Source organism: Vigna umbellata, chromosome 10 (assembly GCF_029865625.1).
Source record: "Vigna umbellata cultivar VRB3 chromosome 10, Vumbellata_1.0, whole genome shotgun sequence".
In the NCBI taxonomy this organism is placed as follows: domain Eukaryota; kingdom Viridiplantae; phylum Streptophyta; class Magnoliopsida; order Fabales; family Fabaceae; genus Vigna; species Vigna umbellata.
In genome coordinates, this window is record NC_142174.1 from 23,093,257 (window position 1) to 23,165,345 (window position 72,089).

At 37.9% G+C, this 72,089-nt stretch overlaps 1 pseudogene; it reads left to right on the top strand.

The window, feature by feature from the left end:
• Positions 1-16,209: 16,209 nt before the first annotated feature.
• On the top strand, positions 16,210-51,901 carry LOC148192202 (small ribosomal subunit protein uS5c-like; annotated as a pseudogene).
• Positions 51,902-72,089: the final 20,188 nt, after the last annotated feature.

The window sequence follows — 72,089 nt, forward strand, 5'->3', positions numbered from 1 at the left end:
ACTTCCGTCTGTGCTGTTCTAATTTGCTGGCTGCACCTCCAAACTGCTTTTCTCTGCTGGACCGTGAAGCTCCTTCACGCGTGATGCCTCCTGGACGCTACTGGATGTGGACGTGTGCTGCTTGCTCAGCTGGACCGTGTATTGAACTTGGACGTCACCCAACAAGCTGCTTCACTTCTTCAATTTGCTTTCAAGCCCAAATAAGCGTGCACCTCCTTGCAGCCCGTGAATGCTGTCCGTGAGCGCTTTCTTTCCAAGGGCCGTGAGTGTGGAGTGCTGAAGCTGCTTGCTGGATGTGGCCGTGGAGTGTGCTTCTCTTTTCCAAAGAAAATGACTTTGTTGGTGGTGGATGGGCCTTTGCTTTTCAATTTGCTGAACGCGTGCTGGGGGATGGAGTGTGTGCATCCAGCAAAGGTCGTGAGCTTCACTCTTTCTTTCTCTTCCGTGGCAGCTCAAGGCCTCTCCATGTGCTTTTCTTTTCACTAAATGAAGCCCATCGGTTGCACCTCTTTTCCAACATTGCTGGACCTTCAAAGTGTAATTGTCATGGGCCGTGACACAGCAAATTCCTGATGTCTGTGTGCTTTGGGCCGTAACCATGCTTCAAGCATTTCCCCCACTTTCACATGCAAGCTAATCCGCGCTTCCTTTAATGTGTGCCACCTCCAGCTGCTGAACCGTGAGCTGCTGTGCGTGCCAAGTGTGGGCCGATTTCTTTGATTAAAAACAAATGAAATCAGTACTCCCTCATTGGAGCACCACTCTAATTAATTTCCATGGGCCGGGTGTGTTGTTGCCTTTTTCTTTGTGCACACCTCCCTTTCCATTTGAAGCACCCAAAAATGAAATTCACACCTCCTCTCTCATTTTATTTTAAAATATAATTGATGTGGCATTTCATTTCACCTCCAAATGTCCCAAATATTATCCAACAATTTCCCTACAATTAATAATGCAAATAATTAGCTCAAATAATTCAAATTAATTAAAATAAGAATTTTTGGTCAAATTAAGCATAATTAGCAAAAACGGAAAAATACCGGACAATTAAGCACAATTCCCCGATTAAATTCGGTACAATAAGCTAAGTGAAATTGAGAAAATATTGACTCATCAGGTACTCTCGCAGATGGGCTTTAGTTTCCCCTTAGCGGGACCCGAGCCCATTAGGGTATTTTTATACCCCAAGCTGCGGTTTAGGTTTTCTATCCAGGCTCTTCTCTGCACAAACACTTCCACATACCTTTTCCAAGGTTTTCCACATCTTTTCATTCTTTCCTCTTGAAAATTTCTCTTCCACTCACTTGCTCACTAGTGTTCCATCAAAGTTTGGGGTTGGAAGAGAGCATTCTAGCTTGGAAGCATTCTTATTGCATCTAGTATCTTTACCCAAGTAAGTAAAATGCATTTTGTTCATTCTAGGGTTTTTGATTTTGAATATGATTGTTAAAGCATGAAGATTTATGGGTTTTGATTTCTTTGCATGATTTGATGATATATTTGATGTTTGAACTGATTAAACTGCATGATTCTGAACTGGAAAACTGAAAAATTGCATTTGGGTGGAGTTAGGAAAGCTTTAAAACAGGTTTTTCAAAAATCTGCAGAGTTACCGCTGAGGGGTAAACTTCCGCTGAGCGGCACTCTGCCAGATTTGGTTTTTCTGTTTTTTTTTTATATGGAATGTGGTACTGGTGGCGCTGAGGGGGAATTCTGGCCCTCAGCGGTGGTTTAGCTTCGAAAGGAGTTGTGTTCTGTGTTTTACTAATGATTAACATCATGTTCTGTGGTTTTGTTTGTGTTCTGAATGTAGGAATGGCATCCTCATCAGGAAAAAGATTGAAAACCATGGCAACCAAGAGAAAGGAAAAGGAACCAGAGCAACCCCACTCCAGCAGGTTCCTCTCTAGGAAACATGAGAAGCACTTTAAAGTGGTTCAGGACAGGAGACTTCTGATGGAGAGAAAAGTTGGAATGATACCTAACTTTGCTCCTCAATTTGGAGAGCAAGTTTTAGGGAATGACTGGGGAAAGCTAGCCACTTATCCTGCACCTGCCAACATAGCTGTGGTAAAGGAATTTTACACCAATGCAAAGAAGATTGATGATTATCCAGCTGAAATTTATTTGGGTTATGTCAGAGGCCATGCTATCAGGTATGATCCTGATTCTATTAATAACTTCCTGGACACTGTGTGGGCTGGTGAGCAGTGCCAGTTTGCTCTTTGCATGGAGGAAGGTGCTGATTATGAGGATGTGGAGAGAGTATTGTGTATACCTGGAGGACACTTCCAAAGGAATCGATCTGGCTCAGTGGTTAACATTAGGAGGACAGATTTGACTCCTCTTGCAAAGTATTGGATGGCGTTTTCTCATGCCAACATTCAGCCATGTTCACATGTGTCAGATATTACTCTCAGCAGGGCATTCTTCATCTACTGTGCTATCAGAAACTTGAATGTTAATATTGGGCAGGTGATAGCTGATGAGATTAGTGTGTGCGCCAATACTTCAAACAACAAAGCACCACTGGGACATCCTTCTTTGATCACGCACCTTTGCAAGATAGCTGGGGTGGACACTTCTGCTCCACCATTTGAGAGGCCAAGAAAAGCTATTGATGAGGCCTATTATAGACAGTACTGTGGAGGTGATGATGCAGCTCAGCCAGTTCCACCACGCCGGGCTCGTAGAGAGAGAGGGCCAGCACAGAGCCAGACATCTGCTGATACACATGAAGCAGAACCATTCCAGATGAGGGACATGTATATGTCTCTTATAGGTGCTCAGTTGCAGTCCATTCACAGAGGGCAGGTGGCCACTGCTGAGATGATTGTGGGGATGTATGATACACCTCCAGCCCACAGGTGGACTATGGATGAATTCCATAATGTGGTAGCTTGGCCAGAGGAGCCAGTGCATGGAGGAGGAGCTGGAGCAGCTGAAGCTTCGGCTAGAGAGATGGAAGAAGATGAAGCTGATGATGATGATGCAATTGAAGATGCTGAAGATGAGGAAGAAGAAGAAGATACAGAGGACAGCTCAGACTGATGAGGAGCTGAGATAGCATTTACTGATAAATGCTATCATATGATTATGCTTTTGTGGTTTAAGTTTTCTGAACTTATTTATTTTGTTTTTAGATTAGGGTTTGATGTACTATATTTGAAACCTGGTTTTTTGTGATGGTTTGCTATTAACTGTGATTGTGTGATAAGTAATGCTTATGATTAATTGATGTTGAGATGATGTGCACATTAAAATGCATATACAGGTGATTCACAAGCTTTGTGAACAAATGCATGATATCATGATTGTGATTGTGAAATTAAGCAGGATGTGTATGTCAAATGTGAATGAGCTTATATGTGAGGTTTTGAGCTCTAGAGTTGTTATTGTTGAATGCTATTACTTTGAAAGCATGAATGATTTTGCCCAGGTTTTCTATGATTGAATCAATTGCTTGTTTTGCATCATATGATCAAGGCCGTTTGTTGGAAACCTTTTTATTGGCCAAATTCGTAAAATTAGCCCACTAAAAGAGAACACTTTGTGTTCTATCCTTTTGAACCCTTAGCCTTGAACATACACTGAAACCCTTGATTGAAAAGCTTTACCTTGAGTTAAGTAGAAGATCTTGTGTATTATTGTTAAATGTTCAAGTTTGGGGTTGTTGGGAAAACATGAAAAGCATTGAGCTAAGAGCTAAAAAAGTAAGAATATGCAAAGAAAAAGAAAAGAAAAGAAAAAGAAGCAAAGCTCAATGCAGAGGCAAAAGAAAGTTGGGAATGAATAAGATGATTGTGTTGTTATGATTCTCTTAACTCAAGGATTTTGTGATCCAGAAAAACCAATTTTCTTGTTAGCCCAGCCACATTATAAGCCATAGAAAAGTCCTTGTGATGATGCATGCTTGTGAATGTTTTTGATTGTGGTAAAATGAAAGGCAAAGTTGATTCATGTGACATTGTGATAGTAGAGTGAATGAGTGATCATCTCTTATACACTTGAGTGTGAGTGAAACACTTGACTTAGTGAGGAAATATCACATGAACACATGAACATCCATGCTTAATTGATTGATCATTCATGAAAATAGCATTTGTCGGAATTTAAATGACTTTGTGAACACTAAAACATGTGCACATCTTGATTAAACTCTTGGTCATAAGTTTGAGTGAAGTTGTTACTTATCTTGAAAAAGAGGATTTTTGAATGAGTGAACCATCATATGAATTGGTTGAAGATTGAGTTACATCTTATTTGCTTGAGGACAAGCAAAGTTTTAAGTTTGGGGTTGTGATAACAGTTGAAAAACTGTTATTTTTATGATTAAAATTGACACTAAAAGCAACCTTTACACTTAGAAACTAGCTTGAAATCATGCTTTTCTTTATATTTTTGGAAATAAGAGAGCTGGACAGGTTTATGCTTGATTTCAGTGTTTTTGTGCAGGTTTTAAGGAGAATTTGGTGAAAGAAGTGAAGAAGGAGAGAGTTGAAATCAGAAAAGACAACAAAAAGTGCAAAAAGGAGAAGCCGAAGTCACCGCTCAGCGGCAGTTTACCGCTGAGCGGCACTCTGGAAGTCACGTGAGGTCTGCTGAGGGGAGAAAACAAGTCACGCACTCACCGCTGAGTGGTATTTTGCCGCTGAGCGGCACTTTAATGGGCTTGGACTTGACTTTTTGTAATTTACGAATGATATATAAGCTTTAGGGTTTCCTAGGGTTAGGCATCTTTGGCAGAAACGAAGCAAACACTCTCTCTTCCACCCCTTGGGGTAGATTGGGAGATGGTGACAGCTCTCCTCTTCTCTTTCACGGGTTTTTCTATCTCTTTCATTCTTTCATTATTGTTCATCTAGGTTCACCATGAATATGGTGAACTAAACCTTGTATGTTTGTTGGGGAATCAATGTAATCTTGTGAAACTCTCATATATGGAATTTGTTTTTACATCTTTTAATTAAGACTTATGCTTTCTTTTCATCATTAGTTAGGGTTTTTCCTCTTTGCTTAATGCTTGCATTGTTTAACTCATTCGATGCATGATTATTGGTTTTGTCGATACGGGCATGTACGGGGAAGTCTAGATCCGGGGAATTTCTCCCAATATGATATTGGTTGTGATGGACAAATTTATGAACACCAAATTATGATGTCACAAACTTGTTTTCAATCGGCAAGTATGACCGAATCGTTCAAGTAATAAAACTTGGTAAGACCAAGTATCGTTCTTCCCAAAGGACTCACGGCCTAGTTTAGTTATGTGGTTTCTTGATTAACTAAGACTTACAAACGAAATATTTGGGGTTTAAAATGCAAGACAGAAAATAAACATGTATGCATGAATTTTGATCAATGGCAAAAATCAAAGGATAAACACTTTCAGTGAAATATAGATATGAATATGTTGTTGGGGTTCAATTTCATCTTATCCACTCTCATATATTTTAAGGAATTCAACAGTCAAATCATCATTGTTAATGCCACTCTCTAATGTACCTTTCCAGAAGGCTTCTCCCTAATCACGAGTTCATACAATTCCTAGCATTCCTAATGATCAGTTCATAAGTACAGGAGCTTAAAGACAACCAATATAAAATTGGGAGAAATTCCCCGGATCTAGACTTCCCCGTACGTGCCCGTATCGACAAAACCAATTATCATGCATCGAATGAGTTAAACAATGCAAGCATTAAGCAAAGAGGAAAAACCCTAACTGATGATGAAAGAAAGCATAAATCTTAATTAAAAGATGTAAAAACAAATTCCATATATGAGAGTTTCACAAGACTACATTGATTCCCCAACAAACATACAGAGTTTAGTTCACCATATTCATGGTGAACCTAAATGAATTACAATGAAAGAATGAAAGAATAAACCCTAAAAAGGTGAAGAGGAAGCCTCCGCATCCAAGATCCTCCTTCAAAGGGGTGGAAGAGAAAGTGTTTGCTTCGTTCCAGCCAGAGATACCTAACCCTAGGAAACCCTAAAGCTTATGTATTATTCGTAAATTACAAAATGTCAAGTCCAAGCCCATTAAAGTGCCTCTCAGCGGTCAAATACCGCTCAGCGGTGAATGCGTGACTTGTTTTCTCCCCTCAGCGGCCATTTTGCCCCTCAGCGGACCTTACGTGACTTCCAGAGTGCCGCTCAGCGGTAAACTACCGCTCAGCGGTGAGTGCGTGACTTGTTTTCTCCCCTCAGCGGCCATTTTGCCCCTCAGCGGACCTCCCGCAAGCTCCTGAGTGCCGCTCAGCGGTAAACTGCCGCTGAGCGGTGACTTCGGCTTCTCCTTTTGCACTTTTTATTGTCTTTTCTAATTTCATCTCTCTCCTTCTTCACTTCTTTCACCAAATTCACCTTAAAACCTGCACAAAAACACTGAAATCATGCATAAACCTGTCCAGCTCTCTTATTTCCAAAAATATAAAGAAAAACATGATTTCAAGCTAGTTTCTAAGTGTGAAGGTTGCTTTTAGTGTCAATTTTAATCATAAAAATAACAGTTTTTCAACTGTTATCTCAACCCCAAACTTAAAACTTTGCTTGTCCTCAAGCAAATAAGATGTAACTCAATCTTCAACCAATTCATATGATGGTTCACTCATTCAAAAATCCTCTTTTTCAAGATACGTAACAACTTCACTCAAACTTATGACCAAAAGTTCAATCAAGATGTGCACATGCTTTAGTGTTCACAAAGTCATTTAAATTCCAACAAATGCTATTTTCATGAATGATCAATCAATTAAGCATGGATGTTCATGTGTTCATGTGATATTTCCTCACTAAGTCAAGTGTTTCACTCACACTCAAGTGTATAAGAGATGATCACTCATTCACTCTACTATCACAATGTAACATGAATCAAATTTGCCTTTCATTTTACCACAATCAAAAACATTCACAAGCATGCATCATCACAAGGACTTTTCTATGGCTTATAATGTGGCTGGGCTAACAAGAAAATTGGTTTTTCTAGATCACAAAACCCTTGAGTTAAGAGAATCATAACAACACAATCATCTTATTCATTCCCAACTTTCTTTTGCCTTTGCATTGAGCTTTACTTATTTTTCTTTTCTTTTCTTTTTCTTTGCACATTCTTACTTTTTAGCTCTTAGCTCAATGCTTTTCATGTTTTCCCAACAACCCCAAACTTGAACATTTAACAATACCACACAAGATCTTCTACTTAACTCAAGGTAAAGATTTTTCAATTATAAGTTTCAGTGTATATTCAAGGCTAAGGGTTCAAAGGATAGAACACAAAGTGTTCTTTTTTTTTTAGTGGGCTAATTTTATGAATTTGGCCATTAAAAAGGGTTTCAACAAACGGCCTTGATCATATGATGCAAAACAAGTAATTGATTCACTCATAGAAAACCTGGGCAAAATCATTCATGCTTTCAAAGTAATAGCATTCAACAATAACAACTCTGGAGCTCAAAATCTCACATATAAGCTCATTCACATTTGACATACACATCCTGCTTAATTTCACAATCACAACCATAATATCATGCATTTGTTCACAAGGCTTGTGAATCACCTGTATAAGCATTTAATGTGCACATCTATCTCAACATCAATCAATCATAAGCATCATTCAGCATTACTTATCATACATCACAGTTAATAGCAAACCATCACAAGAAACCAGGTTTCAAATAGAGTACATCAAACCCTAATCTAAAAACAAAAACAAATAAGTTCAGAAAACTTAAACCACAAAGCATAAGCACATGATAGCATTCATCAGTAAATGCTATCTCAGCTCCTCATCAATCTGAGCTGTCCTCTGTATCTTTCTCTTCCTCCTCATCTTCATCATCTTCAAATGCATCATCCTCATCAGCTTCATCTTCTTCCATATCTCTAGCTGAAGCTTCAGCTGCTTCAGCTCCTCCTCCATGCACTGGTTCCTCTGGCCATGCTACCACATTATGGAATTCATCCATAGTCCACCTGTGGGCTGGAGGTGTATCATACATCCCCACAATCATCTCAGCAGTGGCCACCTGCCCTCTGTGAATGGACTGCAACTGAGCCCCTATAAGAGACATATACATGTCCCTCATCTGGAATGGCTCTGCTTCATGTGTCTCAGCAGATGTCTGGCTCTGTGCTGGCCCTCTCTCTCTACGAGCACGGCGTGGTGGAACTGGCTGAGCTGCATCATCACCTCCACAGTACTGTCTATAATAGGCCTTATCAATAGCTTTTCTTGGCCTCTCAAATGATGGAGCAGAAGTGTCCACCCCAGCTATTTTGCAAAGGTGCGTGATCAAAGAAGGATGTCCTAGTGGTGCTTTGTTGTTTGAAGTATTGGCGCACACACTAATCTCATCAGCTATCACCTGCCCAATATTAACATTCAAGTTTCTGATAGCACAGTAGATGAAGAATGCCCTGCTGAGAGTAATATCTGACACATGTGAACATGGCTGAATGTTAGCATGAGAAAACGCCATCCAATACTTTGCAAGAGGAGTCAAATCTGTCCTCCTAATGTTAACCACTGAGCCAGATCGATTCCTTTGGAAGTGTCCTCCAGGTATACACAGTACTCTCTCCACATCCTCATAATCAGCACCTTCCTCCATGCAAAGAGCAAACTGGCACTGCTCACCAGCCCATACAGTGTCCAGAAAGTTATTAATTGAATCAGGATCATACCTGATAGCATGGCCTCTAACATAGCCCAAATAATTCTCAGCTGGATAATCACCAATCTTCTTTGCATTGGTGTAAAATTCCTTAACCACAGCTATGTTGGCAGGTGCAGGATAAGTGGCTAGCTTTCCCCAGTCATTCCCTAAAACTTGCTCTCCAAATTGAGGAGCAAGGTTAGGTATCATTCCAACCTTTCTCTCCATCAGCAGTCTCCTATCCTGAACCACTTTAAAGTGCTTCTCATGTTTCCTAGAGAGGAACCTGCTAGAGTGGGGTTGCTCTGGTTCCTTTTCCTTTCTCTTGGTTGCCATGGTTTTCAATCTTTTTCCTGATGAGGATGCCATTCCTACATTCAAAACACAAATACAAAACCACAGAACATGATGTTAATCATTAGTAAAACACAGAACACAACTCCTTTCGAAGCTAAACCACCGCTGAGAGCCAGAATTCCCCCTTAGCGCCACCAGTACCACATTCCAGATCACACAAAACTAGAAAAATCAAATCTGGCAGAGTGCCGCTCAGCGGCAGTTTACCCCTCAGCGGTAACTCTGCAGATTTTTGAAAAACCTGTTTTAAAGCTTTCCTAACTTCACCCAAATGCAATTTTCAGTTTTCCAGTTCATAATCATGAAGTTTAATCGGTTCAAACATCAAATATATCATCAAATCATGCCAAGAAATCAAAACCCCTAAATCTTCATGCTTTGACAATCATATTCAAAATCAAAACCCTAGAATGAACAAAATGCATTTTACTTACTTGGGTGGAGATACTAGATGCAATGAGAATGCTTCCAAGCTAGAGTGCTCTCTTCCAACCCCAAACTTTGATGGCACACTAGTGAAAAAGTGAGTGGAAGAGAAATTTTCTTAAGAGGGAAGAGTGAAAAGATGTGGAAAACCTTGGAGAAGGTATGTGGGAGTGTTTGTGCAAAGAAAAGTCTGAAAGTGTGAAAGAATGCGCAGCTTAGGGTTTAAAAATACCCTAATGGGCTCGGGTCCCGCTAAGGGGAACTAAAACCCTATTCTGCGAGAGTACCGCTCAGCGGTAAAGTACCGCTCAGCGGCACTTTCGTGAAGTGCTCTTTTCCTTCTTTTCTTAACCTACGTGCCTCCTAGACATGCCCCTCACTGGCTCCCTGCAATTCAATGTTCAAAATGCTTATGCAAACCCTAACTAAAACAAACAAACAGAAATATTCAATCAACTGGGTTGCCTCCCAGGTAGCGCTTGTTTAACGTTACGAGCCTGACCCAAAATCCACCAACACCCATCAGTAGGTGTTACAGCCATTGTATCCTTCAGTAGATACTTAACCACCTAGCATCCTTCAGTAGATGCTATATCCAACAAAATAAATACAAAAATAATGTTCACAAATTACAAATTACAAAACCAAATCAAAAGTTTTTAAATTCACTGGGTTGCCTCCCAGCAAGCGCTCTTTTAATGTCATTAGCTTGACCCAATAAAGTTCAAGTTCCATCTTCTTTGTAGTTGATGTTGTCATTCCACCAACTCCTCAGCTGTTTCCTTTGAACTGTTTTGGTTCTTCTAGAATATGGAGACTCTATCTCTATCATCTCCTTCTCTTTAAAGCCCTTCACAACCCACAACTTGTTCTTGATTCTAACAGGTGTGCCAAGTTGGAGTCTTCTTTTCTTCCAGTCTCTAGGAATTTCTTCTCCTCTTCCAATCTCTTCTTCCTTGGGTACCTGAAACAACAAACAATGGTTACCTGAAACCTCAAGATTTTCATCTTTACGGCTAGTCATGGGTGCATCTTGAAATGCAGCTTTATAACTAGCTTCTTCCTCCTTTGCTTGCATCTCATCTTTGAAAACATCTACCACCACTCTCTCCTCTCTATCCTGGAGCACCACTATACCTTCATTTACATCTATGATAGCCCTGGCCGTTTTCATAAACGGTCTTCCAAGTATGATAGGTATCTTCTCAGTCTCCATCTTCATCACCACAAAGTCTGCCAAGAACTGAAGTTTGCCAACACAAACTATAATGTCCTCTACAATCCCACATGGCTCCTTTGAAGATCCATCGGCCATTACTATTTTAATCTTTGCATGTTTCATTTTAACATTGCCGATTTGCTCCAGTAAAGAATAAGGTATCAAGTTAACACTTGAACCTAAATCAAGGAGAGCTTTCTTTACCTTTTTCTTCCCTATAGTACAAGGGATAGAAAAACTGCCTGGATCTGACGCTTTAGGAGGGAATGACTCTTTCTTAATAGTTATACACTCTTTTGCCTCATCATCTCTACGTCTCTTCTTTGTAGAAATTTCTTCATCAGATTTTGTGTAAACTGCAATTTTCTGTAAAATCTGTTCCCAAGGTGCTTTATTATCCACCATTCTGAATAATTCTGTGAAATCCATTTGTTTCTCTTGATTTATTGGAAAAGGAAAATTGTTTTTGCTCTCTATTTCTCTTCTTTCTTCTGTTTCTCCTTCTTCTAACTCAATTATGTCTTCATTCACACTCTTTACCACTTTGCACTCTTCTCTAGGGTTAACCTCAGTATTAGCCCCAAAATTTCTATTTGGCCTTTCTTCCAATTGCTTGGTAATCTGACCCATTTGAATCTCCAAATTCTTTATAGCAGCTTCAGTGCTCTTTTGAGAAGATTCGGTTTTCTGTATGAATTGCTGAAGAGTTTCTTCCAACCTTGTTGATTTTTCATTAAGCATAGATAGCTGTTGCCAAAAGGTTGGTTGCTGCTGCTGCTTATTATATTGATTTGCTTGCCCAGTTTGTCCTTGACCAATGCTTGGATGTGGTTTCCACCCTTGATTGTAATTCCCTTGACGGTATGGAAATTGATTAGCCATGAAATTAACATCCTCCAAGGCTTCCACTGGAAAAGCACATTGACCATTGATATGATCACCTCCACATAATTCGCACAACTGGGTTTGTACCTGTGCAGCAGTTTTCAACTCTTTAGGTAATTGTGCAAGAGTTTTAGTCAGAGTCTCCAGCTGTTGAGTTAGAATTTTATTTTGAGCTAGCAAGGCATCATGGGTCTGTAATTGGAGAACCCCTTTTTGTTGCATAGGAACTCCTCTTTCACTGTTGAGCTCATTATCACTAGTAGCCATGTTGTCAATGATTTCTATAGCTTCCTCTGGAGTTTTCCATTTAATATTGCCTCCTGCTGAGGCATCAAGCATCATCTTGGTTTGTGAACCAAGCCCCCCAAGGAAAGTTAAGACTACTTCCTGTTCTTCAAAGCCATGCGTGGGTGTTTTTCTTAGCAGACTTTTGTATCTATCCCATGCATGCCCTAGTGATTCTTCCATGCCCTGCTTAAATGAAGATATCTCTTGCTTGCCTTTTGTCACCTTTGATTGTGGAAAGTATTTGTTCAAAAACTTTGTTACCACTGCTTCCCACTCTGTGAAACTTCCTTCTGGAAAAGAGTTCAACCAAAGCTTAGCATTGCCTCCCAATGAGAAAGGAAACAAACTAAGTTTGATTGCTTCGTCGGGCACCCCATTGATTTTCACTGTGTTGCAAATTTCATTAAATGTAGTAAGGTGCTCATATGGGCTTTCATGAGATAACCCATTGAATTGATTACTCTTCACCAGTTTGATCAATGCTGGTTTGACCTCCATATTGGCTGCATTGACTCTAGGTCTAGCTATGTTGTTAAAATGTTAAGGTCCAACTACATTGGTGTAATCAGCAAGAGTTCTTCTGATATTATTATTCTCCATATTTTCTGTGCTATTGTCAGAACCTTGTGGTGATGGTTGCAACAGAGTTTCCGGAGGAGGGAAAAGTTCTCTAGATGTTCTGATTCTTCTCCTCCGTCTACTGTCTTCTAATCCTTAGAGCAGAGGTTCTGTTGTTTTCTTGCTCCTAGTTCGAATTGCCTCCTGCATACACAAGAACACAAAACCCTAGAAAAGATTTGGTTAGCACAAAAAGATATAAAAGAAGATATAATATTCAGAAAATAAAAAAAAACAGAAAAATAAAATAAAAATTCGAAATTTAAAAATAAAATAAAATAAAAAAAAAAATAATAAGTCAAAGATAATCAATAATCACACAAATTAACCAGTTAAACCACGAATCCCCGGCAACGGCGCCAAAAACTTGATGGACAAATTTATGAACACCAAATTATGATGTCACAAACTTGTTTTCAATCGGCAAGTATGACCGAATCGTTCAAGTAATAAAACTTGGTAAGACCAAGTATCGTTCTTCCCAAAGGACTCACGGCCTAGTTTAGTTATGTGGTTTCTTGATTAACTAAGACTTACAAACGAAATATTTGGGGTTTAAAATGCAAGACAGAAAATAAACATGTATGCATGAATTTTGATCAATGGCAAAAATCAAAGGATAAACACTTTCAGTGAAATATAGATATGAATATGTTGTTGGGGTTCAATTTCATCTTATCCACTCTCATATATTTTAAGGAATTCAACAGTCAAATCATCATTGTTAATGCCACTCTCTAATGTACCTTTCCAGAAGGCTTCTCCCTAATCACGAGTTCATACAATTCCTAGCATTCCTAATGATCAGTTCATAAGTACAGGAGCTTAACGATAACCAATATAAAATTGGGAGAAATTCCCCGGATCTAGACTTCCCCGTACGTGCCCGTATCGACAAAACCAATTATCATGCATCGAATGAGTTAAACAATGCAAGCATTAAGCAAAGAGGAAAAACCCTAACTGATGATGAAAGAAAGCATAAGTCTTAATTAAAAGATGTAAAAACAAATTCCATATATGAGAGTTTCACAAGACTACATTGATTCCCCAACAAACATACAGAGTTTAGTTCACCATATTCATGGTGAACCTAAATGAATTACAATGAAAGAATGAAAGAATAAACCCTAAAAAGGTGAAGAGGAAGCATCCGCATCCAAGATCCTCCTTCAAAGGGGTGGAAGAGAAAGTGTTTGCTTCGTTCCAGCCAGAGATACCTAACCCTAGGAAACCCTAAAGCTTATGTATTATTCGTAAATTACAAAAAGTCAAGTACAAGCCCATTAAAGTGCCGCTCAGCGGTCAAATACCGCTCAGCGGTGAATGCGTGACTTGTTTTCTCCCCTCAGCGGCCATTTTGCCCCTCAGCGGACCTTACGTGACTTCCAGAGTGCCGCTCAGCGGTAAACTACCGCTCAGCGGTGAGTGCGTGACTTGTTTTCTCCCCTCAGCGGCCATTTTGCCCCTCAGCGGACCTCCCGCAAGCTCCTGAGTGCCGCTCAGCGGTAAACTGCCGCTGAGCGGTGACTTCGGCTTCTCCTTTTGCACTTTTTATTGTCTTTTCTAATTTCATCTCTCTCCTTCTTCACTTCTTTCACCAAATTCACCTTAAAACCTGCACAAAAACACTGAAATCAAGCATAAACCTGTCCAGCTCTCTTATTTCCAAAAATATAAAGAAAAACATGATTTCAAGCTAGTTTCTAAGTGTGAAGGTTGCTTTTAGTGTCAATTTTAATCATAAAAATAACAGTTTTTCAACTGTTATCAGGTTGTCGTTAAGCTCCTGCACTTATGAACTGATCATTAGGAATGCTAGGAATTGTATGAACTCGTGATTAGGGAGAAGCCTTCTAGAAAGGTACTTTAGAGAGTGGCATTAACAATGATGATTTGAATGTTGAATTCTGAAAATATATGAGAGTGGATAAGATGAAATTGACCCCCAACAACATATTCATACATTAATATCATTGAAAGTGTTTATCTTTTGCTTTTTGCCATTGATCAAAACTTCATGCATACATGTTTATTTTCTGTCTTGCATATTAAACTCCAAATATTTCGTCTGTAAGTCTTAGCTAATCAAGAAACCACATAACTAAACTAGGCCGTGAGTCCTTTGGGAAGAACGATACTTGGTCTTACCAAGTTTATTACTTGAACGATTCGGTCATACTTGCCGATTGAAAAACAAGTTTGTGACATCATATTTTGGTGTTCATAAATTTGTCCATCATTGGTCCAAGCACTTTACACTTTAATGCTTTCAATTATGTTTGGTTGTGTTAAGTTTCCATTTTCATTTAGTTCATTTCCTTGCAAAAACACTTTCAAATCCCCCCACTACGTGTTTGACCCATTGATTGAACCACATTTGGTCCTTGAGAGACGACCTAGGAGTCACTTCCTAGTACTATACTACATTCTTATTTGCACATCAAATTTGTATGGGCCGCGACAGTCATCAGTTGGTAAGAAAGATTTGCATCTACTGAAGGGTGCTGGAGGATTTTGGGTCAGGCTCGTGATGTTAAACAAGCGCTACCTGGGAGGCAACCCAAATGATTGACTTTATCTTTGTTTGTTTGTTTTGATTCTGCTTTAGATGCATTATAGGGATTGAATGTTTGAGTGTTGTGAGAACTTAAATGCATTGGGTGAGTGAGAGGCATGAGTAGAAGACACTTAGGGTAAGCTAGGAAGAAGGAGAGTTGATGCCGCAAGTGCCGCTCAGTGGTAATTACCGTTGAGCGCCACTGTTGCAGACTTGAGTGGACCATTTTGGTTCAATTGGGCTCAGCGGAATTAGGACCATTAGGTTATTTTTATACTCTAGGGCGCGACTTTGATTCTATTTTCAGATCTCCCTCTTCCCACACACTCTTAAGCATTCTCCAAAGAGTTCTCTTCACTTTTCCTTCTTCCCCCTTCACGAAACCTCTCTTTCAAACACTTTTGCATCAAGTTTCCATCCAAGTTTGAGGTTTGGTGAGAGCATTGCTGTTGGGGGCTGATTTCTTCATATTCCTAGAGCAATTTTCACTCATCTAGCATCTCCACCCAAGTAAGTACAAGCATTTTACATTCTTGGGTTTTTGAAAGCATGAATTGATATGAACATGGTTGTCTAAGCATGATTCTTTAGGGATTTTGATTTTTATGCATGATTAGATGAATGAATTGTTGTTTGAATCGATTAAAATGCTTGATTTGGGTTTGGAACTAGGAAGATTTCATGTGGGTGGAGATTAGACCATTTTTAAAAGCAATTTGCAAAATCTGTAGAATCACTGCTCAGCAGAAATTTCCCCTGACCGCGATTCTGGCAGACTAATGTTATGTGCTTTTTGGCTTGTTGGTTTGATGCACAGGTTGCGTTGAGGGGTTTTGTTTTCCCTCAGCGGTGATAGGAATGATCTTAGGGTGTTGTTTGAGGTTTGCTAATGCTTAATGATGTTTCTTGTGGTTTTGTGAATTGTGTTTGATGTAGGGATGGCCTCCTCATTAGGCAAGAGGATCAAGACTTTGGGATCAAAGAGGAAGGATAAGGAACCAGACCGCTCTTACTCTAACAAGTTCCTTTCCCACAAGCATGAGCGGCACTTCAATGTTGTCCAAGATAGGAGGCTATTAATGGAAAGGAAGGCTGGACTGATACCTGATTTTGCTCCCTATTTTGGATCGAAGACCTCGACGCCCTCTTCCCACAACATTTTTAAATCGTCAATTAACGATTTTAGATAACCATCAATGTCATTTCCAAGTTGTCTAAGACCCGATATCATCATAGACAACATCATGTATTTTCTCTTCATGCACAACATAGGAGATGAATTGTAAATCATCAAAATAACTGGCCATGAACTATGTTTGCTACTTAAGTTCCCATAAGGATTCATACCATCGGTAGCAAGTGCAAGTCTTAAGTTTCTCGGCTCTACACTAAATTCGGGAAATGTGCCATCAATGTTCTTCCATTGTGGGGAATCAACTGGGTGTCGAAGAAGATTATCACATTTTCTTCCATCAACGTGCCACATAAGATTCTTCGCATCTTCTTTAACAGAAAACAATTGTTTCAACCTAGGTACTATAGGTAAATACCACATGACCTTAGCTGGTGGACCTTCATTGTGTTCATCGTTATTTCCATCAAGTTTCTTCTTAAATCGTGACGAACCACACGTCAGACACACCTTCATTGAAACATACTGATCTTTATACAATACACAGTCATTGGGACATGCATGTATCTTTTGGTATTCCAAACCCATTGGACATAGAATTTCCTTCGCGTCGTAATTACGGATAGGTAACATGTTATTTTCTGGTAGCATCTCCTTCAGCAACTCCAACAATTCCGTTAAACTTTTATCAGTCCATCCGTTTCTTTCTTTCAAACAACAAAATTTCAAAGTAGCCGATAACCTTGTAAAATTGATGCATCCTGGATACAACTCTTTCTCCGAATTGTTCTTAAGACTATCTTATAAATGAGCTCTTCCAAAATTTTCTTCGCCAACGTCACGTACCATTTCATCTAAATGATCACTCATCCATTCGTCGACGTAATCCGAACCTCTTAAAGTTGTTGGCTTATATAATACTTCCCCATGCCAAGTCCAAACTGTATAACTTCTCATTATTCCATAGATGAACAGATGATCACGGATGTTGTCCAAGTCTTCATATACTTGATTGAGACAACGAACACAAGGGAAAAAATATGCCCCGTTCACTGGTTTTGCGTGTTCTTTAACATATTGTATGAACTCAGAAACCCCTCGCTCATACTCTTCACTAATACGACGTTGATGAATCCAGCTTCGATCCATACTACTACACTGAACGAAAAGAATCCACGAAAGAAAAAAACTAACTTACGTAGAGAAACAAAAATAAATACCTATCATACGTTGAAGAAAAAAAATAAAGTATCACAGTATATTTACACAAACACAAATATCTATCGTTATACATATATCATACGTCCAGAATCGACAAACACGAACACATATGTCATACGTAAAAGATATTGAAGGAAAAAAAAACCAAACTTGAAATGGTGTCACTAGAGAAGATGACGAAGTTCCGCTGACAACGAACGAACACAAATATCATACGTTGAAGGAAAAAAAACTATCATAATATCCTTATAAATATAGACATCATACGTCCAGAATCGACAAACACAACACAAACACGAGCACATACGTCATACGTATTTTGAGAACCAATTGGTCAACCTTAGAAAAACAGCTGACCCTGTACGAAAAACAACCTAAAGATAAACGAAAAACAATCGGTCAACCTTAGAAATGAGAACCAAATGACATTACAAAGAAAAAAATGACTTAAAAATAACCTTCTTTCTTTATTGCAGTCGTCAACCAAGAACAAAGTTCAAGAAGAATTGGAACCGTGAACAAACAATGAGACTATGTTTTGTTTTTACATTAAATAAAAAACTTTCACGTCGCATGCAACAAAAATTGGACGTTATGTTTAAAAACAATGTCCAAGTCCCAAACCATACAACGTTTTCTCTTAAAATAGCGCGCCTTTTTATTTATTTTTTCTTATAAATTGCAAAGGTTACGTTGAATTTGAAGGGGCTTAGAAGTAGTATTGGAACCCAAAATTTTCTACCTTTTTATTTCTTTTTAGTTTTTTCTTTTAAACACGAGAGCATTAATAGAACGTCGAGTTCTGTTGGAATTTGACGTTTTGTTCTTCCACCAAAAAGTACCATACTTTCGGATCTTTTTTCTTTTCTACCCTCCCATAGAACGTCGTAGGCTACCGGGCTGGGACGTGAAGGGAATTGAAGTACTTGGGAGCATTAATTGTGTCCTTAATAGAACATCGTATTCGATGGGGCTTCAACGCTTTTTTCTTCCGGCAATAGCAAAATGTGGCGCTCTTATGATTCTTTTTTCTTTTTATTTCTTCCTTAATCGATTGAAGTTAGCAGAGTACTGAAATTTGCACTTTTAAACTAGTGATCAGTTTTTGATCAATATCAGAACAACATAATCTTCTCTTCTCAACTAGATTGAGGGTTAGTCCACATACAATGCAATCAACATTCAAAATTCACATACCGTTTAGTAAAATAAATCTTCATTTCATTTCAAAATAAAACCGAAACAATACATAAAACCAGAGGTGACTTAATGCCATGATTACAAAATATAAAAAAAAATCCACATAGAAAAGTAGTCCCTATTCTTACGAAGAAGATTCCATTCAATCTTCATCAGTTGACTCATTATCAGAATCTTCAGGTTCAAAGCCAATGTCATTCTTGTTTCCCTTCTTCTCCCATCTGAAAAGAGTATCTTCAACTCTCTCATCCCTTTCAGACTTCTTCCTAAATTAATCAACAACATATTTCTCAAAATCAGTTTGTGGAATGAAGGCAGTATGATCTGCAGCAGGAGTAGGTGTACTTCCAACAGTAAGCTCATCTCTTAAGAACCATCCATTCATAGTCCTTTCCAGCCTAATAGAAAATAGGCTTAGTATACCAATTTCTTGTGACTTGTTGCACACAAGTATGACTTCTTGAGATACATCTACTCCTTGGAGTATCAGCACCTGGCTGATAAATACTCCATATGGCAATTTGTGTGCATATTTAAGACCTGCAGCGATCATACGGTCTTTTAGTACCGCAACCCAGTTGGTTGATATTCTAGTCTTGATAGCATTCAACAGAAATACATCTTCTGTTGACATTCTGTCCTCGATAAATCTTCCAGGTAGCCAAGGCAGGAAATAAGCAATCAGTTTCTCCTCCATGTTTAAGCCATCATGTAGGTACTGCTTATCCACCGTGTACCTTCGTGGATATCTTAAGCAGTCTCTATATATAGCTCTCTTTGTTAGCCATCTGTTTGACTCGGAATCACGGATATGAGAATCCAAACCTTCAGCTTTCAGTCCAGCAATATGTGACCAAACATTATCGTCAATAGTAATGTTAACACCTTTGACCCTTGAGTGAATGACCCCATTTATAACCCTCAGGTTTGTGTAGAAAACCTCTACCAAATCTGGATAGCAATATCCTTTCATCTGGACAAATTCAATAAGCCCTTCATATGCAATCCATTCTTGAAAAAGGAACCCTTCTTTCTTGAACAATTGCAGGTCCAGATACTTGTGAGGAACTACATATTTTATAACTCTCCAGAATAAAAACTTTCCTCGGATCTCTTCATCACTTATCCATCCAGATGGGTTTGCGTTTCTTGTAACCCGGGCAACCTTCTCTTTTCTTCTAGATGATGACGATGAAGAAGCCTTGTCTGGATAGAATTCTTGGAACGTCTTTCACAATCTAGTAGTTTTTAACTTCTCAACTTCGAAGCTTAAAATATGCAATGGTTACGTTGAATTTTACTAGGCTTTGATGTACTAATTGTCAGCCAGAAGACAAAGAATTTACAAAAGACAAAGGATACTTCGTATTTTACAGATATACGACGTTTTCTTCTTCATCTTCACGTCTCTTTTTTCCTTTTTAAAACCTCTCATAACCTCGCAGTACCATTATATTTTAATATAAGATTTACATTTTAAGAGAACCTCCCATTAGAAATGCAACGTTACGAATATTCGAGATTTTCTTCTTCAGCCTCCCGCCCTTTTCTGTGCTTTTTTCCTTTATAAACCTCCTATAACCCACCATTACCTTTATATTTTAAGATAAGATTTACAAAATTTTATTTCTTTTATATTATATAAATTTGTTTAAATGTATCTTGTAATATTTACATATTATAAAATATAAGAACGATTTGTTGGTGAAATTTAAAGAGAATAAAATTTTGTTTCTTTAAAATATTAATTTTATTTCATATGGAAAATAATAATAACAATATTTTATGAGAATTGTGTTTTAGTTATAGATCACAATAATTAAAATCATAATAAATATTTTTATATTATTAAAAGTAATTTGAAACGAATGTTTTATGCTAAAGAGAGGTATGATTATACTAAGACTTTAATTGATTTTTAAATTATAATACTTTAAGTTTGAGAAAAAGTTAAGTTGACTGATAAACTAAAGGTTAAGATAGAATATCGTGGACAAAAATTGAGATAGCTCAGTTAGAAAAAAAAATATTTAGACAAGTTAACAATAGAGATGCATCACACCAAGCCAAAGATCTAGAAGAGACAGCGTGTATGGAGAATAGTCAGACAGACACTACCAGAAATATGCTTATTACCGAAATATTAACACCGACGATCTTTTTTGTCTTTTGATAATTAGGCAGTGACAGTAGCGAAGGAATGTGCCCTTCGGTAAGGTTTGGATTTCGCTATCCCATTCTCCCAAATTCAGTATTGTGAAAGCTTCTCTCCCCCGTTGGCCCCTCGGCCCCCCACCCCCAAAAAAAAAACCTCTCAACCCTAATCTCACTCGTTAAATGGTGGCCATTTTTCACACTTCCCGCTTCTTCCCGCTTCTCTCTCCTGCCTTCGCCACCACACACCGTCTCCCTCCTCTTCGCCAAACCCCAACACCACCCTTCCCTCCTCTGCGTCAAATGAAAACCCTCCGATGACATTGACACCTTGTTCTTTGACAACGTCAACCCCCTAGAGCCTCCGGAGGGATTTCTCGCCCCTCCCTCCTTCTACGATGGCCCCCTCGAGACGGAGGACGAGATTGCCGCAGCCTATGTGGAGCTCTACGGCCTCGCCTTCAGCGGCGTTTCCATGCTCGGGAATGACATCTTCGAAACGGATGCCATGGTGAAGTAGGACACGGGGTTCGGGTCCGGCACGAAGAAGGCGAAGGTCTACGATGAGTTCGAAGAGAGGGTGATCCAGGTGAGGAGGGTGACGAAGGTTGTTAAGGGAGGGAAGCAGTTGCGCTTCAGAGCTGTCATCATTGTCGGCGACAAGAAGGGCCAAGTCAGCGTCAGAGTTAGCAAGGCCAAGGAAATCGTCGCCGCCATTCAGAAGTCCGCCTCCAATGCCAGGAGGAACATCGTGAAGGTGCCAATGACTAAGTACTCCACTTTTCCCCACAGGTACTTTCTCGAACTTATGTTACCCTACATTGTATTTCTGAACTATTTGTTTTGGTCACCTGATGGACAAATTTATGAACACCAAAATATGATGTCACAAACTTGTTTTTCAATCGGCAAGTATGACCGAATCGTTCAAGTAATAAACTTGGTAAGACCAAGTATCATTCTTCCCAAAGGACTCACGGCCTAGTTTAGTTGTGTGGGTTACTGATTAGTTAAGACTTAAAACACGAAATATTTGGAGTTTAATATGTAAGACAGAAAATAAACATGTATGCATGAAGTTTTTGATCAATGGCAAAAAAACAAAAAGATAAACACTTTCAATGAAATTTATGTATGAATATGTTGTTGGGGGTCAATTTCATCTTATCCACTCTCATATATTTTAGGAATTCAACATTCAAATCATCATTTTTAATGCCATTCTCTAAAGTACCTTTCTAGAAGGCTTCTCCCTAATCACGAGTTCATACAATTCCTAGCATTCCTGATGATCAGTTCATAAGTGCAGGAGCTTAACGACAACCAATATCATATTGGGAGAAATTCCCCGGATCTAGACTTCCCCGTACGTGCCCGTATCGACAAAACCAATAATCATGCATCGAATGAGTTAAACAATGCAAGCATTAAGCAAAGAGGAAAAACCCTAACTAATGATGAAAAGAAAGCATAAGTCTTAATTAAAAGATGTAAAAACAAATTCCATATATGAGAGTTTCACAAGATTACATTGATTCTCCAACAAACATACAAGGTTTAGTTCACCATATTCATGGTGAACCTAGATGAACAATAATGAAAGAATGAAAGAGATAGAAAAACCCGTGAAAGAGAAGAGGAGAGCTGTCACCATCTCCCAATCTACCCCAAGGGGTGGAAGAGAGAGTGTTTGCTTCGTTTCAGCCAAAGATACAAACATTAGGACGTGCAAGTCCTTAAATAGGGCATAAAAATAACATAAAACAAGTCCAAGCCCATAAAAACAAAAAGAAAACCGGTCCAAGCCCACTTAGAATGGCGCTCAGTGGTATTTTACCGCTGAGCGGTACTAGCGCATGATCCATTTTGCCCCCGAGCTGCTGTTTTGCCCCTCAGCGGTGATTTCGGCACCCGAAAAGTGCCGCTCGGTCAGACTTTTTCTCCGCTCGGTCAAGGGAATCTTGCACAAAACCATTAAATTCACTTTCAACTCTCTTATTCTCAAAACTAAAGCAAAAATATGAGTTCAAGCTAGTTTCTAAGTCTTAAAGGTTGCTTTTGGTATCAAATTTAAGCATAAAAATAACGGTTTTTCAACCGTTATCACAACCCCAAACTTAAAACTTTGCTTGTCCTCAAGCAAACAAGATGTAACTCAATCTTCCATCAATCCATATAATGGTTCACCACATTCAAAAATCCTTCTTTCAAGACAAGTAAATACTCAATTTAGCTCATCATCAAGACTTCAATCAAGATGTGCACATGCTTTTAGTGATCACTCAAACACATACTATCCAACAAATGCTATTTTCATGAATGATCAATTAACTAAGCAAAGATGTTTTTATGTGTTCATGGAATCTATCCTCACTAGATAAAGTGTTTCACTCAAACACATAAGTGTATAGGAGATATTCACTCATTCACTCTACTATTACAATGTCACATGAATCAACTTTGCCTTTCATTTAACCACAATCAAAAACACTTACCAGCAAGCATCATCACAAGGACTTTTCTATGGCTTATAACGTGGCTGGGCTAACAAGAAAATTGGTTTTTCTAGATCACAAAACCCTTGAGTTAAGAGAAACATATAAACACAATCATTCTTATTTATTCCCAACTTTCTTTTGCATTGAGCTTTGCTTTTTCTTTTCTTTTCTTTCTCTTTTTCTTTTTCTTTTCACATACTTAATTCTTAGCTCTTAGCTCAATGCTTTCAATTTCCCTTTCTATTTTCCAACAACCCCAAACTTGAACATTTGTCAATACCACAAAATATTTTCTACTTAACTCAAGGTAAAGCTTTTCAACAAGGGTTTTCAAATCATGTTCAAGGCTAGAGGTTCAAAGGATATAACACATAGTGTTCTCTTTTAGTGGGCTCAATTTATGAATTTGGCTAATAGAAGGGTTATCAACAAATGGCCTTGATCATATGATGCAAACAAGCAAGTAATTCAATCATAGAAAACCTGGGCAAAGTCATTCATGCTTTCACAGTAATAGTATTCAACAATAACAACTCTGGAGCTCAAAACCTCACACATAAGCTCATTCACATTCCACATATAACATCCTGCTTAGAATCATAATCACAATCACAACATCTTGCATTTGTTCACAATGCTTGTGAACCACCTGTATAAGCATATAATGTGCACATTCTCAACATCAATCAATATCAAAGCATCATCAGGCATTACTTATCAAACAACAATCATAAGCAAACCATCATAACAGACAAAGTTTCCAATTGAGTACATCAAATCCTATTCTAAAAACAAAAGTGATTGATAAAACAAATCCTACTCTAGTGCTTTGAAAAACTCAGCCCCATCAATGATGCTCTCTCCCAACCCCAAACTTAGATGGAAAACTAGTGAGAAAGTGAGTGGAAGGGAGATTTTCTAAAGAGGAATGAAAGGAAAAATGTAGAGAACCTTTGGAAAAATGTTTAGGAGTGTGTGTGCAGAGAAGAATCTAAAAATAGAGGCCAAAGCGTGACTTAGGGTATAAAAATACCCTAATGGGCTCGGGTTCCGCTAAGGGGCAATCTAAGCCCCTTTGACGATACCACCGCTCAGCGTCAATTTCCCGCTCAGCGGCATTTTCGTGTTGTGCTTTTCTTCTTCCTAGCTTACCCTAGGTGCCTTCTACTCATGCCCCTCACCTGCTCCCTGCAATTAATTTCTCAAATCACTCAAACATTCAATCCCTATCATGCAACTAAAACAGAATCAAAACAAACAATACAGATAAAATCAATCAACTGGGTTGCCTCCCAGGTAGCGCTTGTTTAACGTCACGAGCCTGACCCAAAATCCTCCAGCACCCTTCAGTAGATGCAAATCTTTCTTACCAACACCCATCAGTAGGTGTATACAAACATAGTATCCTTTAGTAGATACTCTTCCGCCTAACATCCATCAGTAGATGTAAACCCTGTAACAAACTTATAACAAAAACAAAAATACCCAAAAGTTCAAAATTACATCACCAAACCAAAAATTAAAAGTTCTTAAATCACTGGGTTGCCTCCCAGCAAGCGCTCTTTTAACGTCACTAGCTTGACCCAATAAAGCTCATGTTCCTTCTTCTTTTTCTTCTTCTTTCTACTGAACTTCTTTAGAAATTTGATCAAACCAGGAACCTGTTGCAGTGTCTCAATCATAGGAACTTTAATCTCCAATTTCTTGAAGATTTCCATAAAGCACTTGAATTTCTTTTCCTTCCTATGATTCTTCTTTAGATGAGGATGTGATTTTTCATATGATTTCTTCTTCTTTCCTCTCATCTTCTTTTTCTTCCTTTTTCTCTCCCTAAATTTTCTCTTTTTCTTTTCTTTTATTTTTTTCTTCCCTTTTCTTTTTCTTTTCAACTTCTTTATTTTCACACAAATTTTCTTTCTCTCTTCTCTCTCAACCACTTCTTTCTCTTTTTCTTCATCTTTATTTCTCTCACTCAATTCTTCTTTTTCTTTTCTCTCTATCTTTTCCTCATCGCCCCCTATTTTTTTCTCATCAAGAATCTTGTCACTTTCAGTAATAATGGCTTGCCCTTCCTCCTTAGGGTTAACTTCAGTATTAACCTCATCATTCAATCTCTGACTAATGGAATGAAGCTGCATCTCCATCCTTTTACATGATTCTTCAATGCTTTTCTGAGTAGCGTTAGAATTTTTCAAAAATTGTAGAAGGGTGTCATCCAAACTTCCTGATAGAAAGGTTTGTTGCTGTTGCTTGTTAAATTGCCCAGTTTGTCCAGCTTGACCACTTTGTTCCTGACCAATACTTGGGTGTGGTTTCCACCCTTAATTGTAGCTCCCTTGACGGTACTGATTGGTCATGTAGTTTACATCCTCTACGGCTTCAACTGGAAAGGCACATTGACCATTGATATGGTCACCTCCACACAATTCGCACAACTGGGATTGTACCTGTGCAACAGTCTTTAACTCTTGTGGCAATTGTTCAAGTATCTTTGAGAGATTCTCCAATTGTTGAGTTATTAACTTGTTCTGAGCTATCAAGGCATCATTGGATTGCAACTGTAGAACTCCTTTTTGTTGAATAGGAGCTCCTCTTTCACTGTTCCACTTATTGTTATTAGTAGTCATGTTTTCAATTATTTCTGTGGCTTCCTTTGGAGTCTTCCATTTGATATTGCCTCCAGCTGAGGCGTCAAGCATCATCTTGGTTTGTGAACCAAGACCTCCAAGGAAGATTAGGACTACTTCTCCTTCGTTAAATCCATGCGTGGGAGTCTTTCGTAATAGGCTTTTATACCTGTCCCATGCATGCCCCAGTGATTCTTCCATGCCTTGTCTAAATGAAGAGATCTCTTGCTTCCCTTTGTTGATTTTAAAGCTTTGTTGCTGCCATTGTTGTTGTGGTTGGTTCTCAAATTGTCCGGCAGCTTGCCAAAATTGGCTTTGATCCATGCTTGAGTCATGTTCCCACCAGTGGTTGAGATTACTTTGGTAGAATTGAGTGCCCATATAGTTAAATTCTTGACCAAATTGCATTCTGCAGACATTAGGCACAAAACCCTAAAAACAATTGTTAGCACAAAAAGATAGAGAAAAAAAAAATCAAAGGATATAATTGAAAAGATAAGAAGATAGGAAATAAAAACAGAAAAATAAAAACAGAAAAATAAAATAAAGTAAAATAAAAACAGAAAAATAAAATAAAATAAAATAAAATAAAAACAGAAAATAAAATAAAAACAGAAAATAAAATAAAATAAAATAAAATAATAACCAAAAAAATAAAAACAGAAAATAAAAACAAAAATTCAAAATTAAAGTCAAAGATAATCAATAATCACACAAATTAACCAGTTAAACCAGAGTCCCCGGCAACTGCGCCAAAAACTTGATGGACAAATTTATGAACACCAAAATATGATGTCACAAACTTGTTTTTCAATCGGCAAGTATGACCGAATCGTTCAAGTAATAAACTTGGTAAGACCAAGTATCGTTCTTCCCAAAGGACTCACGACCTAGTTTAGTTGTGTGGGTTACTGATTAGTTAAGACTTAAAAGACGAAATATTTGGAGTTTAATATGCAAGACAGAAAATAAACATCTATGCATGAAGTTTTTGATCAATGGCAAAAAAACAAAAGATAAACACTTTCAATGAAATTTATGTATGAATATGTTGTTGGGGGTCAATTTCATCTTATCCACTCTCATATATTTTAGGAATTCAACATTCAAATCATCATTGTTAATGCCACTCTCTAAAGTACCTTTCTAGAAGGCTTCTCCCTAATCACGAGTTCATACAATTCCTAGCATTCCTGATGATCAGTTCATAAGTGCAGGAGCTTAACGACAACCAATATCATATTGGGAGAAATTCCCCGGATCTAGACTTCCCCGTACGTGCCCGTATCGACAAAACCAATAATCATGCATCGAATGAGTTAAACAATGCAAGCATTAAGCAAAGAGGAAAAACCCTAACTAATGATGAAAAGAAAGCATAAGTCTTAATTAAAAGATGTAAAAACAAATTCCATATATGAGAGTTTCACAAGATTACATTGATTCCCCAACAAACATACAAGGTTTAGTTCACCATATTCATGGTGAACCTAGATGAACAATAATGAAAGAATGAAAGAGATAGAAAAACCCGTGAAAGAGAAGAGGAGAGCTGTCACCATCTCCCAATCTACCCCAAGGGGTGGAAGAGAGAGTGTTTGCTTCGTTTCAGCCAAAGATACAAACCCTAGGACGTGCAAGTCCTTAAATAGGGCATAAAAATAACATAAAACAAGTCCAAGCCCATAAAAACAAAAAGAAAACCGGTCCAAGCCCACTTAGAATGGCGCTCAGCGGTATTTTACCGCTGAGCGGTACTAGCACATGATCCATTTTGCCCCCTAGCTGCTGTTTTGCCCCTCAGCGGTGATTTCGGCACCCGAAAAGTGCCGCTCAGCGGTATTTTTCCGCTCAGCGCCACTCGGTCAGACTTTTTCTGCGTTCTGGTTGGTTTTTCAGCATTCTGGTTGACTAGTTGACTTTTCTGGTTGACTGGTTGACTTTTCTAGTTGACTGGTTGACTTTTCTGGTTTCTGGTTGACTTTTCAGTACTCCAATCATTCGGTATTTCAATTCTTCTTTCAAATCATTCAATTAGCCTACAAAATCAAGGGAATCTTGCACAAAACCATTAAATTCACTTTCAACTCTCTTACTCTCAAAACTAAAGCAAAAATATGAGTTCAAGCTAGTTTCTAAGTCTTAAAGGTTGCTTTTGGTATCAAATTTAAGCATAAAAATAACGGTTTTTCAACCGTTATCATCACCCATTTATGTTGTTATGATAATCTGCAAGTGTCTTTTGAATCCAAGATTGAATCGATGAGGTTTATTATAATTAATTATGAAACAAAAATGAAATTGACTTTGCATGTGTATGAGTTAAAAGTAAAAATTTGGAATTGGCGTCTGAGATTGAGATTGGGATTGAGTTTGAGTTTGCACTTGGAAGAATGGGAGTTCAGCAAAAGCTCATTTCTTTCTTCTTTCATTCTTCTCTTGTATTCATCATGTTTCCCCTTGTTGGTTCATCACAAGAGCACCAGAAAATTACAAGCAGCCCTTCAAGAACCAAAGATAATAACCACATCAAATTCCATATTCTGAACTTTTATTCAAGAAAGTTAGCAGCATAATCTATTCATTTTTTCCCTTTTGCCTAATTTCCAATCTTGCAAGTTAAATCCTTTGTTTATTAAATTAAATCCTTTGTTTATTAAATGTGAGTTCTGTCTCTGAAGCTAACTCTTTTTCTTCTGTGATTGGTTAAGATGAGTCCAAGACTATCAAACAAAGAGCCTGTGGGCTTCGAATGTGGTTCTTGATGTCTGTTGGTATACTTGCAATTAGACTATCAAACAAAGAGGAGAATTCAAGAAGGCATAGAATTGTGTTCTATGTTCATTCAATTTTACAGGCAAGTATATCTAAGTCCACATTACATCACAACTCCAAATCAAATGTAATAATTGATTGTTTCTACTGTAAAAGCAGGATAAATTTTATGCCTTCCTATATCATATCCACATTAGATTGTTTGGAGAAAAGTTACTGAAAGCAGAAACTGAATCTAATAGAACTAGATTTAAAGTTCCAGACAATTCAAGTAGAACCTTATTCAGACTTGTTAAAATTCAATTATGACTTTGATGGTAGTTTCATGTTCAAATTATTTTGTATGAAACAACTGCAGCTATTTTTGTTAAAGTACTATATATTCACGTTTGAAACATGTCATTGCAGGGTGATTTCCTTTGTTTTCTCGGAGCCATCCAAAAGGTTGTCTATGTGTATTTACTGGATGTGTATAATTTGTGTTTCTGTTTTGCAATTCTATAACATCTCCAAGAACAGAAAGATTGAGAGAATTCTTTTGAGGAAATACTACCATTTGATGGCTGTCTTGATGTTTTTGCCCGCCCTTATCTTCCAGGTGATTTGGAACTAGAGAAAAAGGGATTTTTCCACTTAGTATCCATTATCCATTTTCTTTGTACTTCACTTGAAAGTAATAGGAAAATGTACTACTGCAAACACTTCCCAGACTGTTTACCTTATTTCCAAATAGCCACCCTTAACCTTCAAATTTGGATGAAAGGCCTTTATCTCTCTGAATCTTGTAATAGATCCTTCCATATCTTTGAAGCTGTTCATTATGACTTTCTCATATTGATTAATACATATGATGGTCTTGAATTTTTCCATGTTATTTAAAAAAAAATCCTCATTTTATTTCTTTTTTAAAAAATTATTATAGTTTCTATTTTTTTTGCATGTAAAAACTTGATAAAAGGTAGTCATTTTTCTATATTTTTCTATAAAATAACATGGACAAATTAGAGATTGTAATAAGTATTAGCAGTCAAAAGGATCTGTTAGTAAGTTTTAGAACACTTAAGGGCCTCTCACCTGATGTTAAAATTAAGGTGACTCATTCAAAATAATTGCAGGTGGTGTCAATGCATTTTCTCACTTGAAATCAGACCCACCAATATATACATATATATATATATACATATATATATATATATATATATATATATATTAATCTCACATTTATCATATAGGTTCTCCTCTTGTTCTTCTTCTAAGGATTTTCTTAAATAAACGTCTATATATTAATCTCACATAAATCACTTTTTTGCAAGCATAATATTACTTCTGGGAAATAAACATCTATATGTGTTTAGTTTACACGTGTTATATATATATATATATATATATATATATATATATATATATATATAATTAAGATTTTTCAAGCGTGGATTGTCAACAATACACTAAACCAAAACAGCTAAAAAAAAACATTGCAGATAATTACCGAAGGCTTTCGCCCTTCGGTAATTACCGAAGGCTTTTGTCCTTCGGTAATTACCGAAGGCTTTTGTCCTTCGGTAATTATCGAAGAGCAAAGGCCGTCGGTAATGGTTAGCGACAAGGGATTTACCGACGATCATCTGACCGTCGCTAAGCCGTCAGTAATGGCTTATTACCGATGGCTTTTGGATGTTTTCGAAGGATTATGGCCGTCGATAATGCCCTTCTTTACTGTAGTGAGATCTAGACCAAAAATTAAGACATAATGGGTTGGGTCAAAGATTAAGGCAGGTTAAGTTTCTTAGGTGCCTTAAACATTTATACCTATATATAAGGACACCAAATACATATGTAGACATTTTGGAAGTCATAAATATGCCTTTGCAACGTTGAGAGAGGATTCTTTTGGTTCTTGGTTTACAACTCTGATTCTTATCAAAGATTAACATCTTTATGGAAAATATGTCTTTTAGGGTTTCTTAGGTTGCCTTAAACATTTATACCTACATATTGGTGTTTGCATCTTTGTCTTATGAACCTCTAGAAAAAATTTAAAAAGGTCGAGACGGACGGGCCAAGACATCAAAGAGATGGATATGTATATTTGAAATGGACCGATCACGACTACCACATAAGCATTATAAAAAACTCGAATTTAAAAAGTCGACGACGATCAAATATCAAACGAACTCTTAGAAAAACTTTTATTGGCCACATTGAAATAAATTATTTTGAAGAATTTAATAATTAAAATTAGTTATTAGTATAAATGATTATGATATCAAAAAATACTATTATTAACATTATTAGAAAAACACATTTTACCCCTCTCATGCAATATTTCTTTGCTTTATAGTATTTTAACAAACATGTGATCAATATCCAGCCACGTTGTCATTAATATGACCATAAATAATCATTAAAAACTCATTTGCATTTCTTAATTTATAACACTTTGAATCGATTCTTTATTACTTAGAATCGATTATATTAACTTAGCAAAATTGAGAGTGGAATTATATGAATATAGAGTGGCACATCAAACTTTTTAACTTCAAACCCTCCAAATCACCCCTTCTTCGTGGGTGATTGAAAAGTAGACAATTTCTGGGGAGCGGGATGTCATTTTGTTTTGAAATGAATCAAACAAAATTTATTGCTTTTTTTCTGAATGATGTTTGAACGTCCAATTCAGCGGGGCTTCGACGTTCATACAAGATGGTGGAGTGTGGAAGTTACTAAGCATAATTACACGATGTACGTCATCGGTTCATCTATAAATATAGATTTCATTTCACATAATCCCTGCCTCCTGTTTCTGTATTGAACATATTAGGATTCATGTATTTTATATCCTTGGCGTTTTCCTTTCCTTAGATATCTAAGCATTTTTGTTCTTCATATTGCAATTTGATAACTTGAACTTGAAAGTGGTTCATTCATCGTCATTTCATATGAAGGAGCCCTTTCAAGTTCAAGTTAACAAAATGTTTTTGTAGTACAAAAATGGTTAAGATATCTTACTGAAAGGGAAGTGCTTAGGAAAAAGAAATATTGTTCACAATATGTTTAATGCTGAAACAATTTCGAAATCTAAAATAATTATATAAAAATGTTGATCAACTTCATCATTTAAAATTGTATGATTCTTTTTTAAATTGTTCATAAGTTGCACTCTTCCGTTAGATTTCAGAGCTATCCTTTTCTAAGGGAAGATACAACTTATGGACAATTTAAATTTGGAATCAATTTACACAGTTGATGTCGAAGGCAGCGGAACAGTGACATGAAGGGAATTGTAGTATAATGGGAGCATTAATGGTGAGTGATGAGTCAATATTTTATTCACTTCACTTAGTTTATTGTACCGAATTTAATCGGGGAATTGTGCTTAATTGTCTGGTATTTTCCCGTTTTTGCTAATTGTGCTTAATTTGACCAAAAATTCTTATTTTAATTAATTTGAATTATTTGGACTAATTATTTGCATTATTAATTGTAGGGAAATTGTTGGATATTATTTGGGACATGTGGAGGTCAAAAGAAAATGCCACATCAATTTTATTTTAAACTAAGATGAGAGAGGAGGTGTGGATTTAAATTTTAGAGGTGCGTCCAGCAAAGAAAGGAAGCATTCACGGGCTGCATTGAAGCTCACATCCACATGGAAAAGAGAAGCTTTTGGATTTTCAATTTTGAAATGGTGTGTTGCAGAAAGGTAGCATCCAAAGGAGGGGGTGCAGGAAGAAAAAAAAAAAGAAGCACTTTGGAGGTGGCATCTAGCAAAATGAGCTGCACGGAGAATGGGAGGGTTTTAAAAAAACCCGTGACACATGGATGAAGGTGTTCGTCCAGCAGGGGGGCAGCCGCCATTGGGAAACAGGAGAATGTTGTGACGGGGACAGAGAGGATAAAATGAGAGCTCCAAGTTAATTGCTTTTGGATGCATTTCTTTATTGCACCCCTTTTTATTTTCGGTGCAGCATTTGTGATTGAATGATTTTGGATTTTAAAGAGGGAGGCGTTGATTCCAAAATGAAGCACGTTGAGAAGTGTGTGGCTTCACGGAGGATGCTGGTTGCACACGCGAATTGGAGAAAGTGGCAACAGCTCACGTCCAAGGAGGCGCACAGAGATTGAGAAGGAAGTGGTGACGCGGATGTTGTTTTAATGAGAGAAAAATGGTGAACCAAGGAGCTGCACTCGAGGCATCTTTTACGTTTCGGTTGGTGATGGAGATTTATTTTTTAATTGGAATGTGCTCACGGTTCATCCAGAAGAGATAAAGTCCAATAGGTTTTATTTTCATTGTCTTCACACTTGACCAAAAGCTGATTTTATATTATATGTGATGGATTTGTCTTTTAGCTTTTCACTTTTAAACTCAATGTTGCATTTTAATTTAGTTCAAGCATTTTTCACTTTAATGTTGTCTATTAGTTCGATTTATTGTTTCCACTCACTATGTTGTCTATTCTGTTCTGTTCAGTTTAATTATCTTCCGGCATTTTCAATTTCCTCACTTGTTTTAGAAACCGTTCGGTCTTCGTGTTTTATTAATTTATTTCAGCGTTTTTTAATTATGTTTGGTTAGTTTTAATTTCCAGTTTTAATTTAGTTCATCCGCATTCACAAATTTTTCACAAACCCCCCACTGCGTGTTTGATCTGAGACTGAGCCCAAATTGGTCCTTGAGAGACGACCTAGGAGTCACTTCCTAGTCTATACTGCATTCTTTTATGCACAACTTTTGTTGGGAGGTGCGACCCTCTCATCAAAATGGCGCCGCTGCCGGGGACCAATGGTTCGGTCTTAGGTTTTTGTTGTGTTTGTGTGTGTTGTGTTTTGTCTTGTGTTGTGATGTGATGTGATGTGATGTTCTGTTTTGTGTGTGCGTGTTGCATGTATAAATGTGTTGTATTTTATTTGTTTCGTGATTTTTAGTATTCTTCTTTTTTCATGTCTACCTATTTTGATTTTGTGAATACTGCTTATTTTGCTAGTGCCTCTGATTATGATTCTCCTTCTGCATCTTACTCTGATTGTAATTCTGCTGACTTTTATGCTGAGAACAATATGACCCATCCTCCAACTTCTGAGAGCTCTCTTTGGGAGCCGGTTCCACCTAATGAGGATGGTGATCATTTAGTTCTCACCACTGGACTGATGAATTTGTTGCCCAAGTTTTATGGTCTTGCAAATGAATGCCCACATGAACATTTGGATAGGCTTTATCGAATTTGCTCTTTAATGAAACTTCCAAATGTCCCGGACGATCTAGTTTTCTTAAGGGCATTCCCGCACTCATTAGAAAGAGCAGCAAAAGATTGGAAAGACTCTCTTCCTCCAGGATCCATTACCAGATGGGAAGATCTTGAGCATAAATTTCTGAGCAAATTCTCCCATGTGCAAGATGGATACGACAACGGTCTTGGATGGAATGACCCTACCTTGGGATGGTACAATGCTCCACAACATCAATATCAAGAACCACCATTCCAGAGTACTTTCATGCCTCCACTAGTCCAGCAATATCAGAGTCAGCAATATGATGCTTCTGCCGAAACAGCTCCTCAGCCTTCTATTTCTGAGCCTACATTGCAGGAGTTGTTGGAGCAGTTGACCATGCAGAACCTACAGTTTCAGCAAGAGACCAGAGCGTCCATTCAGAGCTTGAATGACCAGATAGGGCAGATGGCTACTCAATTAAATCAGGAACAGTCTCAAGATTCAGAGTTACCATTTCAGACTGTTCAGATTCCAGATGATGATGATAGTGGCATCAACATAGAAGATGGGGAGAAGAGTCATGAGCTTATTGTTGCGCCACCTACTTTTCCATCGCCCTATGGCCCTACTCTTGCACCTGAGGAGACTGCTGAAGATCTTGAGGACCAGGCAGGTATAAGCAGTAATTTTGAATCAGGTAGACAATTTTCATCTTCCACCACTTTTCCGATCTTTAGGGAAGTGGAGGAAAACATACCTAAAATTGATTATTTTGTTGATGAATGTGCTATTCATGATTATGATGTTGACAGGTATGTTGATGATTATATTGTTGATGAGTATGTTTTTAATTCTCCCTCTCTGCATGATGAGAAACAATTTTTGCTATCACATCCGAATGTTTATTCTCCATGCACTGAACTTGAATATGAGTTCGTGGTTGATATTGTTTCTAAATTTGAAACCGATTCATGTTCTGAGAGTATATCTGGGGTTCAGCCTGTTACACTGGGATTGGGTGTTATATCCCTGCATATCATTTCTTTGGAGACACATCGCACTAACCATGTTGCAGGAGGTACACATGAATTTGATAGACAAACACCCATAGTGGAAAATAAAGGTGCTAACACTGACAAAAGCTTCAAGATCAATAGGCACCAACTGAACCTACTCATCAACAATCTTTGCTTCTTAGATCCAGCTGTGGATGATATCTCCCTGCTAGATCAAATCTGGAGGATGAAGCAATTCTTCCTCAAAACTTCCTTGCTGGATCCTGTGGTGGAAGACATCTCCCTGAAAGTCCAAAATTGGCAACTGCCACCATGATCAGGGGAGTTTTCCTTCTCTCTTCTCCCCCTTTCCCTACTTTTATTGCACTTGTCCATGATCTGTTCACTGTTTTGATTTTCGATCTTATGCTTATGACACATTGAGGACATTGTGTAGTTTAAGTGTGGTCTATTGGGGGAGATTCTGATTTTTCTGTTAGTTTTTGTTTTCTTGGTTAAATTTTTTCTTTTCTAGGTTATTTTTGTCGTGTCTTGTGTACAGTTTTGCATTTTTCTCTTCAATTCTGGACTGTGTTTAAGTTGTAGACTAGTCTTTCACTTCACTTCATTGATACTCTGAGATGTTGGATTCCTTGCTTTTCTTTGCTTGGGAAGATGATTATGATGTTTGAGAGGTTGAATTGATTGTGACAATTACCCTATGTGAGAATTTGAGCCACTTTATGTTCTTTCTTGTGTGTGATATGTCTCTTGATTGCTTGCACATATGCCTTGGCTTGACTCTTGTTGACAATTCTTGATTGATATGCATGTTTGGAAGTGATAAAGGCAGTTTTGTTGTTGAGCCTCTCTAGCCAAATAAGCTTACCTTGCTCTGATTCTTTGATAACCCCTTTTGAGCCTATACTTTCCTCCATTTCCTTGTTTTGAAGCTCATACACTAGCCCTAAGTGAAAAACCATGAGTACCTTAACCTTAGGGAATTTTGGAGCTTTGGAAGTGTTTTGGGAACAAGTGTGGTCTCCTTGGGGATTCTGATGAATTGGCTAGTTGGTTCCTCTTCTTGTTTGTTGTTGGAAATATGATTTATATCTTGTCTCTTATAGTTGTGTGCTAAACAGAAAGATAAGGAAAGAGACAAGATGAAAAAAAAATATAGAGAAAAATAAAAAAAAAAAAAAAAAAATTTGAATAATGGAGTCAAGAAGAGGATTGAATTAGAGGTCTGGGTGTGAGTTGATTGTGTTTACACTTGTTCCCCATTGCTCCTCTATTTCTTTTGGTTTATAGCTTCTCATCCATATTATATCCTCCCTTGTCCTTGGCCCCATTACAACCATGAAAAGACCTTTTGATTTGAACATGCATATGTTTTGAGTGTTGATATTAGAGGCTTACCAAGTCTGTTTGTGTTTGCTTTCTCGAGTGCATTGAGTTGACATTGCTTATCTTAGACACTTGAGAGAAACACTGATAGTGCATCTGTGAGGTTTTGTTACTTTTGATTCACCTCTTGAGCTGATTGATCATTTTGCCATGTCTTGAATTGCTTGGATGATTTCATGAGTATCTGCTTTCTCTGATTCATTCTGTGTTGGAATTGTCTACTTCCTTTCTCTGTCCAGATTCCTGGAGAACTATGTAATTCTGTTTCTGTCCTTGTTGAGTCCTTGTTTTCTGTATCCTGAGTCTGTGTCACCTTCCTAAAAGTCCTTTGAACTATTCCTTGATCTGCGTCTTGATTTTGCCCAGGAGTGCAAAAGACTAAGTGTGGTCTATTTTGATGAGTCAATATTTTATTCACTTCACTTAGTTTATTGTACCGAATTTAATCGGGGAATTGTGCTTAATTGTCTGGTATTTTCCCGTTTTTGCTAATTGTGCTTAATTTGACCAAAAATTCTTATTTTAATTAATTTGAATTATTTGGACTAATTATTTGCATTATTAATTGTAGGGAAATTGTTGGATATTATTTGGGACATGTGGAGGTCAAAAGAAAATGCCACATCAATTTTATTTTAAACTAAGATGAGAGAGGAGGTGTGGATTTAAATTTTAGAGGTGCGTCCAGCAAAGAAAGGAAGCATTCACGGGCTGCATTGAAGCTCACATCCACATGGAAAAGAGAAGCTTTTGGATTTTCAATTTTGAAATGGTGTGTTGCAGAAAGGTAGCATCCAAAGGAGGGGGTGCAGGAAGAAAAAAAAAAAGAAGCACTTTGGAGGTGGCATCTAGCAAAATGAGCTGCACGGAGAATGGGAGGGTTTTAAAAAAACCCGTGACACATGGATGAAGGTGTTCGTCCAGCAGGGGGGCAGCCGCCATTGGGAAACAGGAGAATGTTGTGACGGGGACAGAGAGGATAAAATGAGAGCTCCAAGTTAATTGCTTTTGGATGCATTTCTTTATTGCACCCCTTTTTATTTTCGGTGCAGCATTTGTGATTGAATGATTTTGGATTTTAAAGAGGGAGGCGTTGATTCCAAAATGAAGCACGTTGAGAAGTGTGTGGCTTCACGGAGGATGCTGGTTGCACACGCGAATTGGAGAAAGTGGCAACAGCTCACGTCCAAGGAGGCGCACAGAGATTGAGAAGGAAGTGGTGACGCAGATGTTGTTTTAATGAGAGAAAAATGGTGAACCAAGGAGCTGCACTCGAGGCATCTTTTACGTTTCGGTTGGTGATGGAGATTTATTTTTTAATTGGAATGTGCTCACGGTTCATCCAGAAGAGATAAAGTCCAATAGGTTTTATTTTCATTGTCTTCACACTTGACCAAAAGCTGATTTTATATTATATGTGATGGATTTGTCTTTTAGCTTTTCACTTTTAAACTCAATGTTGCATTTTAATTTAGTTCAAGCATTTTTCACTTTAATGTTGTCTATTAGTTCGATTTATTGTTTCCACTCACTATGTTGTCTATTCTGTTCTGTTCAGTTTAATTATCTTCCGGCATTTTCAATTTCCTCACTTGTTTTAGAAACCGTTCGGTCTTCGTGTTTTATTAATTTATTTCAGCGTTTTTTAATTATGTTTGGTTATTTTTAATTTCCAGTTTTAATTTAGTTCATCCGCATTCACAAATTTTTCACAAACCCCCCACTGCGTGTTTGATCTGAGACTGAGCCCAAATTGGTCCTTGAGAGACGACCTAGGAGTCACTTCCTAGTCTATACTGCATTCTTTTATGCACAACTTTTGTTGGGAGGTGCGACCCTCTCATCAAAATGGCGCCGCTGCCGGGGACCAATGGTTCGGTCTTAGGTTTTTGTTGTGTTTGTGTGTGTTGTGTTTTGTCTTGTGTTGTGATGTGATGTGATGTGATGTTCTGTTTTGTGTGTGCGTGTTGCATGTATAAATGTGTTGTATTTTATTTGTTTCGTGATTTTTAGTATTCTTCTTTTTTCATGTCTACCTATTTTGATTTTGTGAATACTGCTTATTTTGCTAGTGCCTCTGATTATGATTCTCCTTCTGCATCTTACTCTGATTGTAATTCTGCTGACTTTTATGCTGAGAACAATATGACCCATCCTCCAACTTCTGAGAGCTCTCTTTGGGAGCCGGTTCCACCTAATGAGGATGGTGATCATTTAGTTCTCACCACTGGACTGATGAATTTGTTGCCCAAGTTTTATGGTCTTGCAAATGAATGCCCACATGAACATTTGGATAGGCTTTATCGAATTTGCTCTTTAATGAAACTTCCAAATGTCCCGGACGATCTAGTTTTCTTAAGGGCATTCCCGCACTCATTAGAAAGAGCAGCAAAAGATTGGAAAGACTCTCTTCCTCCAGGATCCATTACCAGATGGGAAGATCTTGAGCATAAATTTCTGAGCAAATTCTCCCATGTGCAAGATGGATACGACAACGGTCTTGGATGGAATGACCCTACCTTGGGATGGTACAATGCTCCACAACATCAATATCAAGAACCACCATTCCAGAGTACTTTCATGCCTCCACTAGTCCAGCAATATCAGAGTCAGCAATATGATGCTTCTGCCGAAACAGCTCCTCAGCCTTCTATTTCTGAGCCTACATTGCAGGAGTTGTTGGAGCAGTTGACCATGCAGAACCTACAGTTTCAGCAAGAGACCAGAGCGTCCATTCAGAGCTTGAATGACCAGATAGGGCAGATGGCTACTCAATTAAATCAGGAACAGTCTCAAGATTCAGAGTTACCATTTCAGACTGTTCAGATTCCAGATGATGATGATAGTGGCATCAACATAGAAGATGGGGAGAAGAGTCATGAGCTTATTGTTGCGCCACCTACTTTTCCATCGCCCTATGGCCCTACTCTTGCACCTGAGGAGACTGCTGAAGATCTTGAGGACCAGGCAGGTATAAGCAGTAATTTTGAATCAGGTAGACAATTTTCATCTTCCACCACTTTTCCGATCTTTAGGGAAGTGGAGGAAAACATACCTAAAATTGATTATTTTGTTGATGAATGTGCTATTCATGATTATGATGTTGACAGGTATGTTGATGATTATATTGTTGATGAGTATGTTTTTAATTCTCCCTCTCTGCATGATGAGAAACAATTTTTGCTATCACATCCGAATGTTTATTCTCCATGCACTGAACTTGAATATGAGTTCGTGGTTGATATTGTTTCTAAATTTGAAACCGATTCATGTTCTGAGAGTATATCTGGGGTTCAGCCTGTTACACTGGGATTGGGTGTTATATCCCTGCATATCATTTCTTTGGAGACACATCGCACTAACCATGTTGCAGGAGGTACACATGAATTTGATAGACAAACACCCATAGTGGAAAATAAAGGTGCTAACACTGACAAAAGCTTCAAGATCAATAGGCACCAACTGAACCTACTCATCAACAATCTTTGCTTCTTAGATCCAGCTGTGGATGATATCTCCCTGCTAGATCAAATCTGGAGGATGAAGCAATTCTTCCTCAAAACTTCCTTGCTGGATCCTGTGGTGGAAGACATCTCCCTGAAAGTCCAAAATTGGCAACTGCCACCATGATCAGGGGAGTTTTCCTTCTCTCTTCTCCCCCTTTCCCTACTTTTATTGCACTTGTCCATGATCTGTTCACTGTTTTGATTTTCGATCTTATGCTTATGACACATTGAGGACATTGTGTAGTTTAAGTGTGGTCTATTGGGGGAGATTCTGATTTTTCTGTTAGTTTTTGTTTTCTTGGTTAAATTTTTTCTTTTCTAGGTTATTTTTGTCGTGTCTTGTGTACAGTTTTGCATTTTTCTCTTCAATTCTGGACTGTGTTTAAGTTGTAGACTAGTCTTTCACTTCACTTCATTGATACTCTGAGATGTTGGATTCCTTGCTTTTCTTTGCTTGGGAAGATGATTATGATGTTTGAGAGGTTGAATTGATTGTGACAATTACCCTATGTGAGAATTTGAGCCACTTTATGTTCTTTCTTGTGTGTGATATGTCTCTTGATTGCTTGCACATATGCCTTGGCTTGACTCTTGTTGACAATTCTTGATTGATATGCATGTTTGGAAGTGATAAAGGCAGTTTTGTTGTTGAGCCTCTCTAGCCAAATAAGCTTACCTTGCTCTGATTCTTTGATAACCCCTTTTGAGCCTATACTTTCCTCCATTTCCTTGTTTTGAAGCTCATACACTAGCCCTAAGTGAAAAACCATGAGTACCTTAACCTTAGGGAATTTTGGAGCTTTGGAAGTGTTTTGGGAACAAGTGTGGTCTCCTTGGGGATTCTGATGAATTGGCTAGTTGGTTCCTCTTCTTGTTTGTTGTTGGAAATATGATTTATATCTTGTCTCTTATAGTTGTGTGCTAAACAGAAAGATAAGGAAAGAGACAAGATGAAAAAAAAATATAGAGAAAAATAAAAAAAAAAAAAAAAAAATTTGAATAATGGAGTCAAGAAGAGGATTGAATTAGAGGTCTGGGTGTGAGTTGATTGTGTTTACACTTGTTCCCCATTGCTCCTCTATTTCTTTTGGTTTATAGCTTCTCATCCATATTATATCCTCCCTTGTCCTTGGCCCCATTACAACCATGAAAAGACCTTTTGATTTGAACATGCATATGTTTTGAGTGTTGATATTAGAGGCTTACCAAGTCTGTTTGTGTTTGCTTTCTCGAGTGCATTGAGTTGACATTGCTTATCTTAGACACTTGAGAGAAACACTGATAGTGCATCTGTGAGGTTTTGTTACTTTTGATTCACCTCTTGAGCTGATTGATCATTTTGCCATGTCTTGAATTGCTTGGATGATTTCATGAGTATCTGCTTTCTCTGATTCATTCTGTGTTGGAATTGTCTACTTCCTTTCTCTGTCCAGATTCCTGGAGAACTATGTAATTCTGTTTCTGTCCTTGTTGAGTCCTTGTTTTCTGTATCCTGAGTCTGTGTCACCTTCCTAAAAGTCCTTTGAACTATTCCTTGATCTGCGTCTTGATTTTGCCCAGGAGTGCAAAAGACTAAGTGTGGTCTATTTTGATGAGTCAATATTTTATTCACTTCACTTAGTTTATTGTACCGAATTTAATCGGGGAATTGTGCTTAATTGTCTGGTATTTTCCCGTTTTTGCTAATTGTGCTTAATTTGACCAAAAATTCTTATTTTAATTAATTTGAATTATTTGGACTAATTATTTGCATTATTAATTGTAGGGAAATTGTTGGATATTATTTGGGACATGTGGAGGTCAAAAGAAAATGCCACATCAATTTTATTTTAAACTAAGATGAGAGAGGAGGTGTGGATTTAAATTTTAGAGGTGCGTCCAGCAAAGAAAGGAAGCATTCACGGGCTGCATTGAAGCTCACATCCACATGGAAAAGAGAAGCTTTTGGATTTTCAATTTTGAAATGGTGTGTTGCAGAAAGGTAGCATCCAAAGGAGGGGGTGCAGGAAGAAAAAAAAAAAAGAAGCACTTTGGAGGTGGCATCTAGCAAAATGAGCTGCACGGAGAATGGGAGGGTTTTAAAAAAACCCGTGACACATGGATGAAGGTGTTCGTCCAGCAGGGGGGCAGCCGCCATTGGGAAACAGGAGAATGTTGTGACGGGGACAGAGAGGATAAAATGAGAGCTCCAAGTTAATTGCTTTTGGATGCATTTCTTTATTGCACCCCTTTTTATTTTCGGTGCAGCATTTGTGATTGAATGATTTTGGATTTTAAAGAGGGAGGCGTTGATTCCAAAATGAAGCACGTTGAGAAGTGTGTGGCTTCACGGAGGATGCTGGTTGCACACGCGAATTGGAGAAAGTGGCAACAGCTCACGTCCAAGGAGGCGCACAGAGATTGAGAAGGAAGTGGTGACGCAGATGTTGTTTTAATGAGAGAAAAATGGTGAACCAAGGAGCTGCACTCGAGGCATCTTTTACGTTTCGGTTGGTGATGGAGATTTATTTTTTAATTGGAATGTGCTCACGGTTCATCCAGAAGAGATAAAGTCCAATAGGTTTTATTTTCATTGTCTTCACACTTGACCAAAAGCTGATTTTATATTATATGTGATGGATTTGTCTTTTAGCTTTTCACTTTTAAACTCAATGTTGCATTTTAATTTAGTTCAAGCATTTTTCACTTTAATGTTGTCTATTAGTTCGATTTATTGTTTCCACTCACTATGTTGTCTATTCTGTTCTGTTCAGTTTAATTATCTTCCGGCATTTTCAATTTCCTCACTTGTTTTAGAAACCGTTCGGTCTTCGTGTTTTATTAATTTATTTCAGCGTTTTTTAATTATGTTTGGTTATTTTTAATTTCCAGTTTTAATTTAGTTCATCCGCATTCACAAATTTTTCACAAACCCCCCCACTGCGTGTTTGATCTGAGACTGAGCCCAAATTGGTCCTTGAGAGACGACCTAGGAGTCACTTCCTAGTCTATACTGCATTCTTTTATGCACAACTTTTGTTGGGAGGTGCGACCCTCTCATCAGTGAGCTCTTAACTTCACATTAATAGAACGTCTTTTTTGATAGGGCTTCGACATTTTTTTCTTCTACAATAGCAAAAGGTGGCACTCTTATGATTCTTTTTCTATAAAATCATACATGAAATTTTTTTCTTTTTACTTCTTCCTTAATTGATTCAAGTTAGCAATGTACTGAAATTTGCACTTTTAACCAATGATTAGTTTTTTATCAATATCAGAACAGCATAATTTTCTATTCTCAACTAGATTGAGGGTTATTCCACATACAATGCAATCAACATTCACAATTCACAGATCGTTTACTAAAATAAATCTTCATTTCATTTCAATCTAAAACCGAAAGAAATACAGAAACCATAGGTGGCTTACTAGCTTACTAGCCTTGATTACAAAATAAAAAACAAAAAACATAGAAAAGTAGGCTCTAATATAATTATCAAGAAGATTCCATTAAATCTTCATCATAAGAATCTTCAGTATGATCTTGATCAAGAGTAGGTGGACTTCAAATAGTTTGTGCATCAATGAAGAACCATCCATTCACAGTCTTTTTCAACCCAATAGATGACAGACTTGGTATACCAATTTCTTCTTACCTTTTGCACACAATTCTTCTTTCTTCTTTAGATACATCTACTCCTTGGAGTTCCAACACCTTGCTGATAAATACTCCATATGACAATTTGTGTGCATAATCATCTTTTCCAACGATCATGTGGTGATTTAGTACCGCAACCCAGTTGGTTGGGATTCTAGTCTTGATATCATTCAACAGAAATACATCTTCTGTTGACATTTTATCCTCGTTCAATCTTCCAGGCAACAGTAGCCAAGTCAGGACATAAGAAATCATTTTCTCCTCCTTGTTTAAGCCATCATGTAGGTACTGCTTATCAACCCTGTACCTTCCTGGATATCTTAAGCATTTTATATATATAGCTCTCTTTGTTAAAAATCTGTTTGACTCAGAATCACGGATATGAGAATCCAAACCTTCAGCTTTCAGTCCAGCAATATCTGACCAAACATTATCGTCAATAGTAATGTTAACACCTTTGACCCTTGAGTGAATGACCCCATTTACAACCCTCAGGTTTGTGTAGAAAATCTTTACCAAATCTGGATAGCAATGTCCTTTCAATTGCACAAAATCAGTAAGCCATTGATATGCAATCCATTCTTGAAAAAGGAACCCTTCGTTCTTGAACAATTGCAGGTCCAGATACTTATTAGGAACTACATTTTTGATATGTGACCAGTATAAAAGCTTTGCTCGCGTGTCTCAATCACTTATCCATCCAGATGGGCTTGCGTTTCTTCTAATTCGGGCAACCTTCTCTTTTCCTCTTGATGATGACGATGGGGAAGCCATTTCTGAATAGAATTCTACGAACGTCTTTCACAATCTCGACTTCTTAACTTCATAACTTCTCTGCTTAAAAAATACAAAGGAGACGTCGAATTATAGAGGTCAACAACGTACTAATTGGAGCCCAGAAGACATTAGAAAAAGACGTCGAAGTTTAGTGTATTTGACATTTTCTTTTTAATCCTCCTACCATCCTATTTTTCTTTTTTCCTTTATAAAACCGCTCATAACCTCCCATTACCATTATATTTCAGTATAATATTTACATTTTAAGATAACCTCCCATTAGAAATGCAAGTACCGCTAAGCGGAAATTACCGCTAAGCGGCACTCTAAAGACCCGTAGTCACCGCTAAGGGGTAAAACTGCAGCTGAGCGTCAAACTAAAGAATCGCGCTTACCATTACTGCTGAGCGGCATTTTAATGGGCCTTGGGCCACTTTTCTGTACTCTTTAAGAGTCTATATAAGGTTTTAGTCGACCTAAGGTTAGTATCTTTTGGCAGAACGAAGCAAAATCACACTTTCTTCACCCCTTGGAGGAGGATTTTGGATGCTCAAGCTCCACTCATCAAATTCTAGGGTTCTATCTCCATCCTTTCATTATTTTTCATCTATTTTCACCATGATTATGGTGAACTAAACCTTCATTGTTGTTGGGGAATCAATGTAATCCTTTGAAATTCTCATGTATTGAATTGGTTCTTTAATCCATATGCTTTCTTTCATTAATTGTTAGGGTTTTTCTTCTATACTCTATGCACGCTTTGTTTAACTCATTCAATTGCATGATCATTGATTTTATTTGTATGGACACATATAGGTAAATCTAGACATGAAGAAATTCTCCCAATAGTAATATTGCCTAGACATAGGAATAGGAGGATTGATTGCCTTTAAGCTTCTGTGCAAATGTAATGCATGAATAATTGCTAGGGTAACAAGACATTGTAAACTAGTGATTAGAAGTTGGCTTTCTTCACCAAGACATTGGGTTTAAGGTAAATTAGAAAGTGGCATTAACATTAATGAAGAAGTTGAATTCTTGAATACATGAGAGTGGATAAGATAAATTGAAAACCCCCAACAACATCATCATCATATATTTCAATCACGCTTTGCTTCTTTTGATCCAATTGATCAATACATGCATTCGTATTTACTTTTCAGCATTTGCATTCAAACTACAAGAATTTGTTCTTACAAGTCTTAATTAATCTACAAATCACATAATTGCTTAGGCCGTGAGTCTTTTGGGAAACAATACTTGGTCTTACCATTTATTATTACTTGATACGATTTGGTTACACTTGCCGAGGGTTAACAAGTTTTTGGCGCCGTTGCCGGGGACTCGTGGTTTAACTATTCTGTTTGTGTGATTATTTATTAGCTTTGACTTGATTTTTATCTTTTTATTTATCCTTTTTATCTTTGTATCTTTTATTTTATCTTTTTATCTTTTTATTGTTTTTATCTTTTCATCATTTTATCTTTTCATCTTTTTATCTTTTCATCTTTTCATCTTTTTATCTTTCTATCTTTTCATCTTTTCATCTGTTCTTATTATCATTTTTTATCTTTTCATCATTTTTATCTTTTTGTGCTAACAAATGTTTTCTAGGGTTTTGTGCCTAATGCTTGCAGGAAGTAATTTAGACAAGAATTTAACTATATGGGCACTCAATTCTACCAAGGTAATCTCAACCACTGGTGGGAACCTCACTCAAGCATGGATCAAAGTCAATTTTGGCAAGCTGCCAGACAATTTGAGAACCAACCACAACAGCAATGGCAGCAACGAAGCTCTCTATCAGAAAGTTTGGATGACACCTTTCAACAATGTATGCAAGAGTCCATCTCCACTCAGAAAAGTATTGAAGCATCATATAAAAGGATAGAGATGCATATTGGTCACATAATTCAGAAGCTGGAAAATTTTGGGGTTAATACTGAAGTTAACCCTAAGGAGGAATGTCAAGCCACTATCACTGGAAGTGACAAGATTTTTTATGAAGAAAAGATAGAGAGAGATGAGGGAAAGAAACAAAAAGGTTGAGTGAGAAAGATGTAGAAAAAGAAAGAGAAGTGGTTGAGAGAGTGAGAGAAAAGAAAATTTGTTTGAAGGTTAAAAAAGTGAGTGGAAAAAGAGAAGAAAAAAGAAAGTGAGAGAAAATAAAAAGAAGACGAGAAAAAAAAAAGAAAGAATCATATGAAAAACCTCTTCCTCATCCAAAGAAGTATCGTAGGAAGAAGAAGGAATTTGAGCACTTTATGGAAATCTTCAAGAAATTGGAGATTAAAGTTCCTATGATTGAGACATTGAAACAGGTTCCTGGTTTTATCAAATTCCTGAAGAAGTTCAGTAAAAAGAAAAAAAAAGAAGATGGAACTTGAGCTTTATTGGGTCAAGCTAGTGACGTTAAAAGAGCGCTTATTGAGAGGCAACCCAATGATTTAAGAACTTTTAATTTTTGGTTTGGTGATGTAATTTTGAACTGTTGGTATTTTTGTTTTGGTTATAAGTTTGTTACAGGGTTTACATCTACTAATGGATGTTAGGTGGAAGAATATCTACTGAAGGATATTATGCTATCATACACTTACTGATGAGTGTTGATGAAAAGGGTATACACCTACTGATGGGTGTTGGTCAGAAAGATTTGCATCTACTGAAGGGTGCTGGAGGATTTTGGGTCAGGCTCATGACGTTAATCAAGCGCTACTTGGGAGGCAACCCAATTGATTAAATTTATCTTTGTTTGTTTGTTTGGATTTTGCTCTAGTTATAGGGATTGAATGTTTGAGTGATGTGAGAAACTAAATGCATTGGGGTAGTGAGAGGCATTGGTAAAGGACACCTAGGGCAAGCTAGGAAGAAGAAGAGTTGGTGCCGCAAATGCCGCTCAGCGGTAATTACCGCTGAGCACGACCGTTGCAGATTTTGCTGACTGGTTTGTTTTATTTGAGCTTAGTGGGATGTGGCCCATTAGGTCTCTTTTATACCCTAGGGCGTGTCTTGGCCTCCATTTTTAGATCTCCTTATTTCCACACACTCTCAAGCACTCTCCAAAGAGTTCTCTTCACTTTTCCCTTCTTCCCCCTTCACAAAACTTCTCTTTCAACCATTTTTGCATCAAGTTTCCATCCATGTTTGGGGTTTGGTGAGAGCATTGTTGTTAGGGGCTGATTTCTTCATATTCCTAGAGCATTCTAAGATAAGGAGTGTTTTAGGGAGTTGTTTGTGGTTTACTAATACTTACCAATGTGTCTTGTGGTTTTCTGAATTGTGTTTGATGTAGGGATGGCCTCCTCATCGGGCAAAAGAATTAAGACTATAGGATCCAAGAAGAAGGAGAGGAGGAAGATTCAGATGATTGCATGGGTTAATGAAGAGCTAAGATAACATCTACTGATGGATGCTATCACCTCTAGAGCATGATTTTTATCTTTTGTTTTAAATTCTGTTGAACTTATTTGCTTCTATTTTTAGAATAGGGTTGTGATATACTCAGTTTGAAACTTTATCTACTATGATGGTTTTCTTGTGACTTATGCATGATGAGTATTGCTTGATGATTCTTGGATAATGATCGATGTTGAGATTGTGCACTATATGCTGATATACACGTGGTTCACAAGCTATGTGAACAAATGCATGATGTTGTGATTGTGATTATGATATTAAGCAGGATGTGTATGTGGAATGTTGAATGAGCCTATATGTGAGGTTTTGAACTCCAGAGTTGTTATGAATGAATGTTATTACTTTGAAAGCATGAATGATTTTGCCCAAGTTTCTATGACTAAATCACTTGCTTGTATGTATCACATGATCAAGGCCATTTGTTGTTACCCTTTATTAGCCAAATGCATGATTTTACCCCAATAAAAGAGAGCACAATGTGTTCTATCCTTTGAACCCTTAGCTTTGAACATGATAGAAAACTCTTTTTGAAAGCTTTACCTTGAGTTGAGTTGAAGATATCTTGTGGTATTGATAAATGTTCAAGTTTGGGGTTGTTGGGTGGTTTAAGAAAAGGGGAATATGAAAAGCATGTGAGCTAAGCATGTGAAAAGTAAAAGACAAAGGAAAAGAAAAGAAAGAAAAAGATAAAGGCTCAATGCAAAAGAAAGTTGGGAAGAAGGAAGAATGGTTGTGTTTAGATGATTCACTTAACTCAAGGATTTTGTGATCTAGAAAAACCAATTTTCTTGTTAGCCCAGCCACATTATAAGCCATAGAAAAGCCCTTGTGATGATACTTACTTGTGATTGCGTTTAATTATGGTTAAATGAGAGGCAAAGTTAATTCATGTAACATTGTGATAGTAGAGTAAATGAGTGGCCTCTTATACACTTGTGTGTTTGAGTTAAACAGTTTTTCTGGTAAGGAAAAATTCCATGAGCACATAATTAAATCTATGCTTAGTTGATTGATTATTCATGAGAATATCATTTGTTGGATATTATGTGATTATGTGAACATTGAAGCATGTGTGCATCTTGATTGAAGACTTTGTGTTGAGCTGATTTGAGTAATTACTTGTCTTGAGAAAAGGAGTTTTGAATGTGGTGAACCATTGTATGGATTGGTGGAAGATTGAGTTACATCTTGTTTGCTTGAGGACAAACAAAGTTCTAAGTTTGGGGTTGAGATAACAGTTGAAAAACTGTTATTTTTATACTTAAATTTTACATAAAAAACAACCTTTATGACTTAGAAACTAGCTTGGAATCATGCTTTGTTTATGTTTTTGAAATAAGAGTATTGGATGGGTTTTATGCTTGGTTTCCCTTGTTTTTGCAGGTTTTAAGATGAATTGAATGGAAGAAGTGAAGTATCCATAAGTTGGAGTCAGAAAAGGAAGAAGAAGTGCAAAAAAGAAGAGCTGCAAGTACCGCTCAGCGGAAATTACCGCTGAGCAGCACTCTGAAGACCCGCAGTCACCGTTGAGGGGAAAAACTGCAGCTGAGCGTGAAACTAAAGAATCGCGCTTACCGTTGAGCGACTTTTTAATGGGCCTTGGGCTACTTTTCTGTAATCTTTAAGAGTCTATATAAGGTTTTAGTCGACCTAGGGTTAGTCTCTTTTGGTAGAACGAAGCATAATCACACTTTCTTCACCCCTTGGAGGTGGATTTTGGATGCTCAAGCTCCACTCTTTAAATTCTAGGGTTCTATCTTTCATTCTTTCATTATTTTTCATCTAGTTTCACCATGATTATGGTGAACTAAACCTTCATTGTTGTTGGGGAATCAATGTAATCCTTTGAAACTCTCATGTATTGAATTGGTTCTTTAATTCATATGCTTTCTTTCATTAATTCTTAGGGATTTTCTTCTATACTCTATGCATGCTTTGTTTAACTCATTCAATTGCATGATCATTGATTTTATTTGTATGGACACATATAGGTAAATCTAGACATGAAGAAATTCTCCCAATAGTAATATTGCCTAGACATAGGAATAGGAGGATTGGTTGCCTTTAAGCTTCTGTTCGAATGTAATGCATGAATAATTGCTAGGGAAACAAGACATTGTAAACTAGTGATTAGGAGTAGGCTTTCTTCACCAAGACATTGGGTTTAAGGTAAATTAGAAAGTGACATTAACATTAATGAAGAAGTTGAATTCTTGAACACATGAGAGTGGATAAGATGAATTGAAAACCCCCAACAACATCATCATCATATATTTCAATCACGCTTTGCTTCTTTTGATCCAATTGATCAATACATGCATTCACATTTACTCTTCAGCATTTGCATTCAAACTACAAGAATTTGTTCTTACAAGTCTTAATTAATCATTAAATCACATAACTGTTTAGACCGTGAGTCGTTTGGGAAACAATACTTGGTCTGACCATTTATTATTACTTGATACAATTCGGTTACACTTTCTGAGGGTTAACAATATACTACTTATGAATAAAAGTAATGGTTGAAGAGTGTTTAAAGAATAAGAAACTTAAAGACAATTACGATGAAATAGGCTAATTCCACTGCTTTTCCAAGATAGATTCATCATCGGTTATTCACGGATAATTGTTCAATTGATTATTGTTTAAGTTTCAAATTAATTAAAGTACATTCTTAATTAATTCGAGGGCGATCATCCATTTAACCAAAGTAAATTCTCAATCAAATGCAAAATCTTTCTAGATTATTCACAATAAATTCAACCAAAGTACATTCTCAATCAAATTCTATTGTGTTTAATCATGTCTATTCTTAAATCTCCTAACCAAATTAAAAGCTAATCAATCAAAGTAAATTCTCAATTGATTATAGTTGAAATTATTACTAATCAATCAAAGTACATTCTCAATTGATAGTAAAAACCATTTAATCATATGAAAGTTCCTAAATTAAATCAAAGTAGATTCTCAATTTAAACCTAGAAACCCTAAAACTCATATAATCAATATGCATGTAGATTCAAACATATTATGATGCAAAAATCTTTACTTTTAACAAGAGAGAGAGATGAAAGACATAGAGAAAGAACAACTTAAATCAATAATCAAAAGAAACAATCGTATTACATCAATCTAACCTCAGAATCCATAATGGAATTACAGCAGAATAGCCCTAGATGCTTAGCTCTCCATGAATGGAGTTGAATACAAGATAAAAGAAAAGTGAGAGGAGTATGAGAGAATGAATGAATTAAGTGAAGTCACTGGGTCTCTTTATATAGGGCTTGATTGGGCTTGGACTCTGAGTATTCAGTTGATAAAATCTTTTATCTTATATCTTCCAAATAACTAAAAGATTTAGATAATTATAACATTATTTGGAAGATATTTTCGGTTGATATTCCCAAATTAAATTAATTCAACAACTGAATTTTATCTTTAAACTTTTCTAACTTTTCAAAATTGCACAAATGCCCTGAAATTTCCCCTATCTGCACTTTAGCCCCTTCTGAATTTCTGAAATTGCAGGAAAGTCCCTTAATTGACCAGACTTTGACCAGAGAAGGCTTGTTGACCAGCTTTGACCAGAGGAGGACGCGCCCAATGGGAGCTCGACACGTGTCAGGCTCCCCCTACCCAAAATTAGGGTTCAGAATTGGGGAAAAGGGTTTGCCCCTATGCCTGCGGCGGCTTTGCGTTTTGCAGATCCGGAGATTTGCTATTTTCTGGTTGGGTTTCTGCAGGTGTGGATGGCTGCCATGGTTCAAGGAAGAAGATGATCCGTGCAGTGACTTTCGAACAGCGGCGCGATTTTGATTTCTGGTGGAGATGCGAGGAGCTTTGCATGATGAAGATGGTTCATGGTGGTGATGGCGAGAAGCGTGGTTTGATGATGGTGATGTGCATTGAAGGTTGCGAACTGCGGCACGACTTGGAGATGGAGGTTTCAAAAGCGGCGACCCTTTCGCGAATGGAGGAGGATCTCGCTGGTTTGATGGCGGCGGCCTTGGTGGTTGCTGTGGTTATTGGCCGTGGAAGAAGGTAGGTTGCGTGATGAAGGAGAAGGTGCTCTCGTTGATGGCATCCATGGCGGAATCGCGATTTGCGATTGGGTTCCAAGAATGGAGAAGATGAACGGAGGTTGCGGATTATGCAGTGCAGAGCTTGCATCAATGGAGGAGATGCGCGACATGGTGGAGCGTTGGTCGCGGTGGAGGTTGACGGCAAGGTTGGAGATGGTGGCGGCGCAGATGGAGAAAGGAAGGAGATGGTGTTCTAGCCGTGGCAGCGACTTGCGGCATTGGCGGGAGCGACGGAATGGCGGCTAGGGTTTTTGTGGAGAAGGTGGAAGATGATTCTCATGGTTAGGGCTGACGTGGCGAAACATGGTTGGCTAGATCTGTGTGGGGAGGATTTGGACACGTGGCATGATCTGGTGGAGTCTAGCTTAGGAGGGGTATGGGTAGGAAAATTTAGGAGGTGTATTTAGAATAGGGTTACTGTTTGACTTAGTATTGGGCCTGTTTAAGAGAAGAAGGGTGATGGACAAATTTATGAACACCAAATTATGATGTCACGAACTTGTTTTCAATCGGCAAGTATGACCGAATCGTTCAAGTAATAAAACTTGGTAAGACCAAGTATCGTTCTTCCCAAAGGACTCACGGCCTAGTTTAGTTATGTGATTTCTTAATTAACTAAGACTTACAAACGAATTAATTGAGGTTTAAAATGCAAGACAGAAAATAAACATGTATGCATGAATTGTGATCAATGGCAAAACAAGAGATAAACACTTTCAATGAAATTTATGTATGGATATGTTGTTGAGGGTCAATTTCATCTTATCCACTCTCATATATTTTAGGAATTCAACGATCAAATCACCATTGTTAATGCCACTCTCTAATGTACCTTTCCAGAAGGCTTCTCCCTAATCACGAGTTCATACAATTCCTAGCATTCCTAATGATTAGTTCATAAGTACAGGAGCTTAACGACAACCAATATAAAATTGGGAGAAATTCCCCGGATCTAGACTTCCCCGTATGTTCCCGTATCGACAAAACCAATAATCATGCATCGAATGAGTTAAACCATGCAAGCATTAAACAAAGAGGAAAAACCCTAACTAATGATGAAAGAAAGCATAGATCTTAAATAAAAGATGTAAAAACAGATTCCATATATGAGAGTTTCACAAGACTACATTGATTCCCCAACAAACATAAAGAGGTTAGTTCACCATATTCATGGTGAACCTAAATGAATTACAATGAAAGAATGAAAGAATAAACCCTAAAAAGGTGAAGCGGAAGCCTCAGCATCCAAGATCCTCCTTCAAAGGGGTGGTAGAGAGAGTGTTTGCCTCGTTCCAGCCAGAGATACCTAACCCTAGGAAACCCTAAAGCTTATGTATCATTCGTAAATTACAAAAAGTCAAGTCCAAGCCCATTAAAGTGCCGCTCAGCGGTAAACTACCGCTCAGCGGTGATTGCGTGACTTGTTTTCTCCCCTCAGCGGCCATTTTGCCCCTCAGCGGATCTCCCGTGACTTCCAGAGTACCGCTCAGCGGTAAAATACCGCTCAGCGGTGAGTGCGTGACTTGTTTTCTCCCCTCAGCGGCCAATTTGCCCCTCAGCGGACCTCCCGCAAACTCCTGAGTGCCGCTCAGCGGTAAACTGCCGCTGAGCGGTGACTTCGGCTTCTCCTTTTGCACTTTTTGTTGTCTTTTCTGATTTCATCTCTCTCCTTCTTCACTTCTTTTACCAAATTCACCTTAAAACCTGCACAAAAACACTGAAATCAAGCATAAACCTGTCCAACTCTCTTATTTCTAAAAATATACAGAAAAACATGATTTCAAGCTAATTTCTAAGTGTGAAGGTTGCTTTTAGTGTCAATTTTAATCATGAAAATAACAGTTTTTCAACTGTTATCACAACCCCAAACTTAAAACTTTGCTTGTCCTCAAGCAAATAAGATGTAACTCTATCTTCAACCAATTCATATGATGATTCACTTCATTCAAAAATCTTCTTTTCAAGATAAGCAAAAACTTCACTCAAACTTATGACCAAGAGTTCAATCAAGATGTGCACATGCTTTAGTGTTCACAAAGTCATTTAAATTCCAACAAATGCTATTTTCATGAATGATCAATCAATTAAACATGGATGTTCATGTGTTCATGTGATATTTCCTCACTAAGTCAAGTGTTTCACTCACACTCAAGTGTATAAGAGATGATCACTCATTCACTCTACTATCACAATGTTACATGAATCAACTTTGCCTTTCATTTTACCACAATCAAGAACATTCACAAGCATGCACCATCACAAGGACTTTTCAATGGCTTATAATGTGGCTGGGCTAACAAGAAAATTGGTTTTTCTGGATCACAAAATCCTTGAGTTAATAGAATCATAACAACACAATCATCTTATTCATTCCCAACTTTCTTTTGCCTTTGCATTGAGCTTTACTTCTTTTTCTTTTCTTTTCTTTTTTCTTTGCATATTCTTACTTTTTAGCTCTTAGCTCAATGCTTTTCATGTTTTCCCAACAACCCCAAACTTGAACATTTAACAATACCACACAAGATCTTCTACTTAACTCAAGGTAAAGATTTTCAATCAAGGGTTTTTTTAGTGTATATTCAAGGCTAAGGGTTCAAAAGGATAGAACACAAAGTGTTCTCTTTTAGTGGGCTAATTGTATGAATTTGGCCAATAAAAAGGTTTTCAACAAATGGCCTTGGTCATGTGATGCAAAACAAGCAATTAATTCAATCATAGAAAACCTGGGCAAAATCATTCATGCTTTCAAAGTAATAGCATTCAACAATAACAACTCTGGAGCTCAAAATCTCACACATAAGCTCATTCACATTTAACATACACATCCTGCTTAATTTCACAATCACAATCATGATATCATGCATTTGTTCACAAAGCTTGTGAATCACCTGTATAAGCATTTTAATGTGCACATCATCTCAACATCAGTTAATCATAAGCATCATTCAGAATTACTTATCACAACATCACAGTTAATAGCAAACCATCACAAGAAACCAGGTTTCAAATAGAGTACATCAGCCCTAATCTAAAAACAGAAAATAAATAAGTTCAGAAAACTTAAACCACAAAGCATAAACACATGATAGCATTCATCAATAAATGCTATCTCAGCTCCTCATCAATCTGAGCTGTCCTCTGTATCTTCCTCTTCCTCCTCATCCGCATCATCTTCAAATGCATCATCCTCATCAGCTTCATCTTCTTCCATATCTCTAGCTGAAGCTTCAGCTGCTCCAGCTCCTCCTCCATGCACTGGCTCCTCTGGCCAAGCTACCACATTATGGAATTCATCCATAGTCCACCTGTGGGCTGGAGGTGTATCATACATCCCCACAATCATCTCAGCAGTGGCCACCTGCCCTCTGTGAATGGACTGCAACTGAGCCCCTATAAGAGACATATACATGTCCCTCATCTGGAATGGCTCTGCTTCATGTATCTCAGCAGATGTCTGGCTCTGTGCTGGCCCTCTCTCTCTACGAGCACGGCGTGGTGGAACTGGCTGAGCTTCATCATCACCTCCACAGTATTGTCTATAGTAGGCCTCATCAATAGCTTTTCTTGGCCTCTCAAAAGGTGGAGCAGAAGTGTCCACCCCAGCTATCTTGCAAAGGTGCGTGATCAAAGAAGGATGTCCTAGTGGTGCTTTGTTGTTTGAAGTATTAGCGCACACACTAATCTCATCAGCTATCACCTGCCCAACATTAACATTCAAGTTTCTGATAGCACAGTAGATGAAGAATGCCCTGCTGAGAGTAATATCTGACACATGTGAACATGGCTGAATGTTGGCATGAGAAAACGCCATCCAATACTTTGCAAGAGGAGTCAAATCTGTCCTCCTAATGTTAACCACTGAGCCAGATCTATTCCTTTGGAAGTGTCCTCCAGGTATACACAGTACTCTCTCCACATCCTCATAATCAGCACCTTCCTCCATGCAAAGAGCAAACTGGCACTGCTCACCAGCCCATACAGTGTCCAGAAAATTATTAATTGAATCAGGATCATACCTGATAGCATGGCCTCTAACATAGCCCAAATAATTCTCAGCTGGATAATCACCAATCTTCTTTGCATTGGTGTAAAATTCCTTAACCACAGCTATGTTGGCAGGTGCAGGATAAGTGGCTAGCTTTCCCCAGTCATTCCCTAAAACTTGCTCTCCAAATTGAGGAGCAAGGTTAGGTATCATTCCAACCTTTCTCTCCATCAGAAGTCTCCTGTCCTGAACCACTTTAAAGTGCTTCTCATGTTTCCTAGAGAGGAACCTACTAGATTGGGGTTGCTCTGGTTCCTTTTCCTTTCTCTTGTTTGCCATGGTTTTCAATCTTTTTCCGGATGAGGATGCCATTCCTACATTCAAAACACAAAACCAAACCACAGAACATGATGTTAATCATTAGTAAAACACAGAACACAACTCCTTTCGAAGCTAAACCACCGCTGAGGGCCAGAATTCCCCCTCAGCGCCACCAGTACCACATTCCAGATCACACAAAACCAGAAAAATCAAATCTGGCAGAGTGCCGCTCAGCGGCAGTTTACCCCTCAGCGGTAACTCTGCAGATTTTTGAAAAACCTGTTTTAAAGCTTTCCTAACTCCACCCAAATGCAATTTTCAGTTTTCCAGTTCATAATCATGCAGTTTAATCGGTTCAAACATCAAATATATCATCAAATCATGCAAAGAAATCAAAACCCCTAAATCTTCATGCTTTGACAATCATATTCAAAATCAAAAACCCTAGAATGAACAAAATGCATTTTACTTACTTGGGTGGAGATACTAGATGCAATGAGAATGCTTCCAAGCTAGAATGCTCTCTCCCAACCCCAAACTTTGATGGCACACTAGTGAAAAAGTGAGTGGAAGAGAAATTTTCTTAAGAGGGAAGAGTGAAAAGATGTGGAAAACCTTGGAGAAGGTATGTGGGAGTGTTTGTGCAAAGAAAAGTCTGAAAGTGTGAAAGAATGCGCAGCTTAGGGTTTAAAAATACCCTAATGGGCTCGGTTCCCGCTAAGGGGAACAAAAGCCCTATTCTGCGAGAGTACCGCTCAGCGGTAAAGTACCGCTCAGCGGCACTTTCGTGAAGTGCTCTTCTCCTTCTTTTCTTAACCTACGTGCCTCCTAGACATGCCCCTCACTGGCTCCCTGCAATTCAATGTTCAAAATGCTTATGCAAACCCTAACTAAAACAAACAAACAGAAATATTCAATCAACTGGGTTGCCTCCCAGGTAGCGCTTGTTTAACGTCACGAGCCTGACCCAAAATCCACCAACACCCATTAGTAGGTGTTACAGCCATTGTATCCTTCAGTAGATACTTAACCACCTAGCATCCTTCAGTAGATGCTATATCCAACAAAATAAATACAGAAATAATGTTCAAAAATTACAAATTACAAAACCAAATTAAAAGTTTTTAAATTCACTGGGTTGCCTCCCAGCAAGCGCTCTTTTAATGTCATTAGCTTGACCCAATAAAGTTCAAGTTCCATCTTCTTTGTAATTGATGTTGTTATTCCACCAATTCCTCAGCTGTTTCCTTTGAACTGTTTTGGTTCTTCTAGAACATGGAGACTCTATCTCTATCATCTCCTTCTCTTTAAAGCCCTTCACAACCCACAACTTGTTCTTGATTCTAACAGGTGTGCCAAGTTGGAGTCTTCTTTTCTTCCAGTCTCTAGGAATTTCTTCTCCTCTTCCAATCTCTTCTACCTTGGGTACCTGAAACAACAAACAATGGTTACCTGAAACCTCAAGATTTTCATTTTTACGGCTAGTCATGGGTGCATCTCTAAATGCAGCTTTATAACTAGCTTCTTCCTCCTTTGCTTGCATCTCATCTTTGAAAACATCTACCACCACTCTCTCGTCTCTATCCTGGAGCACCACTATACCTTCATTTACATCTATGATAGCCCTGGCCGTTTTCATAAACGGTCTTCCAAGTATGATAGGTATCTTCTCAGTCTCCATCTTCATCACCACAAAGTCTGCCAAGAACTGAAGTTTGCCAACACAAACTATAATGTCCTCTACAATCCCACATGGCTCCTTTGAAGATCCATCGGCCATTACTATTTTAATCTTTGCATGTTTCATTTTAACTTTGCCGATTTGCTCCAGTAAAGAATAAGGTATCAAGTTAACACTTGAACCTAAATCAAGGAGAGCTTTCTTTACCTTTTTCTTCCCTATAGTACAAGGGATAGAAAAACTACCTGGATCTGACACTTTAGGAGGGAATGACTCTTTCTTAACAGTTATACACTCTTTTGCCTCATCATCTCTACGTCTCTTCTTTGTAGAAATTTCTTCATCAGATTTTGTGTAAACTGCAATTTTCTGTAAAATCTGTTCCCAAGGTGCTTTATTATCCACCATTCTGAATAATTCTGTGAAATCCATTTGTTTCTCTTGATTTATTGGAAAAGGAAAATTATTTTTGCTCTCTATTTCTCTTCTTTCTTCTGTTTCTTCTTCTTCTAACTCAATTATCTCTTCATTCACACTTTTTACCACTTTGCACTCTTCTCTAGGGTTAACCTCAGTATTAGCCCCAAAATTTCTATTTGGCCTTTCTTCCAATTGCTTGGTAATCTGACCCATTTGAATCTCCAAATTCTTTATAGCAGCTTCAGTGCTCTTTTGAGAAGATTCGATTTTCTGTATGAATTGCTGAAGAGTTTCTTCCAACCTTGTTGATTTTTCATTAAGCATAGATAACTGTTGCCAAAAGGTTGGTTGTTGCTGCTTATTATATTGATTTGCTTGCCCAGTTTGTCCTTGACCAATGATTGGATGTGGTTTCCACCCTTGATTGTAATTCCCTTGACGGTATGGAAATTGATTAGCCATGAAATTAACATCCTCCAAGGCCTCCACTGGAAAAGCACATTGACCATTGATATGATCACCTCCACATAATTCGCACAACTGAGTTTGCACCTGTGCAGCAGTTTTCAACTCTTTAGGTAATTGTGCAAGAGTTTTAGTCAGAGTCTCCAGCTGTTGATTTAGAATTTTATTTTGAGCTAGCAAGGCATCATGTGTCTGTAATTGGAGAACCCCTTTTTGTTGCATAGGAACTCCTCTTTCGCTGTTGAGCTCATTATCACTAGTAGCCATGTTGTCAATAATTTCTATAGCTTCCTCTGGAGTTTTCCATTTAATATTGCCTCCTGCTGAGGCATCAAGCATCATCTTGGTTTGTGAACCAAGCCCTCCAAGGAAAGTTAAGACTACTTCCTGTTCTTCAAAGCCATGCGTGGGTGTTTTTCTTAGCAGACTTTTGTATCTATCCCATGCATGCCCTAGTGATTCTTCCATGCCCTGCTTAAATGAAGATATCTCTTGCTTGCCTTTTGTCACTTTTGATTGTGGAAAGTACTTGTTCAAAAACTTTGTTACCACTGCTTCCCACTCTGTGAAACTTCCTTCTGGAAAAGAGTTCAACCAAAGCTTAGCATTGCCTCCCAATGAGAAAGGAAACAAACTAAGTTTGATTGCTTCGTCTGGCACCCCATTGATTTTCACTGTGTTGCAAATTTCATTAAATGTAGTCAGGTGCTCATATGGGCTTTCATGAGATAACCCATTGAATTGATTACTCTTCACCAGTTGGATCAATGCTGGTTTGACCTCCATATTGGCTGCATTGACCCTAGGTCTAGCTATGCTGTTAAAATGTTGAGGTCCAGCTACATTAGTGTAATCAGCAAGAGTTCTTCTGATATGATTATTCTCCATGTTTTCTGTGCTATTGTCAGAACCTTGTGGTGATGGTTGCAACAGAGTTTCCGGAGGAGGAAACAGTTCTCTAGATGTTCTGATTCTTCTCCTCCGTCTATTGTCTTCTAATCCTTCAAGCAACGGTTCTGTTGTCTTCTTGCTCCTAGTTCGAATTGCCTCCTGCATACACAAGAACACAAAACCCTAGAAGATTTGGTTAGCACAAAAAAATATAAAAGAATATAAGATTCAGAAAATAAAGACAGAAAACAGAAAAATAAAATAAAATAAAAATTCGAAATTTAAATTAAAAATAAAAAAAATAAGTCAAAGATAATTAATAATCACACAAATTAACCAGTTAAACCACGAGTCCCCGGCAGCGGCGCCAAAAACTTGATGGACAAATTTATGAACACCAAATTATGATGTCACAAACTTGTTTTCAATCGGCAAGTATGACCGAATCGTTCAAGTAATAAAACTTGGTAAGACCAAGTATCGTTCTTCCCAAAGGACTCACGGCCTAGTTTAGTTATGTGATTTCTTAATTAACTAAGACTTACAAACGAATTAATTGAGGTTTAAAATGCAAGACAGAAAATAAACATGTATGCATGAATTGTGATCAATGGCAAAACAAGAGATAAACACTTTCAATGAAATTTATGTATGGATATGTTGTTGGGGGTCAATTTCATCTTATCCACTCTCATATATTTTAGGAATTCAACGATCAAATCACCATTGTTAATGCCACTCTCTAATGTACCTTTCCAGAAGGCTTCTCCCTAATCACGAGTTCATACAATTCCTAGCATTCCTAATGATTAGTTCATAAGTACAGGAGCTTAACGACAACCAATATAAAATTGGGAGAAATTCCCCGGATCTAGACTTCCCCGTATGTTCCCGTATCGACAAAACCAATAATCATGCATCGAATGAGTTAAACCATGCAAGCATTAAACAAAGAGGAAAACCCCTAACTAATGATGAAAGAAAGCATAGATCTTAAATAAAAGATGTAAAAACAGATTCCATATATGAGAGTTTCACAAGACTACATTGATTCCCCAACAAACATAAAGAGGTTAGTTCACCATATTCATGGTGAACCTAAATGAATTACAATGAAAGAATGAAAGAATAAACCCTAAAAAGGTGAAGCGGAAGCCTCAGCATCCAAGATCCTCCTTCAAAGGGGTGGTAGAGAGAGTGTTTGCCTCGTTCCAGCCAGAGATACCTAACCCTAGGAAACCCTAAAGCTTATGTATCATTCGTAAATTACAAAAAGTCAAGTCCAAGCCCATTAAAGTGCCGCTCAGCGGTAAACTACCGCTCAGCGGTGATTGCGTGACTTGTTTTCTCCCCTCAGCGGCCATTTTGCCCCTCAGCGGATCTCCCGTGACTTCCAGAGTACCGCTCAGCGGTAAAATACCGCTCAGCGGTGAGTGCGTGACTTGTTTTCTCCCCTCAGCGGCCAATTTGCCCCTCAGCGGACCTCCCGCAAACTCCTGAGTGCCGCTCAGCGGTAAACTGCCGCTGAGCGGTGACTTCGGCTTCTCCTTTTTGCACTTTTTGTTGTCTTTTCTGATTTCATCTCTCTCCTTCTTCACTTCTTTTACCAAATTCACCTTAAAACATGCACAAAAACACTGAAATCAAGCATAAACCTGTCCAACTCTCTTATTTCTAAAAATGTACAGAAAAACATGATTTCAAGCTAATTTCTAAGTGTGGAGGTTGCTTTTAGTGTCAATTTTAATCATGAAAATAACAGTTTTTCAACTGTTATCAAGGGGTGTATATATGTAAGGAAATTGGGAGGTGCAAGGGTGAAAGTTGCCTGTTTGGCCCATCTGTACATTATTTTCCAAATAAAATCTGATTTTGGGCCTTGAATTCCCATTTGGACCAATAAAACTTATATTCTCAGCTGCACAAATAAACATTAGAACATCCAAGAATAATTTATGCGCTAAAACTTACTTTTTACGTCTCTTTATTTCCCAAACCCAATAATTCCAATCATCAATAATTCGCTTAAAATCAACCATTTAAACACAATTATCCCATCAAAATTTTAATTTTCAAACATAAATGTGGGCATAAATATGCACTCATCAACGCTCTGCATGAGAAAAAGAATAAAAATGATTCTCCAACTGAAGATTCAAGTGAAGAGTCTAGTGAGGAGGATTCAATGGAAATATTCTGAATTAGAATAGAGGCTTAGAATTTTAGTATGGAGTCGGTTTTGTGTTTCTGTTCTGTTTCTGTTTTGCTTCTAATCTGATTGTAATCACTATGAATATGAATGAAAGTGTACTACTTGAAACGAAATCCAAATTTTTAACTTATTTCTTATGTTTTCTATAGCTCTTCCCTGCGTCACCCTAACTTTTGTGATGACCTAGGAAGAGCTATGAGGAAACATAAAAATATGATATCAGAGTAACAAGTTACGACTAAATTTTATAAGTGGAGGACTAGATCAAGGATGCGCAAGTGTATTTATAAAAATGGACATGATCTTTGACGTCAACTTTTACAATATGCGACGTAACATTCATTTTTTCCTATTTTTGAAAAAACCCATAATAACATTAAACAAAGGAAAAATATGAAAATATAACCACGGAAAGTATATATTAAAATTTCAAACAGAGTTCAAACATACAAAAATATACTAAAATATATTAAAATATTACATTAATTTCAAAAAAATAAATTAAAATGGACTCTTCTTCCTAATCTGAGTTAGATGTCTCCATAGACTCAACTTCTGTTGTGTCGTCTTCATCATCAGATTCACTTGCTGAGGGAGTTATGAGAGCTTTGTCTTCATCTGATTTCTTGTGAATCATGATTAGAGATTTTTCAACTTTTGAAATTCTTGTTGAAAGCATTCGAAATTGATCCACAACAAATCTTTCAAACTTAGTCTGTGGAGTGGAGGTAGAAGGAGTTTCGCCAACATCCTTGAACACCCAGCCATCTTTTGTTTTCTTTAGACCATTATGTCTCAATGCTGCTTTTCCTATTTCATTTGATTCGGTGCACCAATTTTTTTTCACCAATAAGATCAACTTGATGATGCTTCAATACACGGTTGATAAAAACACCATATGGCAGAATATGTCCATGACTACTTGCAATTTCAATCATGTGCTCACTCACGACAGCAACTGAGTTGGTTGGTATCCGGGTTTTTATGGCATGAACCAAAAATAAATCTGCAGTAGTTAGACGATCACGTAAACATCTTCCAGGTACTATTGCCCAAGTAAGTACAAAAGTTCCCATTTTTTATTCCATTTTCAAGGTTGTGTTTAATTCCCAGTTTTAATTTAGTTTATTTCCAATCACAAGAACACTTTCAAAACCCCCCCCCCCCACTACGTGTTTGATCTGAGACTGAACCCAAATTGGTCCTTGAGAGACGACCTAGGAGTCACTTCCTAGCTTATACTGCATTAATTTATGCACAACTTTTGTTGGGAGGTGCGACCCTCACATCAAAATGAATGGCAATTATCCTAACCGTTACAGTGCTAGGAAGTGACTCCTAGGTCGTCTCTCAAGGACCAATTTGCGGTTCAGTCTCAGATCACACACGAAGGGGGGTTTGTGATTTTTGGTTGCGGTAAAATTTAAATTGGACTGGAAATTAAATAAAACTGAATTAAAAGCGTTGAAGTAAATTTCAAAACAATAAAAATTCGAACGGTAAAAGACATCGAAATCAGATAATGTAAAATTCATCAGTATTTGAAAATAAAATGCTGGAACAATTAACGCGTAGAAAACGTAACAACAGCCTAATTGAAATTTACCGAATGAACTTAAACATTAAATGCAAAAGTAAAAGCATCAGTAAAAACAAACGGTGAAAACAACACTTGAAAATAAGATGAACAATAAAGGACAGCAGATAAAATAGAAACACTTGGATAAAAATGAAATGCACGTTGCGTGAACCACTTGAAAAACAATTAAGAAAATGCATCTTGGGAATGAGTACGTTACTATTCAATCGCAACGCTTAAGCTCAAAAGTTAAAGTAAATGCACATTGCAACAGAAACACATAAAATGCCAAATTGCTTGATGAATTTAAATGAACGGAGTAAGCTAAAAGGTGAAATAAGGAAATGCACATCCATCACGGAATTGGTACTAAAACAAGAGTTGAACCAAACTTTGCTAAATTGAAACAAATGAAACGTTCACAAGACCATGTGTTTGTATCTTTCCCAAATCAATCAACGTGCTACTATTCTAAGGAAAGAAAGAGAACTAAATCCTTATGCTACTGGAATGAAAACCAAAATGAAATTTATTCATTAGTCACTGTTACAGCTGGACGTGTGCTTTCTCCATGACATGACAGCACCGTGTGCTCTCTCCAGGCCGTCTCCCACGGCCCTCCAAAATCATTCTCCGCATGTGCACCTCATCCGTAGCCCTCCATGTGGTGTCCGTATTTTTCTAAAATATGAAAGATGATGCCCCTCTCTAGGGTGGCTGCCCTAATGAATGAAGAAGTGAATCCCCTCTTCTGCTGCTGGGCCGTGGAGGCTGCTGGAAGCGTGAGTGTTGCTGCCTCCTGTGTGCAAGCTGGACGCTGCTTCTTCTTTTCGGACACCCCCTGTTGCTGGACATGCCACCTCTGGACCGTGGGTGTTGCTTTGCTGGACGCTCCCAATATTCAAATTGCTGGAGCTGCTGGATGCACCCCCCTCTTCCCATGTGGCTGCTGGGTGCTTCTTTCTTCACGCACCACCTTTCTCAAGTTGCTGGACAATTGAAGATGTGGGCCGCGCTTTCTTCCGTGTGGGCTGCTGCACCAATTTTTCGTTTCAGCAGAGAGAATGGTAGCTGTTTTGTGTGTTTATCCTTTTCCGTAACAGCCCCTCAAAAAGGAGAATGAAATGCTTTCTCAATCAAATTGAAACCACGTAAGGAGAAAAAATTTGGTGGCCCCGAATGTTGTCCAAAAATATATTGAATATTTAGCAAGCGCTTTCTCCAATTATTCATTCTTTGGACGTGTAAAAGTGAGCATGGGCCCTCCAAGTTATTCCTCTTCCTTATAATGCTTATTGAATGAAATTCAAGACACACTAAATCTCTCTCCCATGTGCCGTGAAGTGGTGGCCCACGTGTTGTCCAACTTTGGACAAAATAAACAAAACCAATGCAAGATGTAATTCTTTTCCCATATGGCCGTGAATTCTCAAGGAATGTGGTCCCCTTCGTTGATTCCACTTCAAGTCCATCTATTCTTCTATATTGCCGTGGCATTCACTTAAAGAGTGTGGTTTCCTCCAAAATAAAATTGTTATCTTCCAAAAGAGTTATAAAACCGTGAGTTTGCAATGTGGTGGTCTCCTCTTTTGTTTATTTTGGTGTCTCCCACTTCCTTCCAAAAAGAATAAAATATTCCTCCATTTTGTCTTAGGCCATGAGATGCCTTGTCCAATGATAAATTCCAGCCACCACAAGTACTAAACAGCAACCAAACAATGCAAAAACATATTAGAACACTCAAACAGTAATCACTGGACTGACATAGGGGAGTAAAAAAATTACTGGGAACAATACAGAACTAATTTGAACAAAGTAAAAACTATACGTGAAAATAGACATCTAGAGGAAACTATGAAAAAAAATTGCATGGAAAACGGGTAAGAATTGAACTCAAACGAGGACACACAAGTTGACACCAACATTCACGCAACACTGTGCGAAAATTGAAATGACTGAGATGCATTGGACTCAATTGTCATTTCTCATTTAACCTTCAAATGTCCCAAATTGTATCTCCAAATTTTCCTTGTAAAATAATTAGCTCAGATAATTCAAATTAGTTAAAATAAGAATTTCCGATCAAATTTAGCACAATTAGGAAAAATAGGATAATACTGTACATTCAAGCACAATTCCTTGATTAAATCCGGTACAATAAACTAAGTGAAATCAGTAAAATATTGATTCATCATTTATTCATTAGTCACTGTTACAGCTGGACGTGTGCTTTCTCCATGACATGACAGCACCGTGTGCTCTCTCCAGGCCGTCTCCCACGGCCCTCCAAAATCATTCTCCGCATGTGCACCTCATCCGTAGCCCTCCATGTGGTGTCCGTATTTTTCTAAAATATGAAAGATGATGCCCCTCTCTAGGGTGGCTGCCCTAATGAATGAAGAAGTGAATCCCCTCTTCTGCTGCTGGGCCGTGGAGGCTGCTGGAAGCGTGAGTGTTGCTGCCTCCTGTGTGCAAGCTGGACGCTGCTTCTTCTTTTCGGACACCCCCTGTTGCTGGACATGCCACCTCTGGACCGTGGGTGTTGCTTTGCTGGACGCTCCCAATATTCAAATTGCTGGAGCTGCTGGATGCACCCCCCTCTTCCCATGTGGCTGCTGGGTGCTTCTTTCTTCACGCACCACCTTTCTCAAGCTGCTGGAAAATTGAAGATGTGGGCCGCGCTTTCTTCCGTGTGGGCTGCTGCACCAATTTTTCGTTTCAGCAGAGAGAATGGTAGCTGTTTTGTGTGTTTATCCTTTTCCGTAACAGCCCCTCAAAAAGGAGAATGAAATGCTTTCTCAATCAAATTGAAACCACGTAAGGAGAAAAAATGTGGTGGCCCCGAATGTTGTCCAAAAATATATTGAATATTTAGCAAGCCCTTTCTCCAATTCTTCATTCTTTGGACGTGTAAAAGTGAGCATGGGCCCTCCAAGTTATTCCTCTTCCTTATAATGCTTATTGAATGAAATTCAAGACACACTAAATCTCTCTCCCATGTGCCGTGAAGTGGTGGCCCACGTGTTGTCCAACTTTGGACAAAATAAACAAAACCAATGCAAGATGTAATTCTTTTCCCATATGGCCGTGAATTCTCAAGGAATGTGGTCCCCTTCGTTGATTCCACTTCAAGTCCATCTATTCTTCTATATTGCCGTGGCATTCACTTAAAGAGTGTGGTTTCCTCCAAAATAAAATTGTTATCTTCCAAAAGAGTTATAAAACCGTGAGTTTGCAATGTGGTGGTCTCCTCTTTTGTTTATTTTGGTCTCTCCCACTTCCTTCCAAAAAGAATAAAATATTCCTCCATTTTGTCTTAGGCCATGAGATGCCTTGTCCAATGATAAATTCCAGCCACCACAAGTACTAAACAGCAACCAAACAATGCAAAAACATATTAGAACACTCAAACAGTAATCACTGGACTGACATAGGGGAGTAAAAAAATTACTGGGAACAATACAGAACTAATTTGAACAAAGTAAAAACTATACGTGAAAATAGACATCTAGACGAAACTATGAAAAAAAATTGCATGGAAAACGGGTAAGAATTGAACTCAAACGAGGACACACAAGTTGACACCAACATTCACGCAACACTGTGCGAAAATTGAAATGACTGAGATGCATTGGACTCAATTGTCATTTCTCATTTAACCTTCAAATGTCCCAAATTGTATCTCCAAATTTTCCTTGTAAAATAATTAGCTCAGATAATTCAAATTAGTTAAAATAAGAATTTCCGATCAAATTTAGCACAATTAGGAAAAATAGGATAATACTGTACATTCAAGCACAATTCCTTGATTAAATCCGGTACAATAAACTAAGTGAAATCAGTAAAATATTGATTCATCAACCGCTCAGCGCCAGTTTACCGGTGAGCGGCACTAAAGAACACCCGTTGGCTCCGCTGAGGCGTGAAAATGCTGCTAAGGGTAAGAATCAACAAACGCACTTACCGCTGAGCAGTAGTTTACCGCTGAGCAGTGGTTTACCGCTGAGCGGCACTATTTTGGGCTTGGGCCTAATTTTCTGTATTTTTTAGAATAGTATATAAGCTTTAGGATGTCCTAGGGTTTGTATCTTTGGCTGGAGAAGACGCAAAACACACTTTTCAGCCCTTGGGGGTAGAATTGGAGATGGTGACGACTCTCCTCTTCTCTTTCTAGGGTTTTTCTATCTTTCACTCTTTCATTGCATTTCATCTAGTTTCACCATGAATATGGTGAACTAAACTCTTCTTGTTGTTGGGGAATCAATGTAATCTTTTGAAGCTCTCATATATGGAATTTTGTGTTTAAACATCATATTTATGATACATGCTTTCTTTCATCATTAGTTAGGGTTTTTCCTCTTTGCTCAAAGCATGCATTGTTTAACTCATTCGATGTCATGATTATTGATTTTGTCGATACGGACACATACGGGGAAATCTAGATCCGGGGAAATTCTCCCAATAGCATATTTCCTAGACATAGGGATATGAGGGTTGGTTGCCTTTAAGCTTCTGTGCTTCAGAACTAATTATTAGGGATGCTAGGAATTGTATGAACTCGTAATTAAGGATAGGCTTTCTTCGCAAGGTAATTTAGAGAGTGGCATTAACATTGATGAAAAGAATGATGAATTCCTAAAATATATGAGAGTGGATAAGATGAAATTGATTACCCCAACAACATACTCATACAGGGAAATTCGTTCAGTGCTTGTGTTCTTCTTTCCCATTGATCATCACATGCATACATGTTTACTTATGTCTTTTGCATTTGAAACTTATACTAATTTGTTCACAAGTCTTAAATAATCAAGAAATCATATAACTAACTAGGCCGTGAGTCCTTTGGGACAACGATGCTTGGTCTTACCGAGTTTATTACTTGATACAATTAGGTCACACTTGTCGAGGGTTAAACAAGTTTTTGGCGATGTTTTTCGGTGTTCATAATTTGTCATCAAGTTTTTGGCGCCGTTGCCGGGGACCCGTGGTTTAACTAGTTTATTTGTGTGATTATTGATTATCTTTGACTTGAATTTTGAATTTTGAAATTTGAATTTCTGTTTTTATTTTCTATTGTAATTTTTTTCGGTTTTTATTTTATCTTATTTTATTTTATTTTATTTTATTTGTCTGTTTTTATTTTTTTTCGATTATTATTTTATTTTTCTATTTTTATTTTTTCTGTTTTTTGCTTTTATTTTTCTGTTTTTATTTTTTCTGTGTTTATTTTATCTTCTTATCTCTTATTTTATATCTTCTTCTATATCTTTTTGTGCTAACAAATTTTTCTAGGGACTTGTTTTCTTGTGTATGCAGGAAGCAATTCGAACTAAAAGCAAGAAAACCTCGGAACTTCTTCTTGAAGGCTTAGACGAGAGTAGACGGAGGAGAAGAATCCGTACATCTAGAGAACTTTTCCCTCCTCCGTAAGATCTCTTACAACCTTCACCACAAGGTTCTTACCATAGCAGTGAGGAGATGGAGAATAATAATGTCAGACGGACTCTTGCAGATTACACTAATGTAGTTGGCCCTCAACATTTCAATAACATAGCAAGACCGAGGGTCAATGCAGCTAATATGGAGGTGAAACCGACATTAATCCAACTGGTTAAGAGTAACCAATTTAATGGGTTGTCTCATGAAAGCCCATATGAGCACCTCACAACTTTTAATGAAATTTGCAATACAGTGAAGATAAATGGGGTGCCTGACGAAGCAATCAAACTTAGCTTGTTTCCATTCTTTTTAGGAGGCAACGCTAAGCTTTGGTTGAACTCTTTTCCAGAAGGGAGCTTTACAGAGTGGGAAGCTGTGGTGACAAAGTTCTTGAACAATTCCCACAATCCAAGGTAAACAAAGGAAAGCAAGAGATATCATCATCATCTTTCAGGCAAGGCATGGAGGAATCGCTAGGTCATGCATGGGACAGATACAAAAGCCTACTAAGAAAGACTCCCACACATGGATTTGACGAAGTAGAAGTAGTCCTCATCTTCCTTGGAGGTCTTGGTTCACAAACCAAGATGATGCTTGACGCCTCAGCTTGAGGCAATATCAAATGAAAGACTCTAGAGGAAGCCACGGAAATAATTGAAAACATGGCTACTAATGATAATGAGCTGAACAGTGAAAGAGGAGCTCCTATTCAACAAAAAGGAGTTCTACAGTTGCAATCCAATGATGCCTTGCTAACTCAAAACAAGATACTAACTCAACAATTGGAGAATCTCACAAAAACACTTGCACAACTGCCAAAAGAGTTAAAGACTGTTGCACAGGTTCAACCATAGTTGTGTGAATTATGTGGGGGTGACCATATCAATGGTCAATGCGCCTTTCCAACAGAAGCTTTAGAGGATGTTAACTTCATGGCCAATCAATTTCCATACCGTCAGGGGAATTTCAATCAAGGGTGGAAACCACACCCAAGCATTGGTCAAGGACAAAGTGGGCAAGTTGGACAAGCAACAACAACAACCAACCTTATGGCAAAAAATGTCTATACTTAATGAAAGATCAATAAGGATGGAAGAAACTCTTCAGCAATTCATACAGAAAACTGAATCCACTCAAAAAAGCACTGAAGCTGCTATTAAAAACTTGGAGATGCAAATGGGTCAAATTACTAAGTAGTTGGAAGAAAGGCCTGACAAAAATTTTGGGGCTAATACTGAGGCTAACCCTAGGGAAGAATGTAAGGTGTTGGTGAGTGTGAATGTTGAAACAGTTGAGTTATAAAGAGAGAAAGAAAAAGAAGAGAGAAAAAAGAGAGAAAAAGAAAAAGAAGAGAGAAAAGAGAAAGAAGAGATAAGAGAGATAAAGAGTGAAGATATTCTTCCTTTTCCAACAGATCATGAGAAACAATTTGATTTTACAGTAATATTCAAGATGTTGGATAATGATGTACCTTGGAAGGAGATATTACAACACATTGCAGTTTATACAAAGCCTGAGGAAGAAGTCTCTACATAGAAAAGACGTAGAGATGATGAGATAAAGGAGTATAAAGCTGTTAAAAAGAAGCCATTCCCTCCAAAAGCAAAAGATCCAGGAGTTTTCTCCATTCCATGCACAATAGGGAAGAAAAGGATAAAGAAGGCTTTACTTGATTTAGGATCAAGTGTTAACTTGATGCCTTATTCCTTACTTGAGCAGATTGGTGATCTTGATGTGAAGCCTATAAAGATGAATTTATTAATGGCAGACGGATCCTCAAAGAATCCCTATGATATAGTAGAGGATGTTATAGTTTGTGTAGGCAAACTACAGTTCTTGGTGGACTTTGTGGTGATGGAGATGGAGAATGAAAGGATACCCATTATTCTCGGAAGACCGTTTATGAAAACGGCCAAAGCCATCATTGATGTGGATGAAGGCATAGTGGTATTCCAAGACCGACAAGAAAGACTTGTTGTAGATGTTTTCAAAGAAGAGAGGCTGATGCAGGAGGAAGAAGCTAGTCATAAAGCTACATATCAAGATGTACTCATGACTAGCCTTGTAGATGAAAAGCCAAAGGTCAAAGGTAAACATTGTTTTTTGTTTCAGGTACAGGAAGAAGAAAAGATTGGGAAAGGAAGAAAGGTCCATAATGACTGGATGCAAGAACGACTCCAACTTGGTAAACCTGTGAAATTCAAAAACAAGTTGTGGGTTGTGAACGATTACAAAGAAAATGAGGTGATAGAGATAGAGTCTGCACATTCCAGAAGAGTCAGAAAAGTGGACCGGAAGTAGTTGATGAGTTGGTGTGATATGAACATCAACCATGAAGATGGAACATGAGCTTTATTGGGTCAAGCTAGTGACGCTAAAAGAGCGCTTGCTGGAAGGCATTCCAGTGATTTGAGGACAATTTTTCTTTTGTTTTTATTTTGGTTTTGTAAACTTTTATAAATTTGGACACTACTTCTGTAAATTTTTGGGTATAGCATCTACTAAAGGATGCTAGGTGGAAGTATCTACTGAAAGATACTAGGTTTGACACCTACTGATGGGTGTTGGTGGATGTTTGGGTCAGGTTCGTGACGTTAAACAAGCGCTACATTGGAGACAACCCAGTTGATTGATTATATTTTTGTTTGTTCTGCTTTAGTTGCATGATAGGGCTTTGGATGCATGAGTGATCTGAGAATTTAATTGTAGGGAGCAAGTGAGGGGCATGAGTAGGAGGCACCTAGGTTAAGCTAGGAAGAAGAAGAGCACTTCACGAAAGCGCCGCTGAGCAGAAAACTGCCGCTGAGCGGTAGTGTCGCAGATGGGCTTAGGTTGCCCCTTAGCGGAACCCGAGCCCATTAGGGTATTTGTATACCCTAAGTCGTGCCTTGGCCTTTATTTTTAGATTCTTCTCTGTGCACACACTCCTACATACTTTTCCACTCACTTTCTAACTAACTTTCCATCTAAGTTTGGGGTTGGGAGAGAGCATCATTGTTCTTCATAGTTTGAAAGCATTCTCCACTCATCTAGCATCTCCACCCAGGTAAGTCAAGCATTTTTCATTCTAGGGTTCTTGAGCATGAATTTAATTGTTGAAGCATGAATTTTTAGGGGTTTTGATTCCTATGCATGATTTGATGAATTAATTAATGTTTGAATCGATTGAACTGATTGATTTTGATCTGGAAGCATGAAAATTGTATGTGGGTGGAGTTAGGAAAGGTCAAAAGTTTTTTTAAAAAATCTGTAGAATCACCGCTCAGGGGTAAAGCGGCACTCTGACAGACTTTGAGTTTTGGCTGAATTTTGTACTGGATTGATGCTGATGATGCTGAGGATGACGCATTTGAGGATGCTGAAGATGAGAAAGAGGAGGAGGATACAGATGACAACACAGACTGATGAGGAGCTAAGATAGCATTTACTGATGGATGC